The 72,089-nt window shown below is 41.7% G+C and overlaps 2 protein-coding genes across 7 annotated transcripts; both read left to right on the forward strand.

Moving 5' to 3' along the window:
* Nucleotides 1-10,192: 10,192 nt before the first annotated feature.
* On the forward strand, nucleotides 10,193-20,844 carry LOC309977220 (uncharacterized protein). 6 transcript variants are annotated; one of them, XM_082863197.1, is made up of 6 exons: nucleotides 10,193-10,376; nucleotides 10,672-10,765; nucleotides 10,850-10,900; nucleotides 13,219-13,264; nucleotides 14,918-15,044; nucleotides 18,384-20,844. In XM_082863197.1, exons 4-6 carry the CDS (start codon nucleotides 13,250-13,252, stop codon nucleotides 20,570-20,572), a joined length of 2,331 nt encoding a protein of 776 aa, XP_082719323.1. In that variant the 5' UTR covers nucleotides 10,193-10,376; nucleotides 10,672-10,765; nucleotides 10,850-10,900; nucleotides 13,219-13,249; the 3' UTR covers nucleotides 20,573-20,844. The 6 variants fall into 6 exon arrangements, with proteins under 6 accessions (XP_082719323.1, XP_082719324.1, XP_082719321.1 ...); XM_082863198.1 differs by having other exon boundaries at nucleotides 10,193-10,765; nucleotides 12,710-13,264; XM_082863195.1 differs by having other exon boundaries at nucleotides 10,193-10,765.
* Nucleotides 20,845-36,493: 15,649 nt separating this feature from the next.
* Nucleotides 36,494-51,414, forward strand: LOC309977372 (uncharacterized protein). Its single transcript, XM_082863453.1, has 6 exons — nucleotides 36,494-37,077; nucleotides 39,757-39,830; nucleotides 42,478-42,539; nucleotides 43,906-44,032; nucleotides 44,955-45,077; nucleotides 48,907-51,414. The coding sequence occupies exons 3-6, from the start codon at nucleotides 42,480-42,482 to the stop codon at nucleotides 50,967-50,969; spliced, it is 2,373 nt and encodes a 790-aa protein (XP_082719579.1). The 5' UTR covers nucleotides 36,494-37,077; nucleotides 39,757-39,830; nucleotides 42,478-42,479; the 3' UTR covers nucleotides 50,970-51,414.
* Nucleotides 51,415-72,089: the final 20,675 nt, after the last annotated feature.

Genomic DNA, 72,089 nt, shown 5'->3' on the forward strand with positions numbered 1-72,089 from the left:
TAGGAGCCAGCTGGACCACCTCTTGGTTTCCTTTGGCACGCAAACCAGAGCCCATGACATATAATGGAAGAGGCGAACTGAACATTCTCTGGATTCATTCAAGTCTCACACTGTCTCCTAAATGTGAAATCTTGACAGCACTGAGCAGAGCCTTCAGTTGTCCACATCTCTGAACTTTATGTCTTTGCAGAAGGAAAGATCCAAAGTGAGATGGAGACTGTTTCAGAAGCAGGACCACATGAAGAGCTTTCCTCCTGGCAGATCTGGCAACACATTGCAAGTGACTTCACCAGGTGTCAAGACTCCATGATAAAAAGTTCTGAATTCCACCAACATGGTGACTCATCTGGCCAGGTTGGGGCAGGATTCTCTGAAACTCACACAGGCCAGAAACCTTATCAGTGTAATGAATGTACAAGATCTTTCAGTGATGTCTCCAACTTTGATCTTCATCAACAAATACACCCAGGAGAGAAGTCTCATACATGTGGTGAGTGTGGAAAAAGCTTCTGTTACAGCTCAGCACTTCGCATTCATCAGAGAGTTCACTCGGGAGAGAAGCGCTATAAGTGTGATGAGTGTGGCAAGGAGTTCAGTCAGAGCGCACAGCTGCAAGCTCATCAGAAAGTCCACACCATAGAGAAGCCATTCAGATGTGAGCAGTGTGGGAAAGGCTTCAGTCGTAGGTCAACACTTACTGTTCATTGTAAATTACATATGGGAGAGAAACCTTATAATTGTGACCAATGTGGAAGGGCCTTCATTCATGCTTCACATCTTCAGGAACATCAGAGAATCCACACTGGGGAGAAACCGTTCAAATGTGATATATGTGGTAAGAACTTCCGCCGTAGATCAGCCCTTAACAGTCATTGTATGGTCCACACTGGAGAGAAGCCATACAAATGTGATGAGTGTGGGAAGTGTTTCACTTGTAGCTCAAATCTTCATATCCATCAGAGGGTCCACACAGGAGAGAAACCTTATAAATGTGAGGAGTGTGGTAAGTGCTTCATTCAGCCTTCACAATTTCAGGCTCATCGGAGAATCCACACGGGAGAGAAACCGTATGTCTGTAAAGTGTGTGGTAAGGGCTTCATTTACAGTTCAAGTTTTCAAGCCCATCAGGGAGTCCACACAGGAGAGAAACCATACAGATGCAGTGAGTGTGGGAAGCACTTCAGGATGAAAATCCATTATCAAGTTCATCTGGTCATCCACACAGGAGAGAAACCCTATAAATGTGAGGTATGTGGGAAAGGCTTCCGTCAGAGTTCATATCTTAAAATCCATCAGAAGGCCCACAGCATAGAGAAACCTTACAAGTGTGAGGAGTGTGGGCAGGGCTTCAATCAGAGTTCACGACTTCAGATCCACCAGCTGATCCATACTGGTGAGAAACCATACAAATGTGAAGAGTGTGGGAAGGGATTTAGTCGTAGAGCAGATCTTAAAATTCACTGCAGAATCCACACCGGAGAGAAACCATATAATTGTGAGGAGTGTGGGAAGGTTTTTAGTCAGGCATCTCATCTTCTGACCCATCAGAGAGTCCACAGTGGAGAAAAACCATTCAAATGTGAAGAGTGTGGGAAGAGCTTCAGTCGGAGTTCACACCTTCAAGCCCATCAAAAAGTCCACACTGGAGAAAAGCCATACAAATGTGAGGAGTGTGGGAAGGGCTTCAAGTGGAGCCTGAACCTCGACATGCATCAGAGGGTCCACACAGGAGAGAAACCATATAAGTGTGGGGAGTGTGGGAAGCACTTCAGTCAGGCCTCAAGTCTTCAGCTTCATCAGAGTGTCCACACTGGAGAGAAGCCGTACAGATGTGATGTGTGTGGTAAAGTCTTTAGTCGGTCTTCACAGCTTCAGTATCATAGGCGAGTTCATACAGGGGAGAAACCTTACCAGTGTGAGACATGTGGTAAAAGCTTCAGTTGGCGCTCCAATCTTGTAAGTCATCACAAAATGCATACTGGGGATACATTTTATGAAAGCAGCGAGAGTGGTAAGAACATCAAGGAACTGTCAGAGGAAAGAAGTTCTACAAAATGATGTTTTCAAAAAAGTGCAACGTGAATTCTTGGAAGCGTCAGGTCTCATAGGAGAGAAAGTATTTTAGGTTAGTTGGTGTTGAAGCAGTAGTTAAACAGATCCTAGTGTTCACCAGACCACACAGCAGAGATCCCTTCTGAGTGGTGCAGTAAGGGCTGCATTCAGAACTTTGACATTTATCAGATGTCACTTAGGAGATAGCACTTAGAAAGGAAAAGAGTTTGGTCTGGGCTTTAATAAAAGTGTAAGGATTAGCTAGTCAAAATTGATGTCCATGAGAATGTGCGTTCCATGAGGGCAGGGACTTGGCTGCTGAATCTACACAACCTTAACATTGACTAGTGCTTTTAGGTGTGCTCAGTACTTGTGTTTTAAATAAACCAAAAGGGGGAAATGTATAATATATGAAAGTTGTATCCAGAGGAGGAAACCTGCAAAATAAAATTAATTCAGGACATGACCATTTGTTGAAATACTGAAAACCACTGCAGAAAACCGATCTTCAATATATATATTTTTAATTTATTTTTGGTTGCATTGGGTCTTCATTGCTGCACACAGGCTTTCTCTATTTGCAGTGAGCAGGGGCTACTCTTCATTGTGGTGCGTGGCTTCTCATTGCGGTGGCTTCTCTTGTTGTGGAGCACGGGCTCTAGGCATGCAGGCTTCAGTAGTTGTGGCATGTGGCTGAGTTGCTCTGCGGCATGTGGGATCTTCCTGGACCAGGGCTCAAACCCGTGTCCCCTGCATTGGCAGATTCTTAACCACTGCACCACCAGGGAAGCCCCCCAATCTTCAATATTAATATGCTATTAGCCTATCGCAACTGGCTCCTTGCCTCCTGCAGCCTCTGTTCTCAAGTTGGGTGGTTTTTTGAGGCCCCGTCTAGTTTTCCAAGGACTGTGTTCAGTAGAAATTGAACTATCTTGTGATTTTTTTTTTCTGATGGTACAGACTGAAAAAACATGATTAACTTTACAACAACAGTAACTGCATAGTATACAATTGATTTTTTTGTCTGTCAATGTTAAGGCAGGGTTTACTGTAACACTTTGAAAGTGTCACAAAGATTGTTTGTCCCTAGAAAAAAATTTTTTAGTTGACCTTGAACTTACTGATTTCTAAGTCTCTGCATTTTCATCCAGACTTTGAAATGTTTGCCTTCTAATTATTGTAGCATTTCTTCTATCAAAACTTCTCAGGTAGGGGCCATGCCATATTCTTCCCCCACATCCATGAGGCAAATAACCAGAAAACTTGTAGGAATTTGATAAAATTATCAAATGTATTATTGAGACAAGACTAACATTTATGTGCTTTTCCCTACTGGTAGCAGTAAAGCACGGTTTCAGGAAAGGAGTATATATCAGAATATATTAGATTGTACATCCCTGTGATCTAGAAATCATATAATTGAAAGTTATTGATTATGAGATTAAAATATCAAAAAATGAGCACCACCTCAATGATGTCACTGAATTTTTTAATGGAAATTAGTGTACAGCTGTAAGAATTTGAGTTTTGATATATTCCTATATTAATCTGAAGCCATTAAAATGATGACAGGGACTTCCCTGGTGGTGCAGTGGCTAAGAATTCGCCTGGCAATGCAGGGGACATGGGTTCGAGCCCTGGTCCAGGAAGATCCCACATGCTGTGGAGCAACTAAGCCCGTGTGCCAAAACTACTGGGGCTCTGTGCCACAACTACTGAAGCCTATGTGCTTAGAGCCTGTGCTCCGCAACAAGAGAAGCCACTGCAATGAGAGGCCCGCACACCGCAACGAGGAGTAGCCCACACTCACTGCAACTAGGGAAAGCCTGCACGCAGCAACGAAGACCCCACGCAGCCAAAAATAAATAATTTTATTAAAAAAAAGAAAATTATGACAGATACCATAATGGCAGGAGATACACAATATGGGCTTTGAGAGATCACAGATTGTAGCCTTCATAGTATAATCAACCATAAATCTTTGTTAGCGTTTGTATATGTGTGCGTGTGCGCACATGTATGTGTACATGCATAAGATCGTGTGTAAAGGGATACTCTTCCAGAGTGGTTTTCCTAGGCAAGGAGCATTTTGTGGTATTTTTCCGTTTTATAACTTCATGTTATATTTTTTTCATTGAATAGTGAATATTGCCAAAGCAGGAAATTATTACAATAGAGTTTGAAAAAGTACTAACTAATTATCCCTTGCAGTTAAGACCTCATAATATGATTGTTCTATATTGTCATAAGGCATATAAGATCAAAATTACGGTATGAACTCTGGAAGCCAATTTCAAAAACAAAACAATTCTCAGATTATTTTGCATACACAGAAAAATTGATGAGTTTCAACAATTGAAGCTTTATTATTTATGCTGTGCTTTAACTACAGATCCGTAATAGGGAGAGGGAAAATCCTGGAGCTAGAAACAAAAGTAGATATACCTACATTGTGGAGGTTAAAAAAAAAAAAAAGTTTCTCTTGTTGGAAAGATGTGCATGAGGAGAGAACTGAGCATAATAGCAGAGGACCCTCTGTATGTGGAACCAGTAAGGACAAAGCAGGTTTGGATGCCATTCCATACTCAGACCAATGGTGATATTTTTAGTATAGTTGGATAAAGGGCTTTATTTAGCAAGTTACACTTGACCCTTGAACAATATGGGTTTGAACTGGGCAGGTCCACTTATATGCAGGGTTTTTTTGTTTGTTTGTTTGTGGTACGCGGGCCTCTCACTGTTGTGGCCTCTCCCGTTGCGGAGCACAGGCTCCGTACGCGCAGGCTCAGTGGCCATGGCTCACGGGCCCAGCCGCTCCACGGCATGTGGGATCTTCCCGGACCGGGGCACGAACCCGTGTCCCCTGCATCGGCAGGCGGACTCTCAACCACTGCGCCACCAGGGAAGCCTAGCAGGGTTTTTTTTTTAAATAGTAATTACTACAGTACTACATGATCTGTGGTTGGTTGAACCCATGGTTGCAGAATTGCAGATACAGAGGAACCACGCATATGGAAGTCTGACCATAAGTTATTTATATAGATCTGTCTATCCATCCATCCATCCGTCCATCCATCTATAGAGAGAGAGGGAGTGAGTGCACGTGCTAGGTATTTACAGAAGTAGATATGGAAGTGTGAGGATATACAAACACACACGTGTATGTGGTGTATATAAGCATGTATATCCACGTTTCTATTTCAGGGCTGGAGCAAGGAAAGTATAGAATGATCCTGGAGAAAATTTGCTGTGCCAGAAAGTAGGGAAGAGTGGTGGGACATGTAAAAAGGTCCAGCTTGAAGAGACTCACATTGGGTAAATCTGAGCAATTTGAACATAAAATAAATAATTATCATACAGAATATGAATAAAAAAGAGGAAGGGAGGGAAGGAAGGGCTCTCATAATAGAATGCCAAGCCATAAATATATAGAAGGAATGATGTAATGTAAAAATCATTATTTACAACCATTATAGTAATTATAGGTTCTGGCAAGAATAATCAATGAATTATAAAACTACTGGTTGAAACTTTATGAGGAACAGGATGCTACAAAACCCAAAATATCTCTCCACAAAGTAGTATTAATCACAACAGGAAATACAGTAGGTATAAATTTGGTGAACACTACCTTAGCCAAGAGATGAACATTATCAATAACAGAACAAACCAACATTTTAGATCTCTGGGATACGATGTACTGAGAATGACGCAACGTTGCTTCAGTATTATTACTGACAGAAATAAACAACTAAATCTTATCACAAGGAAGCATCCAAGTTGAGAGTCTCCTATTTCACAGTTATGACCACAGGGAGCATAACTGACCAAAGGTCCCAGCTGCTGCTCTTAAATCCGTCACCACGTTCGCATGGAGGCCAGTCTTGCCCCGATTGCTCCTAGTCAACACAGCAGGGATCCTAAGGCAGGCCATTTCTTGGAGACCAGGATTCCTCTGTCCAGTGACCTTTTTTCAAGGACTCCCTGACAGCCTTGAAGGATTTTACTTAGATTACAAGGCAGTCTAGGATGATTTACCAAATCTTTCTTCCAAATCTTCCCTCAGGGTCAGACTTGCACTATGAGCTCGGTTCTGCCAGCCTTCCAGAGCTCCCTGCCATTTTCTCTCCAATGTTTTTCCTAATAAAATATTTGTTCATTAAAGTCTTTCTCAGCACTTTGCCATCTAGTTCTTGGAGGACCAGGACAAACCCCAAACCCTAGAAACATCCCTTTTTGGCTCTTTCTAGTAACCTTCATTTCCATATGGTAGCCACTAATTTGTAATGGTGTAGATTCACTTAGCCTATTTTGTACTTTATGTAAATGGAGTCATGTAATAGGTACTATTTTGTGTTGGCTTCATTTGCTCAACAGTATATCCATGACATTTATCCATATTGTTGGGAGTGGATAACTTTGATTCATTTTCATTGGTGGATATTATTGCAGTGTGTAAACATATCAAAATCTATTTATTAATCCCGTTATTGGTGGGTATTGGGTACTTTCCCATTCTTCGCTATCACAGTTAGTGGTGATGTGAGCAATCTAGAACGTGCCTTATGCACTTGTTTGAGGGATATTTCTGTGGGTGGAACCAAAGGGTTATAGGGTATATGTTCAACTTTGGTAGATACAGTTGACCCTTGAAGAATGCATGGGCATGAGGGATGCATCTGAGTCTTTTATTCCATAGATGTTTTTAAAATATCTCTCACTTTTGGCCCATTAGTGGTGCGTTTGGATTTGCAGTGTTTCTTAACCTTAAAGTAGTCCAATTTTTCAATTTTTTCTTTCACAGTTTGTGATTTTTTTGTCTTAAGAAATTCTTCCTACTCCAAGGCAAAAAGGCTGTTATCTTACGTTTCTTTCCTAAAGCATCATTGTTTACATTTCAAATTTAAGTCTGCAGATCTTCTGGAATTTATATTTTTGTATCCTATGCTGTAATGATTAATATTTTCCCATATGGATATCCAGCTGACTGAGAACCAATAGTTGACCCTTGGACAACATGGGTTTAAACTACACAAGTGCACTTATACGAGGATTTTTTTCAATAGTCAATACTGCACTACTACACGATCCAAGGTTAGTTGAATCCTCAGATGCAGAATTGCCGATTATGGAGAAACCATGTACGTACAGAGGACTGACTATAAGTTATACTTGGATTTTCAACCTAGCAGAGGGTTGGCACCCCTAACCCCCTTGAACCCTAGTTCAAGGATCAACTGTATTAACAAGACTTTTCCCTCTCTGCTGCAGTGTTTTCTTTTCTTTCTTTTTTCTTTTGGCCGTGCTGCGTGGCTTGCAGGATCTCAGTTCCCCGACCAGGGATTGAACCAGGGTCACCACAGTGAAAGCGCTGAATCCTAACCACTAGACCACCAGGGAACTCCTTGCAGTGTTTTCTTTTTACACGTTGTTATAATGTCTGTTTCAACATGGATTTTGATGTCTATTATCTTGTCTGTCCTTGAGCAAACACCAGACTATCTTATATTGTAGATTTATAGTAAGATTTAATGTGACTAATATCTTTCTTTTCATTCTTCTTTCAGATTGTCCCAGCTCTTCTTTTAGCTCTTTGCTTTTCCACATAATATTTATAAACATCGCATCAATCTCCAAGGGAAAAAATGCTGATATTTTTATTGGGGTTTGATTGAGCCTATAGATCATTTTGGGGATTACTGATATCTTTGTAATATTTAATCTTCAAGCCATGAATATCATTATTTTTAAGAATTTCTCTTGGAGAAAAATTAAAGTGGATCCCATGTAATAAAATGTACATAAATAGACTCCAAAATATTTAAAGGACCTACATGTGAAAGGTAAGTCTAGAAAGTTAATTTTTAAAAGGTAGAAATATATTTTTTCATCTGAGGAGTTTCAGAAGCACAGATATTAAGAAATTATTTTTTTATTATCTTATATCTTATAATTAAAGATTTCTATTCCATGAAGAACACAATAGAAAAATTTTAGAAACACGTGCCCAACTAGGAAAGGATACTTGTAATTGGTAAAACTGAAAAGGTATTAATAATCAGAATATGTAATAGAAATGAGGAAGAAAATGATAGCATCCACATTAGAAAATGGGGCAAAAGTTTTAAGTAGACATTTATAGATGAAGCTACCAAGCATTTGAAAAAAAGATCAAACTTATTAGAAATCAGAGAAATTTAACTAAAGATACTACTATACATTTAATACACTAGCAAAACAGGGTGATGAGTCGTCCAAATGAAGGTAAGTGGTTGCACAAAAACCTGACGTGCAACTCTTGGTAATCTGGACTTGGTGTAGCCATTCAGGAGGTCAATCTGGCTATATTATTAAAGTATACACATTTGCTATGAAATAATTTCACTCGGGTATGTATTCCAAAGAAATTCTCAGATACGTCTATAAACAGAAATGTAAGAAGATGTTTATTTTATTGTTATTGGCATGGCATTTGGAAGAGTACAGGTAAAATGTGGGTGCAGAAAATGGAATTCTACAAAAGAAATTAGATGGATGGGTGAATCTTAAAAATATACTCCTGAATGAAGGAAATAAACACCAGAATGAATTTTATGACACAATATTATTTATATAAATTGAAAATATACACAAGTGCACATTTTGCACAAGAACACACCCAAAAGAAAACACATCAAACAAATTAGAATGGTAGCTTACGGGGTAGAGAAGGGAGTGGAGGGTGCCATAGGGAACAGGAGGTGAATAAATAAAACTTCTAATCATGTTACCATATTTCATCATTTCATTTCATCATCTATATGCAAGATTTCAATTTACTTGTAGTGGAAAGAAATCCTGTGTGCTATGTTGGCTTAAGTCAGGAATAGTTCTTGGAGGATATTTTCCTGAAAGAATTTGGAACAAATTTTTGGAAAAATCTTTGTTTATACCATGGATGATCTTTTTTGTTCTGTTTTTCTGTTTGTTTTGTTTAATTTTTGTTTTGTGGGTGTGTGTGAGATCTACTTTATTTTGTTTTGTATTTCATTAATCTGATCTTATTTTTTTCCGTCTGCCTTCTTCAGTTTTATTATTCATTTATTAACTTCCTGAGATGGATGTTTTCCGAATCAATTTTCAACTTCCTTTCTACTTTAATATATGCTTTTAAGGCTCAACATTTCCCTCTATATATGTGTTAAAATCTCCAGTTCCAATTATGAATTTGAATGTTTCTCTTCATGGTTCTGTCAATTTTTGCTTTATAAAGTATGAGCTGAAGTTATCAGTTTCTGATAACTTGAAACTTTTGACTGTGAAGTGTCCCTCCGTATGTCAAGTAATGCTTTTTTTCCCCCCTTAAAGTTCACTTGGTCAAATATCAACGTCACAGACTTTATAATTACAGAAATAACTTGAGACCTAGGATGTTGATGTCTGTCTCTAGAAAGGATTTTCACTTGCTTCTGCACGGGTTGTAAGAAGCTAACAAAACACGTTCACCTTTACACAATTTCAGGGAATGAGGTGTTTCGGCGTTTGGCTTCAGTCCCTGCCAAAGAAAGCCCAGTTTCCTTCTCCCCTTATTCCAATGGCGAAAGTCTTTGCGGTTTACCAGGAAGCCTCTGTGGCTGGTAATGCCTTTATGTCGCTTAGCCTCTTGAAGACGTCCAAAATTCTACTGAGCTTGTACGCCTTTCAATGAACAGAATCTACACTCTTCTGAGGCCGACACAGTAGAACGGCAAGACTGCCTGAGACCTTCTCAGGGATTCTGGAAAGTGAAAACCAGGGAAGTTGGGCACTTCCGCATCAGGGGGGCAAGGCTCTGTCCGTTTTCCGCTCGAAACTTCGGGGGAAGTGTAGTGCAGAAAGGCGGTACTGTAGCCGGTACACGTACGTACGTACGCACGCACGCACACGCACACAGCCTTGTGGGACATGTAGTCCAGAGCTCGTGCCGGTAGACACACCCGCACCCACCCTTGCATTCTGGGACATGTAGTCCAGAGCTCGTAAACTCGTGTAGTCCCATATACTGCAGCTACAGTAACGCCTCGCTGTAAACGTTTCCCCGCGGAATTCTGGGAAATGTGGTCCAGGAGCTCCGGGTTAGTCGCAGGCACTTCCGCCCCAGGAGGACAACGTAGCAGCCATCTTTTGCCTGATTTTGGTGTTTCAGGTCGGCTCTTCACGACCCATTCAAGCTTCCTCGACATGCGCCTTGGGCCAACCTTTCCAGACCTTTCATTTGTGGAGAAAGAGGAGGAGCGGCTAAAAGCGGAGGTTTGAGGGCCTAGAGTGGTGATATACGTCCCCCGGGCGGAGCTTCTTTGCGTTTGGTAACGTACTCGGGATGGGGTGGGCTCAGGTCGTGCCTCCTGGGGTTTTAGGGTCTCCCCGGTTTTCTTCACCCCTAACCTGACCCCGTCCCCCACGTATGAGCTAGCCCTACCACTTCATACGACGTCACATTGGGTGAGTTGCTTAACTCCTCTGTGCCTCCGTTGCTGTTCGGTAAAAGGGAGAAAAAAGGAATGCCTTCTTAATATAGTGTTGTGAGAAAAAACGAGATAGCACAAGTAAAAGGTCTACAACTACCTGATACATTGTTTTTATTAATACTACTCTAATAAGGGAGGCACCCATTTCGCAGCGGGATTCTGTGAGCCCAGGAAGCTGAATTGTCCTGGACTCCTGGCCTGTTTTGGAAGGAGAGTACTTCTAGCTGGTACGGGGCGGAAGGGACTGCGGTATGAATTATTGGGGATGGAAACACAGCCCTGGTATTTCACAGTCTCCTTTCCTTCTCCAGCCCTGACTTCTCAAAAAGCACTGCACGGAGGAAGAGGCAACAGAGCCCTACGTGAGTAGGACTTGGCATTCTTCTACTTAAGATATTCATATAAATTGTAGAACGTATGGGACATGGGTAACGATTATAACTGAGCCTTGGTCACTAATTTCCATTCTAAAAGCTTTATGCAAATGAACACATTTCCATCAGGCAGTGGCTCTGTGAATTGGTACTGCTGTTTTCTCTACTTTAACTATGAGGAGATGGGGGCAGGGAACACAACCCTGTTGGCCCATCCTCACCCAGATGGTAGGAGGCAGAGCTGGGGTTGGGACCCAGGCAGTTTGAGTCCAGCACCTGAGTTTGCTAATCCCTTTGGTATATTCTCTTTGGGCATAGGGTACTGGCTAGAATCATATCATGAAAGTAGGTTGGGACCTTGAGAGCAAGATTTAGGCTATTTTATGAGGGTTTTTTTTGCGGTACGCGGGCCTCTCACTGTTGTGGCCTCTCCTGTTGCGGAGCACAGGCTCCGGACGCCCAGGCTCCAGACGCCCAGGCTCCAGATGCGCAGGCTCAGCGGCCATGGCTCACTGGGCCTAGCCGCTCTGCGGCATGTGGGATCTTCCTGGGCCGGGGCACGAACCCGTGTCCCCTGCATCGGCAGGCGGACTCTCAACCACTGCGCCACCAGGGAAGCCCTATTTTATGAGTTTTTAAGATAGTTTTCTCAACTGGGTCATTTATTTTATTTCAAATAATATGTATATCATAGAAATAGCATAATCATTATGGAAAAATGCGGATATATACATAAAGAAAAATTTTAATTATCTATTACTTTAGGATGTAAAGATAACAGTTGTTAATGTTTTAGTGCCTTTTTGTCTGGTTACTCTTTGTGTATGTTTCTGTGTAGTGGAGGCTGTTTTGTGTGGGACTGATGTTACACTGCAGTGCTACTCAAATTGTGGTCCACAAACCAGCGGCACTGGCATCACTTGGATAGAAATGCCCAGCCTTGAGCCCCATTCAAGACCTTCTGATTTATAATTTCTGCATAGGGGGCCCAGGAGGCTGCGTTCCAACAAGATCCCGCAGTAATTCACATGCACGTGAAAATTTGAGAAGCTCAAGAGAGGGTCTTTTCTGGAAACTGAGGCCGAGCAAATTGACCCTGCTGGATGTCACAGATAAAACTGAGCTGGATTCACCAAAACCCTACTTAGTCCAATGATTTTATTCCCCCACTAGTTATTGTCAACTGTCAGGGCCCCTTTCAAAATCCTGAATTGAGCAGAAGACAGCTAGCAAGTGTAGAGTCAAAATGCAGGTCGTTAGAAGTTGTGAAGATATATCTCTCCCAGGCTTTGGGGAGTGGAATCATTGCCATCTTTTGTACTAGATCGAACCCGGGCCCCCTGCATTGGGAATGTGGAGTCTTATCCACTTATTTCTTAAACTCCCATTTATTTCTTAAACTTTCCTATATTTATTATGATATAATTACAATTCAGATTCCTGTCTCTTTTACTTTGAATTAGGTATGGACTGTCAAACTATTTTTTATTGTTGTTGCAGAATCCTGACTTTTATTAGTTCTCTTTACCTCTGTGCATAATTGTCAAAACGGTACTTCCTGTTTAAAAAGAAACAACGTATTTTTATACCTTTTGTAAAAAGTTGTCCATGTCAATTTAAATATTATTGTTGCAATAACAAAATCTTTAGACAGACAAGCAGAGCTTTTCAGAAGTCTAAAGACTCTCACATAACAGGGCAACAACTATGACCTCCACAGGTCTGACAGTGTTCTGCTGGTAGAAATCACATCTCTAAGGATAATTTCTAACTAAAATATCATCTGCTTCACCACAGTTGCTAAGAAATAAGAAACCCTGACGATGGTGTTCTCAGAGCTTTGTACCTTACAGCGATCTCACGAGGTGGATGCCATTGTTCTCCCTCACCTGCAGATGACAGAACTGAGGCGAAGAGATGTTAATAACTTGCCCAGGATGACACTGCTAGTGAATGGCGTAGCCTGATCACAGCCCATGCATATTGACTCCAAAACCTACTCTTACTTACATGGTCTCTGTTTACACCATACCCAGAATAAGAATGACCACTGTGGAAGCTGCAGGCACACTGTGAGGGGGCCACTGTGTGTGGATGGGCAGGTCATTCCTCACACAGCCACTGAGAGGGGTCACGGGGGCATGTGGTATCCGTGTGGGGCTCTGCTCATCAAGCATAATCAGCTGTAGCCACCCCGAGGACTGGGAGCCTTGGTAATTCACAATGAGCACCACGTGGGTTAGTGACTTTTTTTTTTTAACCAGTTTCCATTGACTTCTTTCTTCTTTCCCTGTCTGTCTTGCTAGGACTCTGCACTTCCCCAGAAGGAGAGAGAAAATGAGCACATTCCAGGTGAGTAGAGCTTGCCTTTCTTGCAATGGCGTTAAAAACGCCATTTTTGTACTCAGATTGGACACAGGTTTTCTTTTTTTTTTGATTGGAGTATAATTGATTTACAATGTTGTGTTAATTTCAGGTGTACAGCAAAGTGATTCAGTTATACATATATATACATATATTTTCAGATTCTTTTCTCTTATAGGTTATTACAAAATATTGGGTATAGTTCCATATGGGTTTTTCTCTTTCAAGGAGAGTCTAAGCATATGAGGACCTGAGTATGCCATGTGTGCTTTTTTAAAAATTCCTGTTACATTTAATTGGTTTCGGTTTTAATTTTTGTTTTATTTCATCGTTTTTTATTTCACAAGTAAAAGAAAAATTAAGGGAAATGAAGGACATCTTCCACTTTACTGCTTACCTGCTTACAAATTAGCTGCTTTTATATTTCTGTAATCTCCTCATCATATGTATTCATAGCTGTGTATTTGTATTTATAACATAGATACAGTTTTAAATTGTTTTTTTCATTTAATACTAGCTAACATTCACTTTTAATTGCTTTATCATGTTCCCACAAACTTATACACCTATTTTTTAAACTATTCTTTATTCACAGACATTTAGTTTAAAGACTTTTACTGCTTTAGGAACACTACAGTGACAGTGTTCCTGATTTAACCTTTTTACCAAAATATCTGTTCTGAGGAATATTGCCTCTTTTTGCCCTTAACATACTAGGTTTAGGTATTCAGAATTGAAGAGGTATGTTTTATATGTGGTGCCTTGGATGTTTTTTGGTAGAATATCCAAATACAGCACAGCACAGCAGGATCAAACTGCTGCTTCACGCAGAAAAAATAACGTATTGTTAGAAGTTTTCTCATGACCAGAGTTAGATTCAGTCTTCCCCATGTTTGAGTCAGACCCTTTGTGTGTTTTATTTACTGGTTTGTTTCTTTTTCCATCTTATTTTGTTTTCTAATCAGAGTAATACATGATCTTAGTTTAAAAAGTCCAGTGGTACTTAAAGCACTTGTCACTGCATAGACACCTCAGAACAATTGTATAAAGAGGTGCTTGGTTTCATCTTTGTTTTAAATATAAAGAATAGGGGTTGTGAAAAAAGGAGGAACCAACTCAGACTCACCCAGAAAACCAAGTGTCTGGAGTCAGAGTATTGCATTCAAGCAAAAGACAGAAACGGGGAAAGAGAGAGTTTTCATTCAGAGACCTGGCATGGCCTTTTGGTTAATTTCCACGTATAACACTCCTTCTCAGCTGGTTCCCACCTCAGTGAGAAAGCAGGTGCCATGAAATACTGCCGGGACTAAATTGGTAACTGTTTCTGGGGCGCTTGGCAATAATAATTAAAAAGTGAAAGCTTTTTAGTTCAGGAGCCAGTGGTTAGAATTCTAGGGAGTTTACTTATGAGTTGTCTGAGAGCCCCAGGTAAATACACAAAGCTTTCTGTTTCATAGCCGCACGTCCGGTGAGGCTGAGGAAAGTCAGTGTGTGGCATTGGCAGGATGGAAGGAGGGGGTGCTGGGGAGTCTGCACACCGCACAGGAGCCGGAGCAACTTCCCACCCTCCTCCTCTCCTCGGGGCTGCCCCTCTTCCCCTGGCCACTGGGTATAAGATTGAGGTGCTGTTGTTTGTCGTAGGAGGTGGTGACTTTCAAGGACGTGGCCGTGGCCTTCACAGAGGAGGAGCTGGGGCTGCTGGACTCGGCCCAGAGGAAGCTGTACCAGGATGTGATGGTGGAAAACTTCCGGAACCTGGTCTCAGTGGGTGAGGACAGCCTTTCTCTGCGAGTGTCTTTGTGACCTTGGTGTTTCAAGGCTTTGGGCCTCTTGAGATGGTTCCCTGAGTTTGGGGACCAGACTTTTACAATTCCTGTGGGACACGAGAGGATGTCTCTGGTCTTTCTAAACAGTATGTTTCAGGTCCTTTTCATTTATTTTGTAAAAGAACTGTAAATCGACAGTATCTTGTTGTACCTTGTGTATTCTTTTTCAGATTTCTCTCCCTGCCATTAGTGGATTATAAAGCCAATTTATTGAGCCCTATGTGTGATTTTTTAATGAAATAAAATAGTATAGAAAATATCAGAGTTTCTTAGGAAGAGTACAACACATTGCAGCAAAAACTGGGTGATGGCATGAGTGGTGTGAGAGCCAGTGGGAACAGATTTCATGAAAATAGACATTGGTTAGAAATAGCTCATTCAAGCTTCGTTTTAGTAATGTATACTTCTACATGTGTATCTAGGTTGTGAAATAAATGCTGTTTCTTCAGTGGGTCATGATACAAAGTTTGAAAAACACGGCTTTCAATATCTTGAATATGCAGTTGGAACTCAAATTTCTAGTAAACTTTAGCTCTAGCCCGTTCATGTTAACTTGTGGCTTTGCATGTTCTCATTCTTCAGATGAGATACAAAATATATAGAAAGAGAAGAGAGGCTTTGGTTGATGAATTCAGCAACCCAGATAGAAATATAGGTAAGAACCAAGCAGTCGTGAGTTCTTGTGGTTAGCTCGCTATCTGTTTTGCTTCTCACCAGCCCTGTGCTGTCCATCACCTGGTCCCAGTTGGAAATCTCTTTCCAGGATTATTGCATAGTCTTTGTACTGGTCACCTGTTCCCACCCTTCTCCTCCCACAGTTTGTTCTTTAAGTGGCAAAGTGATCTTTTGTAACTTTAAGTCAGGTTATGTTCTTGTTTCAAAATTCTCTTGTGGCTTCTTTTACTTAGAATAAAAACAACTTAAAGTGGCTTCTAGAGTCTTCTGTGGGCTGCTGTTCATTCCCAACCACCTCCCTGAATACATCACCTCTCCTCCCTCTTACCCTCTCTTTTCCAGACCTGCAAAGGATGCTTCTGCCACAGAGCATTGTCCTTGTCCTTCTCTCTGCCTGGAATACTCTTTCACCTGTAATGTTTTAGGCCTCTTTACTTCTTTCAGTCAGTCACCTTAAAGATGATGAGAGGGCTGTCCTCTGACCACCCTATGGAAGATACAGTCCTCTCTTTCTTACCCTCTCTGCCCTGCTTTGTTTTGTCTCTAAGCGTTTCACTCATGTACATTTTTGTTCACCTGTTTCTCACCTCTCTTTCTTCCACTGGAGGGTAATCCAGGAGTGGAGGAGGAATTTGGTCTGTTACGTTTATTGCTCACTAGCCTCAGTGCTTAGCATAGTCTTGGTACATGACAGGGACTCTTAAATATTTCTTGAATAAACGAATGAGTTAATGGATAGAGAAATTAGCCTTCCATGAAAATAGCTAGTAGGCGGTGAACAAATCCTAGTGAATAAGGGATATTGCCAAATGTTGTTTTGTCTTCAAATGAATTCCTAGCCTAATTCTAACTTCTCAGGTGCCCATGATGTGTGTATGTGTGTGTTTGCCTTTCTGTACAAGTTGGCCCTCATCAACTTGCACAAAAAACATGTATAGAACCTGTAATTATAACCAAACTGAGTAAAATGCTTTCCCTGTGACTTTCCTTGAGCTCTTAGTAGCAGAGCATATTCATTTGGGGAGGAAATACTGTTTTGAATGAGGATTCTTATGTCTACTTCTTAGGTAGCTCTCCCATAGAAGGAAAGAAAATTCTATTTCCTTATCCTTTATACCAGGGGAGAACAGGTCTCAGAAAACAGCCAGCTGGTGAGTTAGCCTTTCCCTTAAAAGATTTGCCCGGATGCGTCCCATTTGCTTCCTCCAAAGCCCACCTCACTAATAAGAAATCGATCTTTGTTAGCTCTACAAACATTTTGTGTGTGTGTGTGTGTGTGTGTGTGTGTGTGTGTGTGAGAGTGTGTGTGCATTTGTATGTATCTTGTAGAAGGCATTTTAGATAATGTCACCTTGAGTGCTTTGATCATTCTTTAATAGTTTCTAGTTTGTTTCTTCTCAATACTTCTCACAAGCTATGGAATTTATTCCCAGCTCACTCATAAACCCTATTCTTCACTTTGGAACTCATTCTTGTTAAAGACCAATGTATCTGTGTCCAAAAATTTTCCATGCTGTTTTTAAAGAGACAGCATTCTTCCCTAGCCTCTAAATTTTGACTCCTACTTGGCAAGGGGAGTGTGGGAACGTATTAGGCAGCACAAATGCCCCAGAAGGATCCAGTGCATAGGTCTTCATGCTTTTTTTTACCCCCACTGATTCTTATAACCTTTTTTTAAAATTAATTTATTTTTGGTTGCATTGGTTCTTCGTTGCTGCACACGGGTTTTTCTCTAGTTGTGGCGAGTGGGAGCAGCTCTTTGTTGTGGTGCGCAGGCTTCTCATTGCAGTGGCTTCCTTATTGCAGAGCACGGGCTCTAGGCATGTGGGCTTCAGTAGTTGTGGCACATGGTCTCAGTAGTTGTGGCTCACGGGCTCTAGAGTGCAGGCTCAGTAGTTGTGGCTCACGGGCTTAGTTGCTCCGCGGCATGTGGGATCTTTCCGGACCAGGGCTCAAACCTGTGTCCCCTGCACTGGCAGGAAGATTATTAACCACTGTGCCACCAGGGAAGTCCCGATTTTTAGCACCTTGCATATTCTCCTCAGCACTAACCCCCTTGGTGTACTGCCACCTCTGGTGCAGCCTTTCAACTTAAGCAAAACTGTACTTTCCAGTCCTTTTCCTGTATCTGATACCTGACTTGTAAAAGCTCTTTCGCTTCTCTGACTTGGTTCAAACTTAACCTGGGATCAGAATTGTAGAGAATCCTGGAAATCAAACTGAGTTCACCTGTGCATGCATTTCTTGAGCCCTGACTAACTGCCAGGCACTGTTAAAGCTGTGAGCACAGGAAAATGCTTGTCTTTATTGATACTGTATTGTGGTAGGAATGACATGTAATTTTTGAAAGATGATTTAAATAGTATGTCAGATGGTAGTCATTTGGTTTTAAATGGATTTCATTAATGCTAAGTATTTAGGAGTTTAATGGACCATCTCTTGGTTTCTGTTAGTGTATAAACCAGAGAACTTCATTTGTCATGTGAAAGATAAGCTGAACCATCCTCAGGTTCATTAAAGTCTCATACTGTGTCTTAAGTGTAAAATCTTGAATCTTTGAACAAAGCTTTCACGTGTCCACATCTCTGAATTCTCTGTCCTTATAGAAGAAAACAATCAAAGTGTGTTGAGGGCCGTTCAAGACAGAGGATCACGTGAAGAGCTTTCCTGCCGGCAAATCTGGCAACAAATTGCAAATGACTTAACCAGATGCCAAGACTCCATGATAAATAGTTGTCAGTTCCACAAAAAAGTTGATTCCCCCTGCCAGATTGGGGCAGGACTCTCTATTCAAATTTCTGAAGATGAGAACCATATATTAAATGATAAAGCAGGTGATCCCAGTAATACTGGAAATCCAAGGTTTGCAACTTTGAGAGCCCAGGATTCTTGGAGGAAAACTTCATTGACTGAGTCACAGAATTATCAGAATAGACACCAGCAAATTTCCATGAAAAATAAACTGTGTCAGTGTAAAGAGGATGTTGACACCATCAGTTGGATTTCACATCACCTTGATGCTCACGGAGTACACAAGGGTCAAAAATCTTACGGCTACAGTGATTATAGAAAAGATAGCATGAGGGTTTCAACACTGGATCAGAATACTATGATTCACACAGGACAAAAACCTTACCAGTGTAATGAATGTAAAGAAACCTTCACTGATCTCTCCACCTTTGATTTTCACCAGCAATTACACTCAAAAGAGAAGTCTCATATGTGCAGTGAGTGTGGAAAAGGCTTCCGTTACAGCTCGGTTCTTCATATTCATCAGAGAGTTCACGTGGGAGGAAAACACAGTGAGTGTGATGAGTGTGGCAAGGAGTTCAGTCAGAGCTCACAGCTGCAGACTCCTCAGAAAGTCCACACTGTAGAGAAACCGTTCAAATGTGGGGAATGTGGGAAAGGCTTCAGTCGTAGGTCAGCACTTACTATTCATTGTAAAGTCCACACGGGAGAGAAACCTTACAATTGTGAGGAGTGTGGGAGGGCCTTCAGTCAGGCCTCTCACCTTCAGGACCATCAGAGAGTCCACACTGGGGAGAAACCATTCAAATGTGACACATGTGATAAGAGCTTCAGTCGGAATTCACACCTTCAGTCCCATCAGAGAGTCCATACGGGAGAGAAACCATACAAATGTGAGGAGTGTGGGAAGGGCTTCATTTGTAGCTCAAATCTATACATTCATCAGAGAGTCCACACAGGAGAAAAACCCTACAAATGTGAGGAATGTGGGAAAGGCTTTAGTCGGCCTTCAAGTCTTCAGGCCCATCAGGGAGTCCACACTGGAGAGAAATCATACATATGTAATGTGTGTGGTAAAGGCTTTACTCTGAGTTCAAACCTTCAGGCACATCAAAGAGTCCATACAGGAGAGAAACCATACAAATGTAATGAGTGTGGGAAGAGCTTCAGGAGGAACTCCCATTACCAAGTTCATCTGGTTGTCCACACAGGGGAGAAGCCCTATAAATGTGAGGTATGTGGGAAGGGCTTCAGTCAGAGTTCATATCTTCAAATCCATCAGAAGGCCCACAGTGTAGAGAAACCTTACAAGTGTGAGGAGTGTGGGCAGGGCTTCAATCAGAGTTCACGACTTCAGATCCACCAGCTGATCCATACCGGTGAGAAACCATACAAATGTGAAGAGTGTGGGAAGGGATTCAGTCGTAGAGCAGATCTTAAAATTCATTGCAGAATCCACACCGGAGAGAAACCGTATAATTGTGAGGAGTGTGGGAAAGTCTTCAGGCAGGCCTCAAATCTTCTGGCCCATCAGAGAGTCCACAGTGGAGAAAAACCATTCAAATGTGAAGAGTGTGGGAAGAGCTTCGGTCGGAGTTCACACCTTCAAGCCCATCAAAAAGTCCATACTGGAGAAAAGCCATACAAATGTGAGGAGTGTGGGAAGGGTTTCAAGTGGAGCCTGAACCTCGACATGCATCAGAGAGTCCACACAGGAGAGAAACCATATAAGTGTGGGGAGTGTGGGAAGCACTTCAGTCAGGCCTCAAGTCTTCAGCTTCATCAGAGTGTTCATACTGGAGAGAAGCCGTACAGATGTGACAGATGCAGTAAGGTTTTCAGTCGGTCTTCACAGCTACAGTCTCATCAGAGAGTGCACACAGGGGAGAAGCCTTACAAGTGTGAGACCTGTGGTAAGAGCTTCAGTTGGCGCTCCAATCTAACAATTCATCACAGAATCCATGCTGCTGATAAATCCTATAAAAGTGATAGGAGTGGTAAGACAATCAGAGAGCCCACACACGAAAAAATTTCCATAAAATGATTAAAAAAAAACAAAAAAAACAACTCAGGTGTCATGTGAATTCTTCCAGTCATCAAGTTCAAAAGAAAAACAAATCATTTGTTTCATTAAAGTCAGTGTTTCAACCATAGCTCAACATGTCCCAGTAGTCAGGAGGCCACACAGCAGTAAATGGTGTAGTAAGTTTGAACTTTGACCTCTATTAAATATTACTCAGGGGAGAAGCCTTAGTATGAGTTTTAGCAGGGCTTGTACAAAAAAAGTATGATGGACATGCCAAAATTTATGCCCATTACAACATAAACTCCACGAATGCAGAGACGTTTGTTCTGAATCTACAGTCTGAACATTGTCAGCTACTTCGTAGGTTCTCGATATTTGTCCAATTAATGAGGAAAAACTTTTTGAAAATTATGTTGCAATCCCCTCCAAAATTTCATAAAAATTTGTATTCAGAGCAGTTAACCTAAATGTGGCCTTAAAAGTAATCCAGGGAGACAAAAAGTTGAAGTGTTAGAAAACCACTCAGTATTGCAATTTGTAATATGAATGTGACATCATCCTGTTATGATTAGCTCCATTTGTCTCCCCCCAGCCTCGCTTCAAGTTGGATCTTATCTTGGACTTTGTCTAATATTCCTTTAATTTTTTACAGTACAAATTCAGTTATCTTTTGTGACAGTATAGACTTACTGAAAATGGATTGTTCATCTTGCAATACAGAAAACATACTGTTGACCCTTTTATCAAGAATGTCAAGGCAGAGGTTTAAGTGTCAGAGTTACTAATGACAGTGACAGAGGACAAACATTTCTTAGTAAATGAAATGATTGTTGGTTTCTTATTCACCACATTTCCATCTAGGTTTTGATGTGATTGTCTCCCAAGGGTTTTAGCATTACTTTCATCAAGGCTTCTTAAGTAGAGAAAAGAGGCTGTTTGAAGTAGATTACTTTTGTCAAGTTCTGTATCTCTTTACTCCTTCTCTCTGGCCTGAGATAAAAAGAAAAAAATTATTTGTTGAAATTTGGTAATTTCATCAAACATATTTATTCAGTGACTGACGTGCACACTTTTTCCTAGTGGTGGATTGAAAAATTGATTTTCAAAGTGAAGTTGGTGAGTACATATCAAAATATAGAATGTGCGTCCCTTTGATATAGAAATCATAGAATAGGACCTTATAATTAGGAAATTCAAATAGAAAAGGTGAGTAGCACGTCAATATTACTAAATTTTGTAAAAGTGAAATATTCAATAGGAATTTCTTTATATTTTAAGATACTTATGTAATAACAGATCTGTTAAAATGATGGCATAAACTTAATGACAGAAGCATGTAACAGTTTAATGTATTTTAGGTACATCACATACCTTAATCAAACACGTATGTGTGTGTGTTAATGCATCCTATCATCTGTAAAGGGATATTCACCCTTATGTAAACAGTGGCAAAATTTTCAGGGATTTTTTCCACATTTAACTTCCATATTTTAAATTTTTCATTGAGCATCAATTTTCCAATAAAATACTGTTATTTTTATAGTAACATAGGTAGTAAAATAATGTAAAATATATTAAAAATTACTAAGAACATATTAATCCCTCAGTAAGAAATCCTATCATCATAAGGTATATATATATGGACAAAATTAAGGAATAGACCTCTAGAAATCAGTTATAAAAAGAAAAAATTTATATGGTTATTCAGAGATACAGAATATTAGTCAGTGTAACTGTATATTTATAATTAATGCATTTGAAGTTTAGCATAAATCCATGCAGCCCAGAATATTCTGTTTTAATTCCAACAGTAGAAATTTACACATCCTAGTTCTCCCCGTCAGTCTTCCTTACTGGGTGAATGGATGGAGAGCCTGGGGTACCAGCTTGTCCTTTCAAGTGCTTGGTCTGACTGGGGAAGTAGTTGGGTCATTCCAGACACTATGACACAGAAAACCGTTAGCTGTGGGAAAAAAGGAATTTACCCCCCCCCCAACTTTTTTTTAATTGTTTACAAAGTAACAGTGATTGGGCAAATCCTGAAGATAGAGAGTGGAAATAGGTAAGTTTTAGAGGTAAAATTTATCAAAGATTCCCTAAGGAAAAATGTGCATAGGGAAGAAACCGAGAATGATGGGAACAAGTTGTTAAGGAGGAGGTTTGCATACCATTTCCTACTTCTTAGTCATTTCACTGATGTTTAACACTTACTTGGTTAAAGGGCTTTACTCAGCAAAAGATGTATCTAATGTGAGAGGCAGGTTTCCAAGATTGGTTTCCTAGACCACACCTTCACATGTGTATGTAAAGTCCATGCTACTGCAAATTGCATTGCATTAGATGTCAGAAATCCTAGGCCTTTCATGTTTTGTTTTGTTTTGTTTGGTAGATATCAGGGTAGCCCACCAACTCTCAAGGTAATTTGTAGTTTAGTGAGTTAAGTCAAGGGCTGGAAAACTACCTCCTGTGAGCCCAATCTGGCTCATTGCCTTTAAAGCTTTATTGGAACATAAAAGCTCTTTATTGGCCCATCCATTTATTTACCATCTTTGAATGTTTCCCATTGTGCTGACAGTGTTTAGTGGTTGTGACGAGCACTGTGGCCCACAAAGCCTCAAGTATTTACTTTCTGGCCCTTCAGAGAAAAAGTCAGTCAATCCCTGTGGTAAGCCCAAAAGGTTTGTCTCTGTAAGTGAAAGACCACAAATAGAGCAGAACTTAGACTTGGTTCAGTGAGGATTCCAGAGAGGTTTCCTTTTTGATTCTCATATCTGCCCTTCTGGTTGACCTTGTTCTTTAGTTTGGTTCAAAGACAGTGGTAGCAACTAGGGACTACCTGTTTCTTTCTTCACATTCAATGAAAGAGCTGCTCTTCCATTCTTAGTGTTGAGTACACTACTCACTCCCAGTGCATAGCTTCCTCTAACTAACCTTGACTCCCATCTATGCTAAAGACTAAATCTTTAGCTTTGTATCCAGTTCCATTGGCCTTTGTAGGGCCTTCAGTTTCAACTCCCACTTGATAGCTTGAGCTCGAAATCTATTTTTACCGCTGGGGATTTTCTGTCTTAGCTTTGAGCTTGGCTACATAGCAAAACTCTGGGGGACTTGTTATAATCAACATTTCTTTCTTTCCTTCCTTTTTTTTTTTAAAAGGGGATCCAAAGTCAAATTCAGTCAGTGGCTGTATGACAACACATTGATTCACAACCTTATAGATTCTCTTAATGTCATAGGGCATCAGTGGGAAGGAGTAGAATCCTGGAAATTTGAGGTGGAAATATATGGGCAGATTCCAACAAAGCTGCGGCCTATGACCTCTGACCTGTGACCTCTTAGTTGAGCCTCCTGTGCTATTAGAAGAAAGTCTGCCTCTACTCTGAGATAGTTTCCTTGCAGGGGACTGTAGATCCTCAAGACTTGCCTCCACTACCTTTCGTATTTCTAGACCTAGTAATCAGACTAGAGTCCTTGAAATGGGGAAGGGAGTAGGGAAGGGGTGGGTACCCACGGGGTATAAAGTATGACCATGAGGAGACACTGTATCTGCTAAAATAAGGAATTTTAGAATTTATATCAATAGAAACCTCAGAAATAATGTGTGATTGTGAACTTTGTAGGTATTGAAGCAGGTGGAAGTAATGTAATACTGGATTAGGCTGGATTTGTTGATACGAGTGCATTCAACACCCATTCCAGACTCAGCGTGTTAGCTTGGGTACCTGGGAGTGCCTTCAACAGTTTGCTCAAATGACTGAAACCTGTACCCAAAGTTAGCGTATGCTAAAGTCAAAATGCCAGAACTTTCTAAGTATGTTGTAGCAAAATTTCTTGATGTTGACATGACTGACATTTTGAACTGGATAGCTCTTTGTTGTTGGGAGCTGTCCTGTGCAATGTAAGATGGGCCAGTGGCACATATTCTTCCCTGCCACCCTAGTTGTAACAATAAAAAGTGCCTTGAGGGCTTCCCTGGTGGCGCAGTGGTTGAGAGTCTGCCTGCCGATGCAGGGGACATGGGTTCGTGCCCCGGTCCAGGAAGATCCCACATGCCGCGGAGCGGCTGAGCCCATGAGCCATGGCCGCTGAGCCTGCACGTCCGGAGCATGTGCTCCGCAGCGGGAGAGGCCACAACAGTGAGAGGCCTGCATACTGCAAAAAAAAAAAAAAAAAAGTGCCTTGATACCTCCGTGTGCACCAGCCACGTGGGGCTCATTCATAACACAGCTCCTTAAAAAAGTCTCAAGACACTGCCACCTGTTTCCTGGGAGGGGGGACCAAAAGTGTCCCCAGCTGAGAACCACCGCTGTAGAAGGTTTACAAAGGCATAGGAATGCCAGACCGCTGGAGTGGATTTATCACATAAGATCTGCTCACCAAAACCCCCTATGTGCCCTGGGAGGGCTCAGAGGACACTTCCTTTGCCAGAGGTTTAAGAAACGTATTGGTGAGGGGAGCGTTAGCAGTCTTGGAATGCTCTGTAGCTACTCTTCTCTGCAGGCCAGGAATGAGAGAGGGAAATTATGTCATCATAATGGGCTCCCTAAATTCAGTGAGGCTAATGGGATCGTGGGGCATCATTGGTCAAGTGGAAACACTTCATTGGCAGAGAAAGTGAGTGTGTTTTTCACAATGAACAGCAAAATGAAAGGGATCATTAGAATGGTTTGGTACACAGAGATTTTTTACATTTGCTCATGTGCTATCTCTAGGGCTGAAATAAATGGGAAGTCTACTAATACCCTGCTTGATTTGAATCAGGAGAAAAGCTCTAAGTCTGATGAACATGTCTGACCTGAATCAACATGAGAGTTGTGGTCCCTCAGCCAATTCCATAACATGAGTCAGTTCCCATTTCCAGAGCATCTTGAATGAAGGGCAGGCCGGGTCCCCTTGAGGGAGGATATACCCTGGTATACTACCGATACCATAAATCATCCCTAGACTTCTTCAACATGACTTCCAGCCACATTTTATGGAGGTTGTGCATTAGGTAAGTGGAAATCACCAGAAGATGAAGGAAGCACTAGACACTAGAGCTGACATTAACTCCTGGACCCCAAAATGGCATTGTAGTTTACTGGTTAGTACAGGGACTTATAAGTGACAAATAATTAAGGGATGTTTTTGCTTGGGTCCATCCACATGAGTTGGTCTAAATGGATCCCTGCACTCATCCTCTGGTTATTTACCAAGTTCCAGAATGCAGAGTTGCAATTGGAATAACCAGCTGGCAGAATCCTCACCTTGATTCTCTAGCCCATGGTACAAGGGCAATTTTGATAAGAAAGGGCAAGTGAACATGATAACTGTCTTGTACGTACTAAAAGAGACAACCAAAAGCAGTATTATATTACTGGAAGGACTGAAGAGATTAGTGCCACTAGCAGTATCCTGAAAGCTGCAGGGGTCATGATTTCCATCATATTCCCATTCAGTTCACTCATTTGACCTGTGCAGAAGACAGGTGAATCTTGAAGAATGACATGGGATTATTGTAAACTTAACTAGGAGTTAATGCCATTTGCAGCTCCAGATGTGGCTTTATTGCTAGAGAACGCATCTGCTGGCACCTCATATGCAGCTACTGAACTGACATGTGCTTTTTTTTCTCTATACCTATTAGCAAATATCATCCACTGAAGTTCAATTTCATCTGGTAGGGCTATCAATACATTTTTATTGACCCAGCTCCGGGCTACATCACTGTCCAATCTTGTTTCACAGTGTAGTTCAAGGATTGGCAAACTACAATCCATGGGTCAAATCTGGCTGCCACTTGTTTCTGTAAATAAGATTTTATTGGAACAACCATGACCACTCATATATTGCCTACGGGTGCTTTCGTGCTAAAATGGCAGAGTTGAGTAGTTGTGACCGAGATTGGTATGCAAAGCCTAAACCATTTGCTACGTGGGTCTTTACCAAAATAATTTTATGATCCCTGATAATGTCTGTGTTGCTTGTACCTGGTAATGTAGGCAGTGTCTGTGACAGGTAGGGATGCTGCATGGAGATCACAACACAAATATTTAGGATTTGGGGAGCAGAGCTATGTCATCCTCTGCATGTGACATTACTCCTGTGAAAGCAGCTTCTGGCTTTATTGGTCCCTGGTGAAAACTAAATACATGGCCATGAGTCAGAAAGTTATGCAGTGAAGTCATAAATTTGGGCATACCAGCAGCACTTCATCATCTAGTGGAAGTGATACGTATGAGACTGGGCTCAGAGTCACAAGTGAGTTGCACAAGCAAGTGGCTCAAATTCCCAGAGCTCCAGTTCCTTCTACAGCGACTCCCATCTCACAGCCCATGCCTGTGACCTCATGAGGAGTTCTGTGTGATCAGTTGAATGAGGAGGAAGATTTGGGTGCTGTTCTCCAAAGGAGACTCCCCAGCCCTGCTGGGAATTTGATTACATGAGACCGCTCCCATCATGGAAGGGACAGCACTTTCTTTTCAGTGGAAAAACCAGTTGCTGTAGATATGGAACTGCCTTTCCTCTTCCAGCGCTTCTGATAAAAGTACCATCTGTGGACCTTACAGAATGCTTTATTCTCTGTCATTGTATTCCATCCATCATTGCTTGTGACCCGGGAAGTCATTTTACAAAAAACGAATTGTGGCAATTGGGCTTGTGTTCACAGAATTCACCGATCTCGTACCATGCTTCCGCTTAGATATGCCTGCATTCTCAGAATTCCGACAAGCTCTGATTTCTCCTTCCACATTTGTGTATGGTCTAATTCCTACTTTAAAATTCCCTTATCTCTAAAATCATAGTGACGTGGCTTTCCTAAGTGAACCCTGACTGGTATTGAACCCTGTAGTGTAAATGCCTGACATTAAGCTTTTGATTGCCAAGACATCCATTTAAAAAGACATCTATTTTTTTCTGTTTTTTAATTGAAGTATAGTTGATATACAATGTTGTGTTAGTTTCTGGTGTACAGCAAGGTTATTCAGTTATATATATATATATAATTTTTCATATTCTTTTCCATTATAGTTTATTACAAGGTAAATATAATTCCCTGTGCTATAAAGTAGGACCTTGTTTATTTCTTTTATATGTGGTAGTTTGTTAATCCCAAACTCTTAATTTATCCCTCCCCCCTTTTCCCCTTTGGTAACTGTAAGTTTGTTCTCTGTGTCTGTTTCTGTTTAGTAAATAGGTTCATTTGTATCATTTTTTTAGAGACCACATATAAGTGATATCTTGTGATATTTGTCTTTCTCTTTTTGACTTACTCCACTTAATATGATAATCTGTATGTCCATCCACGTTGCTGCAAATGGCATTATTTCATTCTTTTTTATGGCTGAGTAGTATTCCATTGTGTATATATGTGTGTGTGTGTGTGTGTATATATATATATATATATATCTCACATCTTTTTTTTTTTTTTTTTGTGGTACGCGGGCCTCTTACTGTTGTGGCCTCTCCCGTTGCAGAGCACAGACTCCAGACGCGCAGGCTCAGCAGCCATGGCTCACGGGCCCAGCCGCTCAGCGGCACGTGGGATCTTCCCGGACCGGGACACAAACCCGTGTCGCCTGCATCGGCAGGCAGACTCTCAACCACTGCGCCACCAGGGAAGCCCTATCACATCTTTTTTATCCATTCATCTGTTGATGGACATTTAGATTGCTTCCATGTCTTGGCTAGTATAAATAGTGCTGTGAACGATGGGGTGCATGTATCTTTTTGAATTAGAGTTTTCTCTGATATATGCCCAGGAGTGGGATTGCTGGATTGTATGGTAACTCTATTTTTAGGTTTTTTAAGGGACCTCCATACTGTTTTACACAGTGGCTGCACGAATGTACATTTCCACCAACAGTGTAGGAGAGTTGCCCTTTCCTCCACACCCTCTCCAACATTTATTATTTGTAGACTTTTTGATGATGGCCATTCTGACCGGTGTGAGGTGATACCTCATTGTAGTTTTGATTTGCATTTCTCTAATAATTAGTGATGTTGAGCATCTTTTCATGGGCCTATTGGCCATCTGTATGTCTTCTTTGGAGAAGTGTCTATTTAGGTCTTCTGCCTATGCTTTGATTGGGTTGTTTTGGTTTTTTTTTTTTTCTTTTTTTTTTTTGTTATTGAGTTGTATGAGCTGTTTTTATATTTTTGAAATTAAGCCCTTTTCGGTTGCATTATTTGCAGATATTTTCTCCCAGTCTGTAGGTTGTCTTTTCATTTTGTTTATGGTTTCCTCTTCTGTGCAAAAGCTTATAAGGTTGATTAAGGTCCCATTTGTTTATTTTTTTCTTTTATTTCTATTGCCTTGGGGGACTGACCTAAGAGAATATTACTACGATTTATGAAAAGACATCCATTTTGTATAAACATATTGCCGCTGTATGACACAGCTGCTAGCAAAGCAACCAGATAAGGATAACCACTAGTGGATAACCACTAGGCCACCCACACCCATGAAGTTCCCATTTCAGAAGCCCCTGGCAATCTAGATACCTGACCACTTGAGAGAGCCTGCCTCCACTCTCCCACACCTTAATTCTCACTCTTATGTTTCACAATAATGACTGAACCTGCGTGAAACCCCACACACCCCACCCCTGAAGCCTAATAAAGGCAGGGCCCCAGGGCCGAGCTCTCTCTACCAAGTAGGAATTCTGAGAATCCAGGCATATCCAGCTACCGAAGTGGAACTTTTAACGGGAACATGGTATAAGATCAGTGACTTCTGCATGCCCAAAGGCCACACAGCAAGGTAGAAAGTAGAGAGTATCTGTGAGTAATAGATCTTGTTTTTCAAAGTTCTCTAATGTTTTTTTAAATTTATTTATTTTATTTTTGGCTGCATTGGGTCTTTGTTGCTGTGCATGGGCTTTCTCTAGCTGCGGCAAGCGGGGCTACTCTTTGTTGCAGTGCGCAGGCTTCTCATCGCGGTGGCTTCTCTTGTTGTGGAGCACAGGCTCTAGGCACATGGGCTTCAGTAGTTGTGGCTCGCAGGCTCAGTAGTTGTGGCGCATGGGCTTAGTTGCTCCGTGGCACGTGGGATATTCCTGGACCAGGGTTCAAACCCGTGACCCCTGCATTGGCAGGCGGATTCTTCACCACTGCACCACCAGGGAAGCCCAATGATTTCCCTAATGGTTTTTTGCTGAAGTGTGTCTTGTGATAATAATAACAACCATAAAGGCTGGCCCAGCCACAACACTGGCCCCAGTGGGCGAAATGTCTGTGGGGTTCTGTGTGAGTAATTTGGAGCCCAGATGAGTGCCTCAGGCATTTGTAGCTAAGAGCATTACCATCAGTAGGCTGTGGCTTACAGGATCTTAGTTCCCCAACCAGGGATCAAACCCGGGCCCGCTGCAGAGGAAGCACAGAGTCCTAACCACTGGACTGCCAGGGAATGCTCCTGATTTTCATTCTTGGAGGTAAAAATTTCAACATTTTATCACTAGGTATTATGTGTAATTTTTGTGTAATTTTATTTTAGTTTTAAATGTGATCGTTCTAGGAATTTATAACCATTTCACGTACATTTTCAAATTTATCATTATAATATTCCTCAAAATGTTCTGTTAAAATCTTTAGTGATGTTCCCTTTTTAACTTCTGAAATTGGTAATAATGCCATTTCTGTCTTCTTTTTCTTGATCACTGTTACTGGACTTTGTCAATTTTATTGTTTTAGTCACAGAATGTTCTTTTGGCCATTTTTTAAAAAAAATCCACTTATTTTGTTTTCTGTTTCATGAATTTCATTTCCTTCCATATACTTACTGTATTTTTTTGTCATTTGTTTATTAAATTCCCGAGGGGGATGTTTTAATTTTCAGATTCAGCTTCTCTTCTGTTTTAGTATATGCTTTTAAAGTTCCACATTTCTTCCTAAATATGTATTGAAAACTCCCATTCTAACTGAGAATTTTGCTTTTCTCCTTGTGGTTCTGTCGATTTTGCTTTTTCAAGTTTGCTTTTACATTATGTGAAGCTGTTATTCATGATAATTTGAAACTTACTGTTTCCTTGTATATCTTATAATGCTTTTTTCTTCAAGGACTACTTTGTCCAATATTAATATGTTTTTAAATTATAGAAATAATTTGAAGCCTATGATGATGCTCTCTCCCCTAGAGTTTTCATTTGTTTCCTTTAGATGCTTGAAGATACTAACAAAAAAGCGTCACTCTAATCCAATTTCAAGTAATTGAGGTAATTTGGAGTTTGGTTTCAGTCTCCCCCAAAGGCGATCCATTACCCTTTTATCCTTATTCCTATAGGCAGCTCTTTAAGGTTTTACTACGGACTCCTCTTCTCCCTACCCTGACCTCCTCTCAAGCCCCTTGACCATGGCTAAAGTGATGCTTAGCTTTCAATAACAGAATGGGTAGGAGCCACCAAGAAAGACAGTAGCAGCGCCAAATTGGACAACTTTGCCAAACTCCGCGCTGGCATTTCTTGTTGTAAGGCGTGAAGGGCAGCAATTGCGGTTTTTTTAATGGTGACACAGATGTATATTTTGATAACAGCAATTACAGGCTCAGTATTGTAAGGAGCATGGCAGGCCGCTGCCGGCTTGTAATACGGAGAGAACTGAATTAAAGCAATTTTATAACAACAACAACAAAAAATAGCTCTTAAAATTCCTCTAGCCTGAGTGTTTCAGGAACCCTCTACAACAACTCAACTCAGTGCCTAGAAGCTCAGGGTACTAGGAAGTACTTCCTCTTTAGAGGGCGGGACCGTGGCCGCAGTTTCTCTCGGGCATTCTGGGAGGTGTAGTCTGAGGTCCGTGCAGCCCAGAGCACTTCCGCTTCTGGACGGCAGGGCTAGGGAATTCTGGGAAGTGGTCAACGGGCTCCCTCTAGTGGGAAGGCGGCGCTTTCACTGTAGGAGGGGTGGGCTGCTGCCCACCTTCCCCTCAGGTAAATGGGTCAACAATCCCCGGGGCCCCTCCAAGCCTGGGCTCGCCAAGCCTGGGCGGGGAGCCAGCAAGGCCCTGGCCCTCGTCCTCGGGGAGAGTAAGAGAAGCTGCTGCCGGCTACAGAGTATGGGATTGGAGGAAGTTTGTGTTCCCCACCGTTGAGCCTCCCGTGTGTTGGGGGCAGCCCAAGTCGCTCGTCGCCTGGTTTGAAGGTCTCCCGTCACTCCAACTGGCTTCCCTCTCCTACCAGTCAGCTCTGCCACTTCCTAGCGGTATAACATTATGTGAGTTACTTAATCTGTCTTGGCCTCATCCTCATCACTAGTGTCATTAATCATTGGTAAGTCCCTTATCATTTTATACAAATTAACTTAATTAAATGACCGCAACAGCCCTATGAGGTAGGTAAAGCTATTAGGCTTTTTTTCTTTTTTTTTAACAGATAAGGAAACGGAGGTATTTTGGGGGGGAAATTAAGCACCCGCCTAACACACAAAGTCCTCTCTACACAGTGTCGAAAAGAAAGCAATCTTATTACTGAATAAGCATTTCCAGAGTACAGTGTTGTAGATAATCTGTGGAAATAGATTACAGAGGAAGAAATATAACGCTATTTATACATTCAAGCAATTACGTGCTAGTCTATTTTTGACGACTTGGTACATACATTCTCAAGATTAATGGTATCTTATTTTCCTATAAGAGGAAGTGACTGCCCCCATTTACTGCAAATTCTTTGATAAATTCATCTTAAATTTACTTGGGAATGTTTTGTTAATTGACTTTCTCTGAAGGAATAATAAAATATATCTGATCTCCCCTGCTAGCAGATTTACAACTCACTGAAAGGCACCTTTGTTACACTCCCACAGTGACTGGGACGCTGGGTTATTTTCTAAGATGTTTACATTCTAAAGGGAAAAACCCCAGGACTTTGAAAAACGATTCTGGGTTGTAAACTTGGTAAGAGGCTTCCTTAGCCTCTAACAAGATTTTCATGCATATGGAAAAGTTAAAGAAAGGATCCAAAAGCCCTGGGTTTTTTATGGAGTTGCTCTAAGAAAAAGGACAGGAAAAACAGACCCTTTGGACAAGGAAAAATTCTTTTTTTAAAAAAATTTACTCTTGTGAGTTTATCTTATTTGCCCAAGACTTAATAGCTAGTAAGAGGCAGAACTACCATTTGAACCCGAGGAGTTGAAGTCTCAAATCTGGGTTTTTAATATCTATGCTGTACTTTTGTACTTTTTAAAAAAAAAAATCATCAGAAATAGTCATGTGAATGGTTTAAAGAAGTCTTTTTTTCTATCAGGTTTGGAAGTGGTTTGGGGCTTTGTAATTTATATCCTCATTATAAAAGGAATGTATGCCCACTATAGAGAGATTAGGAAATACAGAACTGTAAAAAGGAGAGAAACGAAATTACCCATAATCTCAAGGTTTAGAGATAACACTGTTAACATTTTTAATGCATTTTGCATTGGAGCTGTACTACTCATGGTATTTCTTCCTAAATTTTTATTAAGGAAAGGCCCAAACATACACAAAACAGAGAAAATAGTGTAAGTGAAACCTGCCCACCACCCCATCAGTCGTCTGCATCCCTTGTCAAAGTTTTCCCTATCTAATTGTGTCCATTCCCCTTCACACACAAAATACTTTTGGGGAGATTGGGAGGAAGAGAAGATGGAATAATTTAAACTAAAAACAAACCCCAGTCATGGAGTCACTAGAATTGAAAATGCATGAACATAAATTGATTATATATGAAGAGCAAAAGAAAGCAACTGTTAACTTCACGGTTTTCATTCCTGGCAGCCAGGAGGATGGTAGTTTTGTAGGTAAGAAAGTTTAGGGACATAGAAACATTGAAAGTTGGAGAGGAATAATTATGAATTTGGTTTCTCTATTTTGAAGTTTGACTTGAAACAGTCCAGTCTTCTAAATCTTGGTTTCTGATCTGTTTCTCCCTTTGGCTGTGTGCTACTTTGTTTCAGGGAGAATGTCATATTCTTTAAAGTGTACTTAGCACCAAAGACTGGCAGGGAGAAATTCTTCAGTATTTGTGGCTGGTGTAGCTGCCCAATATCCTGAAACAGAGGCCTGCAGCTCAGTTAGATTTTATTCAAAATTCCTGAAATGGACTTAGGAAACAGTAAAGGAGAAAAATATAAACTTTAGTGATCCTTTATCTCACTTTCAATGGGTTGCAGTATCTACTAATTTTTTCCACAGCATTCAAAAGTTGATATACATTAATTATTGATAATATTTTAATGATATAAAGAAAACTTATTTAGAAACCAGCTGTCTCTAATTTATGTGTCCTGTGTTTATCATCTGAGAATATTTGCTAACTTGTTGTAGGTGGTCGTGAGCCAGGCAGAGTTTCCAGTGCTTTTACATGTATTTATTACATGTATCTTCCTCACATCAATCCTATTATTATTTCCATTTTACAAATGAAGAAGGGACAGAGTTCACAGAGTAAGTGGCAGAACGAGTATTTTAACCTAGGCAGCCTGAGTCCAAGTCTGTGATCGTGGTTATCATACATGGTTTGTATTAGTCTGCAAGACAAGAACTCACAAGAAGTCTTACTGGAGCAGGGAATATTTAAGCTATGACCTAGAAGTGAAGAGAGCAGCAGTATATGACAAGAAGGAACAGCAGATACAAAAAAAGCTTTTTGTAGGAGTACAAGCGATTCACCATGGCTGGACATGTAGTGTGGAAAGCAGCTTTGAAGAGGGAAACAAGCATATGGAAGATTCCTGTTTGTGAGGCTGGCCAAAGTATTTGGACCTTCCCTTAAGGGCACTGGATAGACACGCATGTGAAAAGGATTGAATTTCCATGTTAGGCTACAGCTTTCTGGCATCAGGAAGGAGAAAAAATTGATTGAAGTTAAACATTCTGTTCATGTTGATTATAAAAGATGTGGTTAGTGTAATGGTTACCTCTCAGGCTGTGGTTGTCAAAAGCCAAATTTTGAAACCTGGCTCTAGTACTTACTAATTTAGTAACATGGGCAAATTACTTAACTCTCTCTGCCTCTGGCTCTGTTGTAAACTGTAAAATAGAGGAAATAATAGTATTTACCTAAAAAAAGTTGTGAAGATGAAGTGAGATCCCGGAGTCTAAAGAGTTGGGAGTAGTCCCTGGCACACACTAAGTGCTCCATAAGAGATAGCTGCTAAGAATAACAGAAAAAGGAATATATGTTCAGAAATGAGAAATGCAAAAATATATTGTCATGGATATATGGATAGTTTTAGGTATTCCTCTCTTCTCTCCAGTCTCATTTCTTTGAAACATCAATTCTGTCATACTGTTAATGGAAATAATCAACCTATAATAAGAATAGATGAGAGTTTTATTTGAGCCAAACTGAAGACTGTAGCTTGGGAGGCAGCCTCTCAGATAGCTCTGAGGAACTGTTCCAAAGAATCATAGTTTTCAGCAGTTTTATATCTTGTCAGAACAAAGAACATCAAACATGACAGGAGTATATTCTTTCAAGGTTTCAAAAAAGACATTAGCACTCACATTATGAGTCAGCATGGCCTCAGCTCCAGGGAGCCTTATCATTGAAGGAAAGCTAGCATTGACATCCCAGAGAGGGAGGCATTTTTCTCTCTTCAAAACAGGCATTCTTTACTTCTGGACACTGCACACTTTTTATTTTTATTTTTTAAAAATAATATATTTTTATTATTTATTTATTTATTTATGGCTGCATTGGGTCTTTGTTGCTGTGCGCGGGCTTTCTCTAGTTGCGGCGAGCGGGGGTTACTCTACGTTGCGGTGTGCGGGCTTCTTACTGCGGTGGTTTCTCTTGTTGCGGAGCACGGGCTCTAGGCACTCAGGCTTCAGTAGTTGTGGCGTGCGGGCTCAGTAGTTGTGGCTCGTGGGCTCTAGAGCACAGGCTCAGTAGTTGTGGCACACGGGCTTAGTTGCTCCGCGGCATGTGGGATCTTCCCAGACCAGGGCTCGAACCTATGTCCCCTGCATTGGCAGGTGGATTCTTAACCACTGGACCACCAGGGAAGTCCTGCACCCTTTTCCTTAATGGTTAAAGCAGATGTATGTTTACTAGGCCACAAAACAGGCAGTTTTAGTTAGCGTAAAGTGTAAAGTTAAATTACGTAAAAGCCAGAATGACTTCCCCATACCTCAGTATGTGCAAATTTCTTCCATCAATATATTTGAACAAACAACAGTCTTTGTAGTGACTATTGTATAAACACCTAATTAACAACAACGTGCTTGTCTTTCAAGTTAAGAAACTCCCTGAGGATTGATTACAATGGCCCTGATTTGAGAAATTGATCACACAGTGCATGCTGAAGCTTGTCTTTTCACTCCATGTGGTGGTGTCCTCAGCAGCCAAGTTCTGAATTATTTGACTGTTCTGTTAACAATAGTGGAAATCGACAATACAATCTGCCCCTGGTGCATTTTTTGGGTCTTTCACTCATCTAAAAATCGCCTAAAACTGCATTTTAAGCCTATCATTTCCCTTCTTCCCCCCTTTTTTTCCTCTGGTAGAGGGGGTACAGTTCTATTACACTGATCTGTTTCTTTCAGTCTTTTAAGATTCTGACTCTTCAAATATTTATCATGTTTTGTTTGTCAGTGAGATAAAGCTAAGCTCTACCGGCGTCAGAGAACTGCTTCACACGAAGGGGATCCTGGAAGTCGTTGGCCGAGAACTCCCAAGAGTTTGGGGTTGTTTTGTTTTGTTTTAAAGCTCCAACGGGGAGGACACGGCCCTTCCTCCTCTTTGGGCTCTGGGAAGTGTATTCCCCTGGACTCTATCCGGAAACGAGGGGCTGTGGCGTGTCTCCGGGGCTTCTGGGAAGTGTAGTTCCGAGCGCTGTGTAGTCAGAGGCACTTCCGCTCCGGGAAAGCGAGGCAGCCACCATTTTTTCGATCCGGGAGGTGAGTCGGCCCTGCACCCCCAAGACCCCTGCGAGCCTTTTCGGCCTGAGCGTGGGACTAGTCGCTACCTAGCCGACTGTCTTAGGATGGAGAAGTCGCGGCCGCCGGCGGAGGCTGAGAGGTGGAGGGCGCAAGTGCGGCATCCTTCTGTTCTCCTCCCCCGCTTACCAAGCAGAGCTGCTACTTCTATCGGTACAATATATGGCGAGTTGTTGATTATCCGTGCGTCCTACTTTCCTCCTCCGGAAGACAGCGGGAGAGACGGTCACTACTGGGTAGGGTTGTGATTAGAATCGAGTGAGACCATACGTGTCAACAGCTTCGAACGCTGGTGTCACATAACGGATTGGCTCTTGCTGTTGACGCAGTTCATTTTCTCACGAGCGCCCTTTTGACTGGACGCCCGAGTGAAGGGAGAGAGCGAGGAGCGATGGCACGGTCCTTCTGTCAGACATCGGGAGTCAGCCCTTCCCGAGCTTTTCCCGAGCTTTTACTGATCTCGTTTTTTAGGAAGCACCGAGTCACCCCGCGCTAGTGCCTGGGGACGTCCCGCGGCAGTGTATCCGGCAGACGGATACAGTCGTGCTCTTCCACCACATCCTTTTCTTCGCCAGTCCTGAATTCGGAAACGGGAGGAAGGACGGACCTCTTGGCCCCTCACAGCATAGCCCCAGGTACACACTACTGAAAGGTCTTTGTTGGTCCGTCATCTGTTTTCAGTTAATCAGGTTTCCTTCACTTAGTAAATTACCGCTAGGAAAAAGATCAGTTGTCTGTTGACTACACCTGAGAATGTTTAATTGCTTGTTAATATGTACATGTGTTTTTCTACCACACGTACATGTGTTTTTAAAATATTTTTTAAAATATAAAATGTTTTATTTACTTTAAAATATGTTTTAAAATATTTAAAAAAATTTTATTGAAGTATAGTTGATGTACAATGTTGTGTTAATTTCCGCTGTACAGCAGAGTGACTCAGTTATATTCTTTTTCATATTCGTTTCCATTATGTGTATCACAGGATATTGAATATAGTTTCCTGTGCTATACAGGAGGACCTTGTTGTTTATCCATCCTATGTATCATAGTTTGCCTCTGTTAATCCCAAACTCCCAATACTTCCCTCCCTCAGCCCCCTTCCCTTTGGCAACCACAAGTTGTTCTCTATGTCTGTGAGTGTTTCTGTTTCGTAGATAAGTTCATGTGTGTCGTGTTTTAGATTTCACATATAAGTGATATCGTATGGTATTTGTCTTTCTGACTTCGCTTAGTATGATAATCTCTAGGTCCATCCATGTTGCTGCAAATGGCATTATTTCATTCTTTTTAATGGCTGAATAATATTCCATTGTATATATATATATACTACATCTTCTTTATCTATTCATTTGTCAGTGGACATTTAGGTTGTTTCCATAAGCTTGGCTATTGTAAATAGTGCTGTTACTAACACTGGGGTGCATGTATCTATTCGAATTATAGTTTTGTCTGGGTATATGCCCAGAAGTGGAATTGCTGGATCATATGGCAACTCTACTTTTAGTTTTTCGAGGAACCTCCATACTGTTTTCCATAGTGGCTGCACTAAATTACATTCCCCCCAACAATGTAAGAGGGTTCCCTCTTCTCCACACCCTCTCCAGCATTTATTATTTGTAGACTTTTTAATGATGGCCATTCTGACCAATGTGAGGTGGTACCTCATTGTAGTTTTGATTTGCATTTCTCTAATTAGCAATGATGAGCATCTTTTCACATGCCTATTGGCCATCTGTATGTCTCCTTTGAAGAAATGTCTATTTGGGTCTTCCACCTCTTTTTCGATTGGGTTGTTTGAGTTGTACGAGCTGTTTGTATATTTTGGAAATTAAGCCCTTATCAAGTCCTATCATTTGCAAATATTTTCTCCCATTCCATAGGTTCTTTTCATTTTGTTTATGGTTTCCCTTGCTATGCAAAAGCTTATAAACTTGATTAGGTCCCATTTGTTTATTTTTTTCTTTTATTTCTATTGCCTTGGGAAAGTGACCTAGGAAAACATTGATATGATTTATGTCAGGGAATGTTTTGCCTATGTTCTCTTTTAAAAGAGTTTTATGGTGTCTTGTCTTATATTTAAGTTTTTAATCCATTTTGAGTTTATTTTTGTGTGTTCTAACTTCATTGATTTATGTAAAATATTTTTAAAATATTTATTTTTAAATCACTATGCTCTACATTTCTTCCTTTTATTCTCTTTTATTATCTTCAGTTTATTCCTTTTATTTACCCTCAACTCATTTGAAAATTGTGTGGTCTTATATTTTAACTTTTAAAAATGATATCTGTCTAAACAATCACTAGATTTAATCAGCATGTATTCTCATTCTGAAAAATATAGAGACTAAATAACCACCTTTTTTTTTTTTTTTTCACTGCAGGCTAGGTTATAGGTTTACTTTTTATTAAAACCACCCTCAAAATTTGTCATATCATTCTAGGTTATTTTTTCTTTTAACAAAGATATTACCAACATATTTACATGTTTCCTTACCATCAGTTCTTTTAGGATTCATTTCGTTATAAATTTTCTTCTTTTTTTAAGCAGCTAAAATGTCTTTCTTCCTCTCTCCTATAAATAACCATTTAGTTGAGCATAGAAATCAAGATTCACGTTTTTTTCCTTCATTTTGGAAATATTCATATATTTTAGATCTCCATGCTGCTTCCCTGTTTCTGTCAACCTAATTATCATTTTTATTAGGTAAATTATATTTTCTTTCTGGGAGCTTTAAGGATTTTTGTTGTTGTTTTTAGTTATTCTTTGCCTTCCTGAGTTTCACTGTCATTTGTTTAGGAGTATATGTATTTTTATTTATACTGTTCAGAATTTCTATATGTGAACTCAGCAGTTATCTCTTGAAATAAAACCTCTCTGTAGTTGCTTGCATTCCCTTCTTACACTCCTGTTAGACAAATGTTGGAGCCTCTCAATCTATCTTCCATGTTTCTTGATTTTTATTTTGTCTCTTTTTCTTTTCTATGTGTTTTTCTTTATCTCCATGCACATAGGATGAAAGGCTTTTACCAATAAGCCTTTTCTGGCCTCAGTGAAATAAATTGACCGGAAATGATACTTTTTTAGAAAACTAATACAAGTGTGAGTAAAATATTATTAACTGGGCAACAAATTATTAAGTAAGGAGAAATTTTATGTCAGAATCAGGGCTTTCAGAAAATACAGGTGACTTTCATAGGAGAGCAGCCATACACAAAATCCAGATGCCTTTCAGGTCTCTTTTGTTGTTATTGTTAGAAAAGACATTGGCAGATACAGTTTCTGATGCAAAGGATCATCTGCTTTTTTGCAGCTGCAAGAAAAAGGGACTCCTATATTTTTAGAACTTTCCATCTACTCCTTGAATCCTTGGAACAACTCTACGTGGTGGGTATGGTTTACGAGGAGTGGCCAGGTGCATATCCTATCCTCATTGTGTAGATGACTGAAGAGAGGCACAGAGAGGTTTTTTGTAATACCCCTACATTACATGGATGCGTAGTATCTTTTCCAGGATTTAAACCTAGGACTTTGACTCCAGAACTCTTTGTTTCATTCTTTTCTTTATTTATTTATTTTTTTTTTCCGGTGCGCGGGCCTCTCACTGTTGTGGCCTCTCCCGTTGTGGAGCACAGGCTCTGGACGCTCAGGCTCAGTGGCCATGGCTCACGGGCCCAGCCGCTCCGCGGCATGTGGGATCTTCCCGGACCGGGGCACGAACCCGTGTCCCCTGCATCGGCAGGCGGACTCCCAACCACTGCGCCACCAGGGAAGCCCTTTTCTTTTTTTTTTAAACCCACATTGTTGTTACGTTGCGTTTCATTTCCTGCCACCCCCAGGATCAGAGATCTTTTTTTTCTTTAGGTTTTATTTTCATTATTATTCTTTTTTTTTAGTGAAGTATAGGTAATTTACAATGTTGTGTTACTTTTAAGTGTAAAGTGATTCAGTTTTTTATATATATTCTTTTTCAGAGCCTTTTCCATCATAGGTTATTATAAAGTACTGGGTATAGTTCCCTGTGCTATACAGTAGATCCTTGTTGTTTATCTGTTTTATATATAGTAGTGTGTATATGTTAATCCCAAACTCCAAATTTATTCCCCCTTCCTCCTCCCTCCCTTTTCCCCACCCACTATCCCCTTTGATAACCATGTTTGTTTTCTGTGTCTGTGAGTCTATTTCTGTTTTGTAAATAAGTTCATTTGTATCATTGTTTTAGATTCCACATATAAGTGATATTATATGATATTTGTCTGGCTTACTTCGCTTAGTATGATAATCTCTAAGTCCATCCATGTTGCTGAAAATGGCATTATTTCATTCTTTTTAATAGCTGAGTAATATTCCATTCCATACCACAACTTCTTTATTCATTCATCTGTCGATGGACATTTAGGTTGCTTCCATGTCTTAGCTGTTGTAAATAGTTCTATGAACATTGGAGTGCATGTATCATTTTTTAAAAACTTTTTATTGAAGTATAGTTGCTTTACAGTGTTGTTAGTTTCTGCTGTACAGCAAAGTGAATCAGCCATACGTATACATATGTCCCCTCTTTTTTAGATTTCCTTCCCATTTAGGTCACCACAGGTCACTGAGTAGAGTTTCCTGTGCTGTACAGTAGGTTCTCATTAGTTATCTCTTTTATACATAATAGTGTATATGTGTCAATCTGAATCTCCCAATTCATCCCACCCCCCTCTTCCCCCCTTGGTATCCATAAGTTTGTTCTCAACGTGTGTCTCTATTTCTGATTTGCAAATAAGTTCATCTGTACCGTTTTTCTAGATTCCACATAGAAGTGATACTATACGATATTTGTTTTTCTCTTTCTGACTTACTTCACTCTGTATGACAGTCTGTAGATTTATCCACATCTCTGCCAATGGCACTATTTCATTCCTTTTTATGGTAGAGTAATATTCCATTGTATACATGTACCACATCTTGTTTATCCATTCCTATGTTGACGGACATTTTTTTTTTAATATTTATTTATTTATTTGCTTGCATGGGGTCTTAGTTGCAGCAGGCGGGCTCCTTAGTTGCGGCTCTAGGGCTCCTTAGTTGTGGCTTGCCGGCTCCTTAGTTGCAGCACACAGGCTCCTTAGTTGTGGCATGCGAACTCTTAGTTGCGGCATGCGTGTGGGATCTAGTTCCCTGACCAGGGATCGAACCTGGGCCCCCTGCATTGGGAGCAGTCTTATCCACTGTGCCACCAGTGAAGTCCCATGTTTTATGTAATTTTTATTGGGCCGTTATTTCTTATTACAAAAATAACTTATGAGCATTGTGCATATGTCTTTTTGAATTAGAGTTTTCTCTGGATATATGCCCAGAAGGGAGATTGCTGGATCCTATGGTAGCTCTGTTTTTAGTTTTTTAAGGAACTTCCATACTGTTGTCCATAGTGGCTGTACCAATTTATATTGACACCAACAGTGTAGGAGGGTTCCCTTTTCTCCACATTCTCTCAAGCATGTATTATTTATAGACTTTAATGATGGCCATTCTGACTGATGTGAGGTGATACCTCATTGTAGTTTTGATTTGCATTTCTCTAATAATTAGCAGTGCTGAGCATCTCTTCATGTGCCTTTTGACCATTTTATATGTCTTCTTTGGAGATGCCTATTTAGGTCTTCTGCCCATTTTTTGATTGGGTTGTTTGCTTTTTTGATATTAAGCTGTATGAGCTGTTTGTATATTTTGGAAATTAGTCCCTTCAGTAGCATAATTTGCAAATATTTTCTCCCAGTCCATAGATCGTCTTTTCATTTTTTTTTAATGGTAGGATCAGAAGTCTTTATGGTAGGGATACTGTGTTTGGTTGTGCTGGTTGTTCACTGTCCAGTGGCTGCTGGCTGACAGTCCTGCTAGTAGCTGCAGTCTACTCCAAGCTCTGCTTACCAAGCTGTATGTGAGCACCTCTGCCTGGGAGTACGAGTGCTCATGTGTAATTTCTGCAGAGATCCACATGGGCTCCTGACAGCCCTGGCCTGCATCTCATGGCTTCTTTGTCCTTCCCCAGTTATGCCTTCTCAGGAATCTGACCTTCCCCGGAAGGAGTGGGAGAAAATGACTGAGTTTCAGGTAAGTAAGGCATTGCTTTCTGACTCCTAAGGGATTTTATTTCTCAAAGATTGGACACACCTTTTTTCTCTTCCTTGGAAAGGTTAATGAACACGACACACCTTGCGTGCATGTTGTGTGCCAGACTGTGCGTTTTGTTTGGTTTATTTTATCATCTTTATTTCACAAAGCAATCTTTGAAAAATTGTGGAAACTTGGAATAGAGAAAGATAATTTACCCTACTACTCTGTTTACAAACTACCTCTTTTTGCTTTCTCATATTCCTTTTCCCTCAGGCATTCACAGCTATATCTTTGTAATATTTGAATTGATGGGACATACTTATAAACATTCGGTAAAGGTTTAATATCTCTAATTCTCATCAAAATTAGTAAAATAAAGTAAGACCCAACTGGAATGTGAGTAAAAGAAGGAAAAAGAGCGTCACAATAATGGAAAGTAAATTTATGAAGAAAATAATTTAATAACTAAATGTGTACAAACGTTAATGAAAGCTTTCTATTTATTTATTTCACTTAGATTGTTGAAGATTTTCTTTTTTTAAAAAAACGGAATTATGTCTTATTTGGCCAGTGTAGAGATTCAGGAACATTTGTACTCCCTCATATGAAAGGTGAATTGGGAAAACCTTTTGAGACGGAAATCTGCCATTATGCTTTCAAAAATTTTAAAGTGCAGTTGCTACTTCTTGGTTGAGATCTCTGTGAAAGGATCTTTACAGCAGATGATGATAAGTAAAAATCTGTAACTAATTGTGCTTTATTTGGATTGATTAAAGCTACTACATCATCAGTTCTAAGGAATACTATACTATGCAGTCACAAAATGGAATGAAAGAGATTTTAATGATACTGCTTGCTTAAATTTATTGAGCACTTCTTATGTGCCAGGCGCCATTGTAAGTGCTTTACACATGTTCATTCGTCTAATCCTTTCAAACACCTTGTGATTGAGACACCATTATAGAGAAGAGGAAATTAAGATAGTGAGAGGTAAAGGAATTTGCCCAGGGTCCTGTCATTAAAACCTTGAAATTTGAACTCACCCTGTGCCTTCACCAGCTGTGCGTGTGGCAGCAGGTGGTTATGGCTTTTGCCTTGAAAGCATAGGTGAGGAGCTGTGTACCTGTCCTGGAGGGTTGCAGAAAGCCTGTGAACTTTGCGAATATTAAAAGCAGAGATAGAGTGGGACAGCGGGGAGGTGACATCACTGTCACTGAGAGGGGCAAGTGTTGGGACTGAAAACTGCCTGGAGTCCCTCCAAATCGGTAACCATTTTTTGGGTTAATCTTCTTTATCCTTCTCGATGCTGCCCTTCTTCCAATGGAGGTTGTGAGAGTGAGTTGACATGTGTTTGATGTCGTAGGAGGCGGTGACCTTCAAGGACGTGGCCGTGACCTTCACCGAGGAGGAGCTGGGGCTGCTGGACTCTGCCCAGAGGAAATTGTACCAGGATGTGATGGTGGAGAACTTCCGGAACCTGGTCTCAGTGGGTGAGGACGGGCACTCTCTGACCCTGAACTTCAAGTCTCTTGAGAGTGTCTGGTCCTCAGCTGTTCAAAGCTTTGGACCTTGTGAAGTGGTTCCTTGACCTTGAAGACACAAGTTTTTCCAATCCATAGGTTTTTCTGGTCCCTCTCTGCTCAGGCAAAATTCCATCCGGGGTGATTTTGCCTCCTTGGGGACATTTGGCAATGTCTGGAGACAGTTTTGATTGTCACAGCTGAGGGAGGGGTGCTGCTGGCATCTAGTGGCTAGTGGTGCTGTTAAACGTCCTACGATGCACAGGACCACCTCCCCCCACCACACAGAATTAGCCAGTGCAGAATATCGGTAGTGCCTCAGCTGAGAAACCCTGTTTTAGATGATCTATAAACGGGCAGCTTAGCTTCTATACTTTGTCTTTCAGATACTTTGGTGGATCTTGGAGTCAACTTAGTTCATTGTACTGGCATTATTTTTTTTTTTCAGTGAAATAGAATAAAATGGAATAAGAATAGAAACTGTCAGAGTTCCTTATCAAGATCCCCTCACATTGTAGCAAAAACTGTGACCGTTTGCAGTAAGTGGTATGAGAGTGTGGGAAATATGATAAAAACAGACATTGGTTAAATCTAATTTTATCTATATGTAGACATGAACTAGGTTGTGACCTCAATTTGTTTTTCTTTTTTTGATTGAAGTATAGTTGATTTACAATGTTGTGTTAGTTTCAGGTGTACAGCAAAATGATTCAATTATATATATATTCTTTTTCAGATTCTTTTCTCTTATAGGTTGTTACAGAATATTGAGTATAGTTCCCTGAATTCATTTCTTATTACAGTTTGTGATCACTTGAGGGTTATAGAACTTGGACAAAGATCTAATTAAGCTGTGTGTTCATCTTAAATATATATATCTGCCTTTTCATAGGACATCTTCCCTTCAAGCCAGATATGGTGTCCCAGTTGGAGACAGAAGAAAAGATTTGGATGATGGAGAGAGAAACCCAAAGAAACGGGCATTCCAGTGAGAACCGCAAAGCTATTATTTCAGGTACCAGCTAATCTTCTCTCCACGTCCGTGATGACCGCTCTTGTCCACGTGCTGTCATCTCTTGCCTGGACTGTGACAGCTTCCTCCAAACTGGTCTCCATGCTTCCACTCTTGCACTCCTGTAACCTCTTCTCCACATGGTAGCCAGACTGGTTCTTTAGAAAGCAAGTAAGATCATACCATTCCTCTGTCCAAAACCCTCCCAAGGCCTCCCCTTTCACTCTGAGTCCTTACAGTGGATTGCAGGGCCCTACCTGATCTGGCCTCCTCACTGAGTTCCTCTTTGATCACCCATCCTTTTACCCTTTCTTAGATCATTCATATCATCCTGGCCCCTTTGGAGTGTTTTCTTGTTTCCCAACCTTCGACTAGCTCTCTGCCTCAGTGTAGAGGCCCTCAGCCACTCCCTTACTCACTCAGGTCTTTTCTCAAATTTCATCTCATCAGACAGACCTTGTGTGTCTGCCCCATTTACAGTGCCATTCTCTCTCCATTCTCCGTGCCCTCACCCTGCCTTATTTTGTATCGAAGCACTGATAACCTCCTGACCTCGTAACTTGTCTTTATTTACTTGTTCCTCATCCGTCTCCCCTTGAAAGTAGGAATTTGGGCAATTGTATTTCCTGTCTCTACCCAAAGCCTCCGATGAGCCTTCTGCATAGTAGATGCTCAGTACGTAATTGTTGAATGAAGATATTACTTTAAAAATTACTATTTTTGGGCTTCCCTCATGGCGCAGTGGTTGAGAATCCGCCTGCCGATGCAGGGGACGCGGGTTCATGCCCTGGTCCGGGAAGATCCCACATGCCGCGGAGCGGCTGGGCCCGTGAGCCATGGCCGCTGAGCCTGCACGTCTGGAGCCTGTGCTCCGCGACGGGAGAGGCCACAACAGTGAGAGGCCCACGTACCGAAAAAAAAAAAAAAATCCTATTCTTTTGAGTAAAAGTGAGGAAGCTCTCCTCACAGCTCTTCCTGACCTATGACCCCAGCCTTCTTCATCTGTGAAGACCACCTCATCCTCTGGATCCCCAGCCATTGTTTCACTTTTCTCCCCAGCCTTTCAAGGCCCTCTGTTCTCCTGCCTTTGCTCAGATCCTCACTGTTTACTTCACTGTTTGACCTCCTCTTCCTTTCTCTCCCCTTCCTTCCCTTCTCTTTAATTTGCATATTCCTCAGTTCTACCCATTTAAAAACATCAGATATTCCTAGGGAATGTAAATGTATATACTCTCCCTCTGCCTGAAAAACGAAGGAGAGAAGCTTATCTGCAAACAGGATAGATTAGGCCCTGAATTCTGAGAGTGGTTAATGGATATAACCATCTGCATTTGTCCATCTCCCTTCTCATGTCTACATGTTGCTTCACGTTTGATGCATTCAGGAATATTACTGGAAAGGGTCTCATTCTCTTTTTCTTTTCTTTAATTGAAGTGTAGATGATTTACAGTGATGTGTTAGTTTCACTGGGGTTCATTTCAGGAATCATGATCCTACGTATTGTTACACTTCAGTTTTGTGTCATAGACCAAGTCTTTTTTTAACAAATCTGGTAGCATTTTCTGCCACCCTTTCTCAAAGGTTTTTTTGACCTCTTCAGCATCTGCATGTTTCAGGATTTTGCAACCATGCTTCAAGTACAAATACTACCTAAAATGTTCTTTATAGGTCACTGGCGTGCAAAATAAAGAGCTTGTTTTTGTAGGGATTCTTTTTTTTTTTAATGTATTTATTTATTTTTGGCCGCATTGGGTCTTCGTTGCTGCGCATGGGCTTTCTCTAGTTGCGGCGAGTGGGGGGCTACTCTTTGTTGCGGTGCACAGGCTTCTCATCGCCGTAGCTTCTCCTGTTGCGGAGCACAGGCTTTAGAGGCGTGGGCTTCAGTAGTTGTGGCACGTGGGCTCAGTAGTTGTGGCTCACAGGCTCTAGAGCGCAGGCTCAGTAGTTGTGGCACACAGGCTTAGTTGCTTCAAGGCATGTGGGATCTTCCCGGACCACGGCTCGAATCCATGTCCCCTGCATTGGCAGGTGGATTCTTAACCACTGCGCCACCAGGGAAGTCCCGCATTTCCTTTTTTTACGGACCCTTGTGACTTCTTTGGGCTCATCTCAAGATCCTTAATTTAATCAGATCTGAAGTCCCTTTTGCTGTGTACATTAACATGTTCGCAGGTTCCAGGGATTAGGGCATGGACATCTTTAGGATGTTCAGTTAGCCTACCATACCCTGAAATGTGCACATACCTGTTGGGACTTGTTCAGTTTATATTATTTGAATGTAACTTTCTATTTAAGCAAATTAATCATTCAGGACTTGGCACCACTTTAAACATTTTAAGCCAGTGGCTTCCATACGTTTTTAACTATGACTCTCAATAAGAAATATTTTACATCCCGACCAAGTATAAATGTAACATACGTGCATATTTATGTGTATGTCTACAGCTGAAACAAGCATTTTATATAGTGTTATCCTTACTGCTTGTGATATGCTTTTCATATTTTTATTATTTATTTCCACATAATTTCTTTTATTGTTTTAAATTTAATTTTTATTTTATATTGGGTATAGTTGATTTACAATGTTGTGTTAGTTTCATGTGTACAGCAAAGTGGTTCAGTTATACATACACACATATCTATTCTTTTTCAGATTCTTTTCCCATATAGGTTATTACAGAATATTGAGGGTTTTTTTTTCCCCTCCTTGGCCGCACCATGCAGCTTGTGGGATCTTAGTTCCCCAACTAGGGATCGAACCCGGCCCTGGCAGTGAAAGTGCTGAGTCCTAATCACTGGACCACCAGGGAATTCCCACTTCTTTTTCTTTGAAGTGTCACAATGTATGGAATGGATTTCACAGTTCACGAGTATATGCCAGCAATTTGAGAAATTCTGTTACAGTGGGGATGAAACAATGAAGAAATCAAAGTGCTTGTTTTCCTCATGATTGTTACATCCTAGTTCTTCTAAATGGGCAGGAAAAAATTAAGAAGTACATAGTAAATCAAATAATAAGTGCCATGGGGGAAAAGAAAGCAGAGTAAGGCAGATGGGAAGAGTGGAAGGTGTGTTGGGGTGGGAGGAATTATCTTATACTGGGTGATAGGAAGGCCTCACCCAGTTGAGTGACATTTGAGCAGAGAGACCCAAAGGGAATGAGAGAAAAAGCAAGGTTCGCAGCTTCCTGGGCAAAAGCTTTCCAAGCTGAACATAACTCTCCCTCTTCTCCATTCAGGGTTGCCTTTGAGAATCTGTTCTCTTTCTTCTCCTCCCAGGTTCTTTCTCAGCTGTCCAAGGTTAGTTTTCCCTTTCCCCCTTCTTTTTACAGAGACCAGAATCACTCCCAGGCTTAGAAAAATGAATGTTATTATCCCAACCACTTCCCAAATTTACTCTTAGAAGATCATATCTACCAGGACCTAAAGTACTGTTTAATGTCTACAGTCTGTGCTTTCCTAACCTAATTCAGTAGAAGCCCACTTGTCATAAGCCTGCTAAGGAACAAGTGATTAGGCTTTTAATTGACGTTGCTGTAGGTTGGAAGGTGGGTTGTCTTTGTTGCCCTGCAGCCATCCGATTTCAAACCTACAGCTCTTCTATTAAACCGTTAGACCTGTGGTTCTAAATAGGTCACATTTACAGAGAAGTCTCTTGACCCTGTTCTTCGCTTCCACTTACACGAAAAAGCATAACAAAAGGATAAGTGGTGTGGTACAGACATGACCCTTTCTCTGGTTTTTTTAAGGCTTTATCCCTGAGTGTGAAATCCCGATGTTTCTGAACAAAGCATTTACTTGTCCTCACCTCTGAATATCGCTTTTTCTTTTAGGCAGCAAGAATCCCGATGAGGTGGAGACTCTTGGAAAAGTCGCATTAAAATACCTTTCATGTGAAGAGCCGTCTTGCTGGCAAATCTGGAAACAGGTCGCAAGTGATTCAACGTGCTGTCTTCAGAGGAGGACTTCCCATTTCCTACAAAGTGATTCTCTTCAGGTTTCTGAAAATGAGAACCATACGATGAACCACAAAGGCGATAGTTCCAGTTACCTTGAAAATCAAGAGTTTTTGATTTCGAGAACCCAGGATTCCTGTGGGAATATGTATGTGAGTGAGTCAGGGAATCAGAGTAGAGGTAAGCAAATGAACGGGAAAAACAACCCATGTATATGTGAAGCCTTCATGAAGAAATCACCCCTGAGTGATCCTGTTACAACTGACACAGAACAGAAACCCTGCAAAGGAGACACACTGTATCCCTGTAGAGAGTGTGGGAGAAGCTTCAGTGATAGCGAAGTGCTCCCAATTCATCCGAGGGTTCACCTGGGAGAGAAATGCTCCCATCTGCAAAGTCATCAAAGAATTTACCCGCGAGGAAAAGTCGATAAATGTCGTGAATCCGGCGATGGTTTCAATAGGAACTCCTTTCATCCCCGTCAATCTAATCACACGGGAGAGAAGTCCTATAGGTGTGACAGTTGTGGCAAGGGATTCAGTAGCAGCACAGGCCTTATCATCCACTATAGGACACACACGGGGGAGAAGCCTTACAAATGCGAGGAGTGCGGTAAATGCTTTAGCCAAAGTTCAAATTTTCAGTGCCATCAGAGAGTCCACACCGAAGAGAAACCGTACAAGTGCGACGAGTGCGGGAAGGGCTTCGGCTGGAGCGTTAACCTTCGTGTTCACCAGAGGGTCCACAGGGGTGAGAAACCCTATAAGTGTGAGGAGTGTGGGAAGGGCTTCACACAGGCCGCGCATTATCACATACATCAGAGGGTCCACACGGGGGAGAAACCCTACAAATGCGATGTCTGCGGCAAGGGGTTCAGTCACAATTCCCCTTTGATATGCCACCGGAGGGTCCACACTGGAGAGAAACCGTACAGATGTGAGGCGTGCGGGAAGGGCTTCACCCGTAACACAGATCTTCACATCCACTTCCGTGTCCACACGGGAGAGAAACCCTACAAATGCAAGGAGTGCGGGAAGGGCTTCAGTCAGGCTTCCAATCTTCAAGTCCACCAGAACGTCCACACCGGGGAGAAACGATTCAAATGCGAGACGTGTGGGAAGGGCTTCAGTCAGTCGTCAAAGCTGCAGACCCACCAGAGAGTCCACACAGGGGAAAAGCCCTACAGATGCGACATGTGCGGTAAGGACTTCAGTTACAGTTCAAATCTTAAACTGCACCAAGTCATTCACACTGGAGAAAAACCGTATAAATGTGAGGAGTGTGGGAAGGGCTTCAGTTGGAGATCAAACCTTCATGCTCATCAGAGAGTCCACTCAGGAGAGAAACCCTACAAATGTGAGGCGTGTGATAAGAGCTTCAGTCAGGCCATAGATTTCCGGGTCCATCAGAGAGTCCACACGGGCGAGAAACCCTACAAGTGTGGTGTCTGTGGGAAGGGCTTCAGCCAGTCCTCTGGTCTTCAGTCCCATCAGAGGGTCCACACTGGGGAGAAGCCCTACAGATGCAACATGTGTGGAAAGGGCTTTCGTTACAGTTCACAGTTTATATACCACCAGAGGGGCCACACTGGTGAAAAGCCTTACAAATGTGAGGAGTGTGGGAAGGCCTTCGGGCGGAGCCTGAATCTTCGCCATCACCAGAGGGTCCACACAGGAGAGAAACCCCACAAGTGTGAGGAGTGTGGGAAGGCCTTCAGTCTCCCCTCCAATCTTAGAGTCCATCTGAGTGTTCATGCTCGGGAGAAACTGTTTAAATGTGAGGAGTGTGGGAAGGGCTTCAGTCAGAGTTCTCGGCTTCACGCCCACCAGAGGGTCCACACAGGAGAAAAACCATACAAGTGTGACATATGTGGTAAGGACTTCAGTCACCGTTCACGGCTTACATACCATCAGAAAGTCCACACTGGCAAGAGTCTTTAAAAGTGAGAAGTCTGTTAGACATCAGTCAGTATGCACATCTTCAAGGTTTTGGAGAGTCCACGCTGCTGATAAACTCTATGAAGTATTGAGAGTGGAAAAGGATTCCTTCAGATGGAATCTTCCCAGCAAATCCATTAAAATGGTGACATAGAACCATACGTAGTAACGGGAGAAATAGGTTGTAACCCTCTTGGTAAGATCCACGTGATACAAATGATCTCTCAAAGTGAATATATGCCTAAAGACAGTGTGTGAAAAGGATATTTGCCATATACTAACTAGTTTTTTTTTTTTGAGGGGGGATGTCAAGGAGGCCTTTGGGGTTATATTTCCATCAACTTCCATTTTATACTTGTTTACAGTGACCGTTATTTTTACTAAAGCTGTAAAACTATGAAAAATGAATAAAATTACTAAAAATTTCCTGTAGCCAAGAATTTGTAATATGATTGCTTTATTTCATCTGATACATTGGATTAAAATTAAGGAATAGATCCCCAGAGATGAACCTTTGATCTTCAGAAGTAAATACATATCTGCCGCAGATGTATATAAAGGAATGTTCATTGCATTATTGTTTATAATAGCAAGCATAGAAATAATCAGTTGGGTTGCCAAAGTATTTTATGATTTACTTATCCAGTGCAAATTTTGCTATGGATGTTGGAAGATGTCCAGAATACATTAACCTGGAAAAACACAAAGCATGGAATTTTTGTGTGATCTCATTAAAAAAGAACAAAAAAGTATTTATTTTTACTTATTTCTAAATGATGGGATTTTGCTTGACATAAATTTTTACATTTCTTTAAACTTCGTTTTGAAATAATTTAAAACTTTCCAAATATTGTAAAAATTATATAAAATCTCTCATGTACCCTGTACTCAGATTCACCAGTTAACATGTTTGAGTCATTATTCTTTTAATGTATGTGAACGTGTATATATGCACACACATATTGACATATGCTTTTTTTTAACCATGAGTATGTTCCAGACCTCTTAGCCTTTGCATCTGAATACTTAAGTAATACTGTAAGAACAAGGATATTCACTTACATATCTACAGCACAAGTATAGCATTCAGGAAAATTGAATATTGGTGCATAACGTCTAACCTCCAGACCTTATTCAAATTTTAGCAGTTGTCTCTCTCTCTTTCTCTCCCTCTCCCCCTCCTCCTTCCCTCTCTCTTTCCTTTTTCTTTATTTTTTTGGTAGGTGACAGGATTAAAATCAATTTATTTACAAATCTTCAAAGAAAGGTCTATATTTGCCTTTCACATAATTTGATTATTCACCATATGAATATCCAGTTGTTCCTATACCAATTACTGAACATTTCCCTTATTCCCCACTACTATGCAGTGCCACTTTTTTTTTGTTTTGTTTTTTTTTTTTTTTGTGGTACGCGGGCCTCTCACTCTTGTGGCCTCTCCCGTTGTGGAGCACAGGCTCCGGACGCACAGGCTCAGCGGCCATGGCTCACGGGCCCAGCCGCTCCGCGGCATGTGGGATCTTCCCGGACCGGGGCACTAACCCGCGTCCCCTGCATCGGCAGGCGGACTCTCAACCACTGCGCCACCAGGGAAGCCCTGCAGTGCCACTTTTGAGGAAAATCAGTAATCTGTATATGATTAGATGGATGTCTTGACTCGCAATTCCCTTTGATTGGTCTACTTTTCAGTAATTTTACCAATACCACACTGCTTCAGTTACCATAGCTTTGCAACGAGTCTTGATATTTGGTAGAAAACATTTTCTCATCTTGCTCTCTTTTTAGGTGTCTTGGCAGCTTCCAGTTAGGGTAATAGGAGATACAAACAGAACCACCCATGAAGTATGCTTTCCAAAACAAAATAAACCTGAATCAAATTGAACCTCTAATTCTAACCACTGGTACACAGGAAATACATATGGAGAAATATTTGTGACAACATGAATAAAACTGTAGGGCATATGCTAAATGAAATAAGAGAGAAAGAAAAATAATGCATGGTATTAGTTATATGTGGAATCTAAGGGGGAAAAAAGGTCAAACTTAGAAACGTAGTGTGGTGGTGGTTGTTGCCTGGGGAATGGGGGGAGGTTGGTTAAAGAAAGGGTACAAACTTTCAGCTTTAAGATGAACAAGGTCTGAGGATCTAATCTATGGTGACTACAGTTGATGATGCAGTATTGTATAGTTTAAATTTGCTAAGAGAGTAGATATTAAAGGTTCTCACTCCTCTCCCTCCAAAAGAGTTAGCTATGTGAAGTGATGAATGTGTTAATTCACTTGTGGGAGTCCTTTCACAATGTATATCAATTCATCACATATACTTTATATTACAATTTTACTTGTCAATTATACCTCATAAAGCTGAAAAAAGTTGAATTTGTTACCGTTATCTGAGCAGGATACCCCACTTACGCACCTACGTTTTGAATAATTGTGGCTCATTGATTTAGACCATCCTGAAGAAAAATAAAACATTCTATTGTATTTACTTATTTTCCTATTGTGTTTATGGTGATTTTATTTGTTATGGTAACTTTACAAATTGAAGGTTTGTGGCAAACCTGTGTCAAGCAAGTCTACTGGTGCCATTTTTCCAACAGCATTATTTTTATGTTAAGTTGTATACATTATTGTTTAACATAATGTAATTGCACACTTAGATTACATTATAGTGTAAACTTATATGCAGTGGGAAACTAAAAAATTCATACAACTCAAGTTTATTTCGATATTTGCTTTATTGCAATGGTCTGGAATCTAACACCAGATATCTCCGAGGTATGCCTGTATTCTAGACTTTTCTCTTTCAAAGTACAGTATTCCTTCACTTCTTGCTAATGCATCTTCTTTCGTTTGCTGGAAAACTCCAGATTTCAAAATGAGCAATTAAAACCAACGAAAGTGGGAAAGTCGTTATTTATATTGTGGCTTGATCAAAGGTTACTTTTCCTTCTCCTGAGTCTTTAGCATCTTGGAATGAATAGCTCATGCTAGGTAAACATTGTCAGGGGTTTACATGTATCCGGGCACAAGGAGAGTAAAGAAGGCAATAAACCGAGTTTGAGATCCTCTCTTCGCCTTTCTTTGCTATACAGCCACATTTACTTTTCAGTCGCACTTATTAGTAATGTAATTAAAACAACAACAACAAAAAAAAACCCTCCAGAAGAGAAGGAAGGAAGGAAAAGAAAAAGATCAAGCGCTAATAGCGTCTCCAAACTGACTGAACTGAACCGGCTTATATTTAAAAACAAAACAAAGCAAACAAAAAAAACGTGGCATTACTTTTTTTTTTTTTTTTTTGTCGGTATGTGGGCCTCTCACTGTTGTGGCGTCTCCTGTTGCGGAGCACAGGCTCCAGACGCGCAGGCCCAGCGGCCATGGCTCATGGGCCCAGCCGCTCCGCGGCACGTGGGATCTTCCCGGACCGGGGCACGAACCCGTATCCTCTGCGTGAGCAGGCGGACTCTCAACTACTGCGCCACCAGGGAAGCCCGTGGCATTACTTTTGCCGAGGATTCTGGGGAGTGTAGTTCAGCAGCGCCGGGTAGTCAGAGCCACTTCCGCTCTCGAAGGGAAGAGGTGTAGCCCTTGTTCCGCTGAGGGATTCTGGGAAGTGTGGTCCAGGAACGGCGTGTAGTCCGGGCCCTTCCGCTTCAGGAGTGAGAGGCCGCGGTCATCAGTACCTGCTGGGAGGTGAGTCAGTGCCTAGAACCCGAGTCCCTTCCGAGTCTGCCTGGGCGTGGAATCCGCAGGTGCCACCCTCGCCCTTGGGGAATAGAAGCCGTGGAGTGCAGGGGCGACGGTTTTCGTCACCTCGGTGTTTGGGGCTGTTCGCGCGTACCCGAGTTGTAGGCGGGCAGGGGTCGCGATCTCCAGGTTTGAGAGTCTCTGGACGCTCGCTTTCCCTCGCCTCCCCTACTTTCTGCACGCTCTGCGATCTCTTAGGGATGTACTCTTCGTAGAGTTATTTCACTTTTCCATTTCTCGTCTGCAAAGTGGAGTTAATAGTAGTGCCTCCCTAGTAGGCATGTGGTGAGATTTACGTGATGTGAAAATGCTTAGAACCGGTCGCTGGCACCTGCGAAAAGGCGGTCGGTCGTTCTCAGTCTTTTATTTCTTTGGAGAAGCGCTCAGTCCTTGAAAGCCTCTGTGAGCCCGCGGTGGGTTCTGAGCTCCAGCTTCAGAGCCACTGGCTCTTCTCTGACCCCTGCGGGAAGAGGGGTTTTTCGTGGATTCCTAATGACCCCACGACCATTTTTATTTTACTTATTTATTTATTTATTTTTTTGCGGCACGCGGGCCTCTCACTGTTGTGGCCTCTCCCGTTGTGGAGCACAGGCTCCGGACGCGCAGGCTCAGCGGCCATGGCTCACTGGCCCAGCCGCTCCGCGGCATGTGGGATCTTCCCGGACCTGGGCACGAACCCGTGTCCCCTGCATCGGCAGGCAGACTCTCAACCACTGCGCCACCAGGGAAACCCCCCACGACCTTTTTTAAAGGAAGGAGTGGGTCTCACCCCCAGCTGGTGCCTGGGGATGTCCGTTGTGATTGATCCTGGACCTGAGACACGATTATGATATCTTTCCTTTCCCGACCCTGATTTCTCAAAGAGATTGCAGAGAGGAGGGAATGACCCATGACTCCTGGCAACATTGTCCCAAAGTGAGAGAATTTATCGTGCTGTGTCATTTCTACTCTCAGTTGGGCAACAGATTTCCTTCATTCATTAGCAGATTTTTACTCCTGGGCAAATGTCGAATGTTTATAGAATAAATGGGAGGTTGGATGAGACGTGTTGATGAATGAGTAATAGTAATTTGTTAACATAGTGAATGCCAGGTACTCTTTTACAGCCTTTATATGCATTAATTAGCTTAATCTTCATAACAAAGATGTGGTTATTATCTGTATTTTACAGATGAGAACACTGATAGGCGAAGAATTTAAGTAATTTTCTCAAAGTCAAACAACAGAGACGAGACAACTGGGAATTTGAACCCAGGCAGCCTGTGTTCTTGACCTTTAAGCCATACTCTTGAAACTGAGCGGGACACTCTGGTGCCTTCTTGGGGACAGACCTCCCCTACCCACCGTGTGTCCCTCACCTCTTGTTTATAAAAAAGCTTTAGTCTCCTAGGCCTTCCCTGAGTTCCAAAGAGCAAATTTAGTCAGAGAAGCGAGAAAACGCAGAAACAAAGGAAAACAGTCAAGCAAGACAAAAATAATAGTTTAGCCGTAAAACAAAGTCAAGGAGGACCTTTAGTTCCTCCTCAAGGGCTAGAGATAATACCCTGAGCCACTTCCTTGAGTTGTTTTGCAGATACTAAACCCCACACCACGTGGAGGAAGTTAACTGCATGCTGACCACCAGCGGGTAGATCCCAGATGTGTTGGAACCAGGTTGATGATTGAGATTCCCAAAACAGCACCCTGTTACCTCACCATCAGCCAGTCAGAGAATTGTGCATGAGCTGATCACACACCTGTGATCCCCTCCCTCACACTGTCTTTAAAAACCCTTCGCTGAAATCTATCAGAGAGTTTGGGTCTTTTGAACATGAGCTCTCTGTTCTCCTTGCTTGGCATCCTGCAGTAAATGCTATACTTTCCTTCACCACCACCTGGTGTCAGTAGACTGGCTTTGCTGCATGTCGGTTGGGTAACACTCTCCTTCAGTTCTAACATGGTAAATAACCCCTGTGAATGAAGGAGGGAGGGTCGTTTTGTAATAATTTAGGATCTTAGAGGACCTGAAGGCTGTGCTCATTTAATTAATTTTTTTAATTTACTTTATTTATGTATTTATTTATTTTTGGCTGTGTTGGGTCTTTGTTGCTGTGCGCAGACTTTCCCTAGTTGCAGTGAGCAGGGGCTACTCATCGTTGCGGTGTGCAGGCTTCTCACTGCGGTGGCTTCTCTTGTTGTGGAGCACGGGCTCTAGGCACACAGGCTTCAGTATTTGTGGCATATGGGCTCAGTAGTTGTGGCTTTTGGGCTCTAGAGCGCAGGCTCAGTAGTTGTGGCTCACAGGCCTAGTTGCTCCGTGACATGTGGGATCTTCCCAGACCAGGGCTTGAACCTGTGTCTCCTGCATTGGCAGGCGGATTCTTAACCACTGCGCCACCAGGGAAGTCCTAATTAATTTCTTGTAATTTTATATGACGTTACATTCATATTCTGATTATAGAAGTAATTTGTGCTCTTCATAGAAAATACGAGAAATAGATGAAGAAAGCCAATAATTATCCATAATTATCCAGAATGTAGAGATAACTGTAAACCTGTTAATGTATTTCTCTTTAGTTATTTCTTTGTATATATGTTTTTCTATGCTTCTCAAAAATTTTATCGTACTTGTAGTACTTTTATATTTGGTAACTTGTAATTATGAACATTTTCTAGCAAAAATGTACAGAAAATAATATAATGAATTCTCGCATAGCCATCAACCCTTGTCAAACCTTCAACTGTTGTATACCGTTTGTCGATCTTACATAATCCACCCTCCTTTTTTTTTTTTGCTTGAGTATTTTAATACAAAATCCAGACCTTGAGTGAAGAGGATTTATACTAGATTATCGTAAATATATAGAGGTCGAGAGAGAGAGGACATTAACAGTTCCAAAGTTTTCACATAGTAACTAGGAGAATGGTGGCTAGTGAGAAAGCTAGGGGCCCCCTTGAAGGAGTTGCAGTTAAAGAAGGTTATGGATTTTGTTTCTCATTTGGAATTTAATTTGCTCATGGTTTCCAATCGGTCTTGATTCCTATGTTGTGGGGACTGTGTTGTATTCTTTCTAGTGTGCCCAGCACTGTGACAAGGTTTACAGAGAGAGGTTATTCAGTTAAGTGTTTGTGGCTGGTACAGGTGTTCAGTTGGCAGATGGCTACAGGGGCCTGCAGCTCTGAGAGATGGTTATTTGAATTCCTGAAAATGGATTAAGTGACAAAACAATAAAAACGACCCACATAGGTATTACTTCTCCTTTATCTCTCTCACTCTTGGCTATACTCAGAAGCCACAGCTTTTCAGAGTATTTACAAGTTGATATATAGTTATTGGTAATGCTTTTCATGTCCTAAAACGAATTTACTTAGAACAAACCAGGAGTAATGCACCATTTCTATATTCATCACAAAGTCATAACAATAACCTGGTGGAGTTTATTGGGAGCTTATTACGAGTCAGGCAGAGTTTCCAGTGCTCTTCACGTATTAACTCATTCATTCCTCAAAATATCCCTGTTATTATCCCCATGTTATTACAAATGAGGCACAAGAGGTTAATTGATCTGCACAACGTCACTCACCCAGGAACTACAGCACTAGAATTGAAACCGTCCTTCCTAAAATAGCACCTCCCCATCTCTCTCCATCCCTGTTTTCCCTGCCGTATTTTTCTTAGCAGTGTCTACCAGTGGCTAGCACATTATATACTTATCTGTTGGTTGGCTTATTACCCATCCTCTACTATAATATCAGCTTCATGACAGCAGGGATTTTATCCACTGCTGTATCTTTAATATATAGAATTGTGCCTGGTACATGCTAGATAATCAGTAAGTATTTGTTGAATGAATGAATGAAAGATCCTGGTGAATAGTAATGAAGTGCTCAGCTAATATAATACAGGATGTCTCTTTATCAACTATTCATTCAGTAATTCACCTTTTTTTGGCCACCCCTTGTGGCAGACAGAATCTTCGTTCCCTGACCAGGGATCGAACTCGCGCCTCCTGCAATGGAAGCATGGAGTTCTAACCCCTGGACCACCAGGGAAGTCCCCTCAGTCATTCACCTTTTTTTTTTTTTTAAACAAATCTGTGTTGAGTGCCCGCTTCATGCCATGAACTATTCTAGGCACTGGAGAAAGAGACTAAAACAATGCGGCCTACACTGCAAAAACGTGGATTGATATAAACAAGATGAATAACTAAAATGTACATTAGGGACCTTCCTGTTGGTCCAGTGGTTAAGACTCTGTGCTTCTGCTGCAGGGAGCCCAGGATCGATCCCTGGTCGGGGAACTAAGATCCCACAGGCTGCGAGGCATGGACAAAAAAAAAATAAGATGTACATTAATAAGATAGAGAGGGACGACCCTAAATATAAAAGGGCAGTGAACTGGAGAAGAAGGGAAGTGGTGGAGCAGGGGATTTAAAGTGTATAAAGCATGTCCATGGAAGAACTCTGAGGACAGTGACATTTGAGTAAATACCTGATCATGTTGAATGAATGAATGTTTTAAAATAAATAAATAAATAGGAATTGCCTTATCCAGAGCCCATAATTATTCCTTTTATCAATATTTTACTTTTTATTTATTTATTTGGCTGTGCCGGGTCTTAGTTGCGGTACACGGGATCTAGTTCCCTGACCAGGGATCGAACCTGGGGCCCCTGCATTGGGAGCGCAGAGTCTTAACCGCTGGACTACCAGGGAAGTTCTTGAGTATTTTACTTTTAAGAATGACCTTAGTGTTGCTTGAGCAAAACCAGTAATTAGGACTCCGCGCTTCCACTTGCACGGGGCACAGGTTCAATCCCTGGTGGGGAACTAAGATCCCGCAAGGCGTGTGGCATGGCCAAAAAAAAAAAGAAAAGAAACCCAGAGGAAAAAATTGTAAGATACAATTCATCCTCTCCTCCTCCCAATCAGAAACAGCCTCAGAATTTTACAGCTCAGAGGAACCTCTGAGATGCACCAGTCTGATCCTTGCCCGACAAAGTGTGTCTTCGGTCATCCTTTGAGTCCATGTGTTTTGAGCACTCATTATATTCTAGGCGCTGGGATTAAAAAAGTGTGTTAATCATCTCAGAAGTAAAACAGATGCTTCACCGCTCACCATCCCCTCAACCGCCCTCAGGCGATAGAAGACTTCTGGGGACTGGGATTTGAAGGGTGAGAGGCGAGCGGAGCTGAGGCAGGCACCCCAGACCCCACTTGCTTTCTCCTTCTAAATATGGCGAAATGTCAGGTCTGCTTGCAAAACCGTGTTGCTGAGCAGAGCAGAGCAGGAGAGTGCAGCAAATATAGGGCCAGCGCAAGGGAGTTGGGGGTTATGAATGATCTGTCTTCCAAGCTTTGGGGAGCGGATACATTGCTCTCATCCCTCCGGGAGTGCTTCTGCCTAAAGCAGCAGGACCCACGAACATGAGGCGCTATCGTACATTTAACGCTTATTCGCACGTATTCACTGAAACCTCTTGTCAGCCCTATAAGCTCGATATTCTCCTTATCTCTGTTGTATAGATGTGGAAATAGACGCCAAGAGCTGTCAGAAGAGTTGGTAGAATCCTGATGCCCTGGCTCCATATCACTCAGCAGGTCACTTTCAGCAGAGTGTGTCCCCTCCAACTCCCCTTTCTCTCCTCCCCAAGGACACCCCTCCCATCTCTTCTGTGTGTTTGTGATTAGAGACACAGTGACTGGATTAAGAGCACGGGCTCCGGAGTCAGAGTTGGATTTCAGGTTAGTCAGTCCTCACCAGCTCTGTGATTATCAGTAACTTAACCTCATGAATCCTCAGCTTCCTCATCCATTAAATGGGAGCAATAATCATCATACCATCACTTACTGAGAGCTTGTATTATGTGCCAGGCACTGAGCCAAGGCTTTTTTCCCCCCAATTTTTTATCTTGAGAGGTAATTCACACATCATGAGAGTCACCCTTAAAGTCTACAACTCACTGGTTTTTAGTATATTCGCAAGGCTGTACAGCCATCACCACCGGCTAATTCCAGAACATTTTCCTCAGCCCCAAAAGAAACCCCATGCCCCTGAGCTGTCACTTCTCACTTGCTGCCCTCTCAGCCCCTGGCAGCCACTCATTTACTTTCTGTCTGGATGGACTTGCCTGTTCGGGGCTATTGGACTTGCTCGGTTAATCCCCAGAGCACCCTTATAAGTTAGGATCTGTTATGGCCACTACAGTATTGTTCATTGAGACATTCTGTCGGACTTTTGTTTAAAATGAAAAAAAAAACTAGCAGTCATATTTTAAAATAGTTTTTCTGGGCTTCCCTGGTGGCGCAGTGGTTGAGAGTCCGCCTGCCGATGCAGGGGACACGGGTTCGTGCCCCGGTCCGGGAAGATCCCACATGCCGCGGAGCGGCTGGGCCCCTGAGCCATGGCCGCTGGGCCTGCGCGTCCGGAGCCTGTGCTCCGCAACGGGAGAGGCCACAACAGTGAGAGGCCCGCGTACCGCAAAAAAAAAAAAAAAAATAGTTTTTCTTTACTACAGTCAGCATGGCTGAGGGGGATGTGCCATTGAGACTCTTCTGGCTGCTTGAAGAAAATTCGCAAGTATTTATACCTTTTACAAAACCAGATACTGGTACCAATGAATCATCATTACAGGGCCAGAAATTATTAAGTAGTATAGCCAATCAGAACTATGGACTTGTCAGAGATAAAGGTGAAATATGGATGTTAAAAAAGACCCCTTGGTGCTTCCCTGGTGGCACAGTGGTTAAGAATCCGCCTGCCAATTGCAGGGGACACGGGTTCAAGCCCTGGTCCAGGAAGATCCCACATGCCGCGGAGCAACTAAGCCCATGCACCACAACTACTGAGCCTGCGAGCCACAACTACTGAGCCTGCATGCCACAACTACTGAAGCCCACGTGCCTAGAGCCCGTGCTCCGCAACAAGAGAAGCCACTGCAAGAGCAGTTTTGTGATGTATAATATTTACCTGCTTTTCTGAAGTGGAATCAGTTATAAGTTTCCATCTATTCACACGTTTGACTTGCACAGTTGAGCAATCCTGTAAGGAAGCACTGTTCTCATTTTGCAGGTGATAGATTTGATGCAGAGGGAGGTTAATTAACTTAAGCAGCGTTAGTAGCTCCGTAAGAACAATTCAGTCTTCCTCCTGTGTTCCTCTCTATTCTCACACTCCTAGCACCTTCACAACGTTTCTGACACCAGATGTGGGTGGGTTTTTTACCCCACACCGAGCAATTAATTCTACTTTACCAGCTGGGTGCCCTACAACTTAGCTCAATTGAGACACGCTTTTCCTGGAGCTAGCTTCAGATCCCACAGGTTAAGGGCTCAGTCCCACGAGATCGCCCTCCCCCACCTCAGATGCCATTTGCGAGTAGAAGGCCCCCAGGTTACCCCCAACTTCTGTCTGACTTGGCTGCAAATCAGAGGTTTGCAAGACTCTTCCACTTCGGAGTCACTTATTTGCTGGTGCGGCTCACAGAACTCAAAGAAACACTTAACATTTGCTCGTTTGTTAAAGGATATGACATAAGGCGAACCCCATACTATTGGGATTTCATGGAGGCTTCCTCACTAGGGGGTGCGGCTGAACATTCCAAGCCATCTAATCAAGCTTTGACCTTTCTGCTGACCAGTTCCCATCCAGGAGCACCCCCAAGAGTCACCTCATTAGAACAAAAGACACTCCTAGCAACCAGGAAATTACGAGGATTTTAGGAGCCCCGTGTCAGGAGCTGGGGGCGGAAACCAGTATATTATGTCACAATAGCAGTACCCGGATTGACCCCAGACCTGTTGGCCCCAGAGTGCACTCTCATACCGGTACATTCCACTGCCTTTCATTTCCCCTGATACCCAGGGCGAGAATGATGACCCTGAACCCTGCGAGCCACCACAAGGGACTCTTGTGTGAGCCTCACCGCTTAGACTTGAGCAGATTGTTCACTGCACAGGAGCCCCTGCCTGGGGGGCTAGTGATTCACACAGAGCCACCACTTGGGCTTGGACCTACGTCTCATGGCTTCCTTCTCCTTTGCCAGTTGTGTCTTCCCAGGACTCTGCCCTTCCCCAGAAGGGGCTGGAGAAAATGACCAAGTTCCAGGTGAGTTGAGTTTTATCTCTTAAAATTACACCTCTTTTCTCAAAGATTAGATACATACTTTTTCTCTCCCATGGGAAGGATAAAGGAAGAAAACATGTGTTTGTTATATGCCAGGTACTTGCCTTTTTTTTTTTTTTTTTTTTGGCTGTGCCATGCGTGGCTTGCGAGATCTTAGTTCCCTGACCAAGGATAAAACCCGAGCCCACTGCGGTAAAAATGCTGAGTTCTAACCACTGGACCACCAGGGAATTCCCAGGTACTTGCTTTTTTATTGGTTCTAGTTTTTATTTTTGGTTTGTTTTATTTTATCATTTTCGTTTCAAAAATAAGAGTACAGAAATCCATAGATATCAAGAAATTTTGAAAACCCAAACTACTACACTGCTTGTGAATCAGTTATACTTAATATAATTATAATCACAGTATATGTGTAATTTTCAATTTTATTTTTTCACTTAATGTTAACACTTGAGTTTTTATGACTCAGCATTCTTCTGTGTATTGTCTGAGAAGGCTTTCTATTTTTTGTCTAACATTTCAGAAGCTACAGTTAAGCATACAGACTGCTGTACCTCTGACTAAGTTTTGCTTTGATTCATAACACTTTTGCATAGGGCTTTAAAAAATGGAATATAATTTACTTACAAAAATTATAGGTCAATGACAGTTGTATACCCCATTTTGCAAGTTGTATAATTGCATTAACCCACTACACAAAACAAGAAATAGAACATTTACATTACCTACATTACCCCAAAAAGTTCTCTCATGTCTCTTTCAAGACAGTTTCTTACCCCCGGCAGGCATCTACTGTTCTGATCTGTCATCATATCACTAGATTTACTTGTTTTCAAATTAAATATAATCAGTGAAATCATAGTGTATGTACTCTTGTGTCTGGCTTCTTTCACCCCGCATAAAGTTTTTGAGATTCATCTGTGCTGTTGCAGGTGTCAGTAATTCATTCCTTTTTTATTATATTCCATTTTATGAATATATCAGTTTGCTTATCCTTTTGAAGGACCTTTGAGTTGTTTGCAGCTTTTAATTGTTAATGCATAAAGCTCCCATGAGCATTCTGCGCAGGTCTTGAGGACATATGTTTTCATATCTCTTGGGTAAACATCTAGAAGTGGTAGATGAATATAAACTGTTTTCCACAGTGCTTGTACCATTTAACAACTTATCAGTGGTGCATGAAAGTTCCAGTTTGTTCTACCTCTTCGTCGCCGTTTGGTGGTGTAGATCTTTTTTATTTTAGCCATTCTAATGAAATGACATCTCACCGTGACTGTAATTTGTATTTCCCTCATGATACATGACGTTGAATACTTTTTCATGGGTTTTTGCAATTGGCATATCCTTTATGAAAAGTTTGTTAAAGTCATTTGCTCATTTAAAAATGTGGCTTCTGGGCTTCCCTGGTGGCGCAGTGGTTGAGAGTCCGCTTGCCGATGCAGGGGACACGGGTTCGTGCCCTGGTCCGGGAAGATCCCACATGCCGCGGAGCAGTTGGGCCCGTGAGCCATGGCCGCTGAGCCTGCGCGTCTGGAGCCTGTGCTCCGCAACGGGAGAGGCCACAACAGTGAGAGGCCCGCGTACAGCAAAAAAAAAAAAAAAAAAAAAAAAAAATGTGGCTTCTACTTTTTATTATTGAGGAGTTCTTTATGTTTTGTGAGTTCAAGTCCTTTGTTAGATATACGTACTATAATTTTTTTTTTCCATTCTGTGATTTGTCGATTTGTTTTCTCAATTTTGTCTTTTAAAATCATTTTGAGGTGAAATTTACATGTAATATATATATAAAAATATATTTGATCAATTTTGACAAATATACATACGCACGTGACCACTGCCACAATCTAGACGTAGATCATTTCCATCACCAAAAAGGTTACCTGGTGCCCCAGTTAATCCCAATCCCACATCCCTGGCTGTAGGCAATAACTGATTTACTTTATGTCACTCCAGATCAGATTCATCGTTTCTTGAGTTTCACATTAATGGAATTATACAGTATATGCTCTTCTTGTGTCTGGCTTCATTTGTTCATCAGAATGTTTTTGAATACAGGTCAATAGTTTGTTCCTTTTTATTGCTGCATAGTATTTCATTGCATGGATATACCACAATTTGGTTATTCATTCACCTCTTGATGGACATCTTTTATTGTGGTAAAATATACATAACAGGGACTTCCCTGGCGGTCCAGTGAGTAAGACTTCATGCTCCCAATGCAGGGGGCCCGGGTTCAATCCCTGGTTGGGGAAGCAGATCCTACCTGCATGCCGCAAGTAAGAGCCTGCATGCCGCAACTAAAGATCCCATGTGCCACAACTAAGACCCAGTGCAGCCAAAAATAAAATAATTTCAAAAAATATATATATACATAACATAAAATTTACCATTCAAACTATTTTTAAGTGTACAGTTCAGTGGTATTAAGTATATTCACATTGTTGTGCAACCATCACCACCACACATCTCCAGAACTTTTTTCATCTTCTCAAAGTGGAATTTCATACCCATTAAACAGTAGTTCCCTATCCCCCACACCCCCCAGTCTCTTGCAAACATCACTTTACTTCCTGTCTCTATATATGTGACTACTCTGGGTATCTCATATAAGTGGAATCATACACATAATCCTTTTGTGACTGTCTGGCTTCACTTAGCATAGTGTCTTCAAGTTTCATCCATCTGATCAGGATTTTAAAGCAACTATCATAAGGGAATTCCCCAGCGGTCCAGTGGTTAGGATTCTGCACTTCCACTGCAGGGGGCACAGGTTCCATCCCTGGTCAGGGAACTAAGATCCTACATCCTGCATACCGTGAGGCATGACCAAAAAAAAAAAAAGTCAGTGATCATAAATATATTTCAGTATTTAGCATGTGGCATTGACATGCGGACTGGAGAAGAGGAGGAAACTACATAAGGTAGACTCAAGGTCCCCAGGATCTAGAACAACTTCCCACCCACCCTCTCCACCCACTAAGTGCCATCCTTCTCCCAGTGGCCACTGATCATAAAATTGAGGCTGTGTGTGTGCTTGATGTCGTAGGAGCCAGTGTCCTTCAAGGATGTGGCTGTGACCTTCACCAAGGAGGAGCTGGGGCTGCTGGACTCCACTCAGAGGAAGCTGTACCAAGACGTGATGCTGGAGAACTTCCGGAACCTGGTCTCAGTGGGTGAGGACAGGCACCCTGTGACTCATTGTCAACCCTCAGAAGTGCCTTGGTTTCAAACGTTTAAGACTTGGGGCTCTTGAAATGCTTCCCTGAATCTGGGGCCCTGAATTTCCTCATCCCAGTGGGACATCTCATCTGTACCTTGTCTATTTTCTCAAATTGTAGTTGCGACATCTTGGTGGGGTTTTAAAGTCAATTAGCAAATTGCGTCGTTATTGCATTTAATGAAATAGGATGGAATAGCATAGCTTCTTGTCAGGAACTGCATATAGTACAACAGAAATTGTGAGTTAAAGACAGGAAAGGAGATGTGATAAAAGTAGATAGTGGTTAGGATCGAGTCATTCGATCCCTTGATTCGGTGATGTACATCTGTGTATTTGTCTACCAGATCACAGCATAAGAGGTATTTATTACAACAGGTCATGATCAGAATTTGGAAAAATACTACTTACAGTACATGAAGATTGGAGAATTGGAACTAAAAATTTTGCCTTTAGTGTACTCACCTTACACATGTGCCATTTCTTTTTCACAGGATATCTACCTTTCAAATTAGATATGATACTACAGCTGGGGAGAAAAAAGAAGCTTTGGGTGATGGAGCCAGAAGCCCAAGGAGCTGGGTGTTCAGGTGAGAACCATGCAGGTCTGAGTCCTTGCAGATCACAGAGAATGGTGCTAAGTGGATCTCACTGACCACTCCTCCTGCAGACAGCTCATGAGTGGAGAATATATCAGTATGATGAAAGGATTATTTCAGAACACTGTTAATCTTCTGATGAATGCCTAATCTAATTTTAATTTCTATGGTACTTGTATTAGCCATCAATTGCTGTATAACAAATGGCTCTTAAACTTTGCAGTTTAGAGCTACAGGCATTATAGTTTCTGTGAGTCAGGAATCTGGGGGCAGCTTAGCAGGGTAGTTCTGGCTCATGATCTCATAAGATCTCAAGGAGTCTGCATGAGCTGCAATCCTCTGAAGGCTTGATGGGCCTCAAGGGATGTGCTTCCAAGATGGGCTCATTCACAGGGTTGTTGACAGGAGGCCTCAGTTCTTCCCTGGCTGTTGGCAGGAGGCCTCAGTTCTTTGCCAAACAGGCCTCTCCCTAGGGCTACCTGAATGTCCTCAAAACGTGGCAGCTGGTTTCCCCAAGCTAGTTACACCCAAGGGAGTAGAAGGCAGAAATCAAAGTGTCTTTTATGACATAACCTTGGAAGTGACATACCATCACGTCTGCCATATCCTGTTGGCTTTGCAGGCCAATCCTGAAAGGTTGTGGAGGGGACTTCAATAGGGTGTGGATACCTCCTGGAGATTGTCTTGGATGCTGGTTACCACAGTGACTTTTGGTATTTGCAGATTCATATCTACAAAACCTGGAAGATAATATTAGCCATTCAGGCTTATCAGAAAATTCAGCCAAATTAAGTGGCAATAATTATCATAGGATTTTTTACTCCCATAGGATGTGTCAGTTAGGGGATGAGTTTTCTAGTTTTTATTCCCAGTTATAATGTTCACTAGTTGAATATTATATATTAGGACATCATTGAAATAAAGAGGAATTCTCTCAAATCTAGCTTATGTATTAACATGTGCATATAATGGCTGAATTAAGGAAATAAAGTTATCATCTCATGGGTTCATTATCAGGACAGAGGAGATGTTTCCCTTTGCAAATCTTTTCTTTTCACTTTTGATGAGCAAGTCCCCTGCTCGGTAGCACTGTCAAAATTTCTAATTTTGACCTCATACATAAGTCTCGGTACATTAGTTCTAAATGAGTCTCATTAACACGTAGTGAATAGGAGGCTACTACTTATCAGCTCTTTGTTTCCGTAAGCATGAAAAAACAAAGTCAGAGTCCAGCTGAACTCTCCACTGGTTGAATAGGGTCTCCCAGCACAGTCGACCTGTGAAATATTTTTTTGTCCCTGAACTTGTCCTCACTTTCATCTCTGAATTCTCTTTATCCTTCCAGGACACGGGAACCAAAATGAGATAGAGACTCTTCAAGAAGCAGGATTAAGACAGCTTTTACATGAAGGCCTTATGTGCTGGCAGATATGGGAACAGTTTACAAGTAAATTAACCAGAACTCAGGACTCAATAATAAATCTGCAAGGCAAGAAGTTGCCAAAACAAGATGATTCCTCCTGTGAGGCGTGGTCAGGAGAATCTACTCAGCTTCCTGAAGATGAGAACTATGTAGGAAAGCTTCAAGGAGAGAGTTCCACAAGTATCAAAAATCAAGAGTCTCCAACTCAGACATCCTGGGATTTCTGGAGAAAAATGTATCTGAGAGAGTCACAGAATTATCAGAGTAGGTGTCAGCAAATTGACATAAAAGATAAACTGTGTCAGTGTGATCACTGTGTCATGAGAAGGATCTCTCATAACCATGGCAATCAGGAAGTACACAAAAGCGAGAAGTCTTGTGGCCACAATAATCATGGAAAAGACTTTGTGAAGAACACATCCCAGCATAGTATCATCCACTCAGGAGAGCAGACCTCTGATGAGACTGGAAAAGGTGTCAGCCTTGGCTATGATGTTGAACTTCATCAGCAGTTGCGTGTAGGAGAGAAGCCCCACGTGTGTAGTGAGTGTGGGAAGGGCACCACGTATAACTCAGTGTTTCACATTCATTACAGTGTTCACAGAGGAGGGAAACGCAGTGGGAATGATGAGTGTGGGGTGGACTTGGGTCAGAGCTCACATCCGGAGACCCATCAGAGAGTCAACCCAGGGGAGAAACCCTACAGATCTGGGGTGTGTGCTGCTGAGAGCTTCAATCAGAACTCCTCCCTTCCCACTCATGAGCCCATTCACCCGGGGGAGAATCTGTGTAGGGGTGGCAGGTGTGGGAAGGGCTCCAGTCATAGCTTAGACCTCAACAGTCACTGTGTAGACAACACTGGCGAGAAATCCTGGAAATGTGAGCTGTGTGGTAAAGGCTTCAATGAGACATCACAAATTCAAGCCCATCAGACAGCCTACCCTCAAAACAAAATGTCCAAATGGAAGGCATATGACAGGATATTCAGTCAGAGCTCTGGTCCTCTTCAGAGAGTTCACACTGGAGAAAAACCATATAAATGCGAGGTATGTGGGAAAGACTTCAGTAAGGCCTCCAACCTTCAAGCCCATCAGAGAATCCACACCGGCGAGAAACCCTACCAATGTGATGTGTGTAATAAGAGCTTCAGCCGGAATTCCCATCTTCAGGCCCATCAGAGAGTCCACACAGGAGAGAAACCCTACAGATGTGACACATGTGGGAGGGATTTCAGTCAGATTTCCCATCTTCAGGCCCATCAGAGAGTCCACACAGGAGAGAAGCCCTACAGATGTGACACATGTGGAAAAGGCTTCAGTCAGAGCTCACATCTTCAAGACCACCAGCGGGTCCACACTGGAGAGAAACCCTACACGTGCGATGTGTGTGGGAAGGGTTTCAGTTGGAGCTCCCATCTTCAAGCCCATCAGAGAGTCCATACAGGGGAGAAACCCTACAAGTGTGAAGAATGTGGGAAAGGCTTCATCTGGAACTCGTACCTTCACGTTCATCAGAGGATCCACACGGGAGAGAAACCCTATAAGTGTGGCATGTGTGGGAAGAGCTTCAGTCAGACCTCCCATCTTCAAGCCCATCAGAGGGTCCATACAGGAGAGAAACCCTACAAATGTTTTGACTGTGGTAAGGGCTTTAGCAAGAGTTCATGTCTTCAGGTTCATCAGAGAGTCCATAGTGGTGATCAATCCAGTACATGCAGAGTGTGATAAAAGTGTTCTTCAGAATTTAGACTTCTTCTTTTCATCAGAAAACGCCCACAACAGGGGCTATTTATAAAATGTTGTATTTTAAGCATTCAGGAGGGAGCTGCTTTTTTTTACAGTCATCCGAATTCCATTGGAGGAGACCTATTTGTTGTATGAGTATGGCCAGTGTGTCCAGCAGAGCCCAAAATGTCACAATTCTCAAGAGAATGCACAGCAGAGAAACCTTGTAAGGATGGTGCAGTAGGTTTCAGTCAGAACCTTTACATTCAATAGAATCTACATGGGGGAGAAGCTTTAAAAATGAGAAGTACCGTCAGGACTTCAGGAAAAGTATAATGATGGACATGACAAAATCCATGTCCACTAGAATGTAAGCTCCATGGGGGCAGGAGGTCTATTTACTGCTTGTATGACCATGACCTGGAACCAGTGCCAAACAGAGCAGGTGCCCTGGACTTTGTCTCACTTGAAGGAGAGGAATAGGACAAACATTTGAAAATGTTAGTGAGCTCAATCCCAAGTAGTCACGATAAATTGTACTAGGAAAAGGATTCTTGGAAGAAGCCTTAAAAGTTAATTCAAGGAAATGATAATTTAATAAAAATATGTTAAATCATGCAGTCTACAATTTAAGTGTTAGATTTTTGCCATTGGCTCCTATCCTGCTCAGCTCCACTTTTCAAGCAGTAAAGGGCTCGATTTTTTATTGCATCATTTAAGACTTTCTCTGGACAGTGTACCATCAGTTGTGTATAGTGTAAGTTTCACTTTTTTTCTTTTGTTGGGTCTTTGGTGACAGAAAAAAGACTGAATGGAAAAAGAAAAACTTGGTTTTCATTCCATAAAGCTTCCTGTCAAGGGGTCTACAAAGAAGGGAGAACATATTATAACATGCATTTTGGATGTTGAACTAAGCTGTTAAAGGCACAGAGCGTTTTGGACAGCACCCCATGCTTCTCAGATGCTTCTGTATTTTTCAAGTTTGCTTGTTTGAACCGTTTACTCAGGTGTATATTTACTGGAGGTAGTGGACAGTTTCCCACAGCTGTTTTGCTTTGTTGGTTTTTTTTGAGTATAGCTAATTTGCAATGTTGTGTTAGTTTCAACTGCACAACAAAGTAATTCATATATATATAATATGTATATATATATATTCTTTTTCAGATTCTTTTCCTTTATGGGTTATTACAGAATATTGAGTAGAGTTCCCTGTGCTATACTGTAGGACCTAGTTGTTCACATTTTTTTTTCTTCTGGACCTTACCTTCCAGGTCACTGGTTGCTTAAGTTCTATGGTATCTCAAGTTTCATGTTACCATCAGAAATCCAGGGCCAACACCATACACTGGGGTGGGCTACCGGAGCTCATGGATGTTTATAACCGTTAGGATGTTCTCAGTTGTAAGAAATAGAAAACCCAACTCAAACTAGCTGAGACAAAAAGGAGGATTATGTAATTACTTCAAAATCCTTTTCAGATAATCCCAACATCTAAATTGTCTTGGTATTGATGTCTGTTGATTGTTTTTTTCTCATTCAAGTTCTGATTGTTCTGGTTCTTGGTATGATGGGTGATTTTTTTTTTATTGTATCCTGGATATTTGGGGTACAATGTTGCAAGACTTTGGATCCCATTTGATCTTTTTTGTCAGGAAGTCACCTGTTTAGGTGTAGTACACAGGTCCAAATGGGAATGGAAGTTCACCTTCCTTCTGGGCCCTTTTGACACTGTGTGTGTGGGAGTGGGGGCGCTGGTGGGGGGGTGGCAGAGGGCCAACTGCCTCTACCTCCTTGCTGCTGAAAGTTCAGCTGTCCCCGTTCAGCCTAGTAGGGGGCATTAGAGCACTGCCTAGGACTGCCTCACCTCTGTGGGTGGTGGGAGTGAGGTGGGGAGGTGGGGAGTGGGAATTCAGCTTTCCATTCATCCCCACTGACCTAGTATTATGGGCTCTCTGTCATATTTGCCTTCTCCTTTTCCAGAAGGGGGATAGTTCAGTAAATTCCAGAAAGTAGTATTTCCTTTCTTGGTTAAACATCTTATCCGTTCTCAGAAGGGATATGACTCTTACAAAGAGAGCTTAACATCCGTTGAGGGATTCTTCAAGATCACCATTCCTACTATGTTGAAGCCTCAGTGAGGTAAGTGATATTATTCCCATTGTAACATGAGGAAGGGTTAAACCATTGCCCTAGTTCATACAAGTGGCAGTATTGGTAAAATTCAGGCTTTAAAAATTCAAGATTTTAATTCTTAATTATGAAAAATGTCCAGAATAGTCAAAAAGAGAAAATACAATGGACCC

The sequence above is a fragment of the Leucopleurus acutus genome (genome assembly GCF_964270905.1).
Source record: "Leucopleurus acutus genome assembly, chromosome: 20".
In the NCBI taxonomy this organism is placed as follows: Eukaryota; Metazoa; Chordata; class Mammalia; order Artiodactyla; family Delphinidae; genus Leucopleurus; species Leucopleurus acutus.

Excerpts from the sequence above, each read along its gene's own strand:
- LOC309977220 (XM_082863198.1), top strand. Across the intron at positions 15,045-18,383 it reads CCGGAACCTGGTCTCAGTGG|AAGAAAACAATCAAAGTGTG; the intron begins GTGAGGACAGCC and ends CTGTCCTTATAG.
- LOC309977372 (XM_082863453.1), top strand. The coding sequence starts at position 42,480 with ATGCCTTCTCAGGAATCTGACCTTCCCCGGAAGGAGTGGGAGAAAATG. Across the intron at positions 42,540-43,905 it reads AGAAAATGACTGAGTTTCAG|GAGGCGGTGACCTTCAAGGA; the intron begins GTAAGTAAGGCA and ends TTGATGTCGTAG. Across the intron at positions 44,033-44,954 it reads CCGGAACCTGGTCTCAGTGG|GACATCTTCCCTTCAAGCCA; the intron begins GTGAGGACGGGC and ends GCCTTTTCATAG.